Here is a 70,708-nt window from a genome sequence, read left to right as displayed (position 1 = left end):
TGTCGAAGCCAACACCATAATCTCTAAACAGATTGTTCAGATCGGATTACTATAGCATATAGCTCCTATACAAGCTGCCCAGTAAAAATCAAGCCAAAAATATTTTTTTTTTACTTTTATGCCATAAGAAATGCACCTGTGAAGGGTATTATTCACAATGCAATCGAATTTACGTTTCTTCTTGTCTTTTTTTATTTTAATTTTTCCGAATTCCTCAGTTGCTTAATTCTTCCCGTTTCGGCAAAAAACTCATGCATATTCACACTTACATACATATATGTAGATAAGTATATTTGCGAGCAATTCCACTTGGCAGCCGCCACGTAATAAATGCAATTTATGACGATCGCCTCAAGCTGCATGCCACGGCAAGTGGCAGGCTTACCCATACAAATTAAAAACAAAAAAAAAATTAAAAGCAAAAATAAAAGATGCGAAAAATGTGCAAAATTTGGGCAAACCAATGACGCGCCTGCGCGCCATTTAATATGCAATCGTGACCCGAGTCAAGCTCATTGACTCATTCACGCATCATTCATGCGCGGCGGCAACCGAATTTTCAGACAGCCCAGAAACGGCAAATCGGCCGGCCAGCCGGCTGTTGGCGCAAGCTGCGTGCGTCGCCACTCGGTCCGTATTAAAATTGTTTATGGTTTTAATTAAAAACCACTTCGGCAACTGCATCAATCTGCTATTGCAACATCCTTCGCGGACTCCTTTTCACAGACCTGGCGCATAAATGCTTGGGTTCACGCATATTTTTGTTTTTTTCGTTCTTTCGGGTGCCGGGTGCCGAGTGCCGGGTGTTTGGTTTTGTTTTATTTATTTGGGCTGCCTTTTTTGGTCAAATTATTGCTGTGATAAATTTTTATGCAAATTTCATGCAATGGAGCCACATTTCCTCATATACACACATACAAAGTAGTGGTGGTTGCAGCCACATTCCTGCAGCGAGGCGCATCTAAGTGACCGTTTAAATATTTTTAATGTATGCATTAATTTGTATTTTTTTATAAGTGCCATTTTCCGGTCACTCTTCTGCGCTTCGGCAGGTGCATTTTTTGGGCGAAACCTTAATCGGTTCATTGACGAACTCACATTTCAATTTATGCCATGAATAATTATAATTACTGCGCAGTAACTTTTTTGCTCCAATTTCTTAAGCGGAATTATTTATATATTTTACAGGCATACAACTATATTTACTTACATATATGTAGGTGTGTGATGGAAATTATGTAAAAATTAGCAAATTCGCAATTTATGGTCATTTACGTAAAAGCATGCGGAAGAGCATTTTTCAAAGTCAAAAAAAATTACAAAAATTTCAGATCGACAAATTCAAAATATATTCAAAAGAGAAGCATTTCAACTATGCACATATGTATGTATAATGGAAAATATAACATAGTATTCCAAAGATCAGTTGTTATCCTAGAAATATCAGCAACCCCAAATTGTCACTCTCTGAGGAACCGATGAGGCTTCACATTGAACAAAAGTTGTTTTGTTGTTGTTGTTGTTGTTGTAACGGATTCCTAATCCCCGTTAAGATGGTTATGATGGATTAGCTAAATTTTCGTCGACGTTATCCAACTGAAGGCCCAAGAAACGTGCTATTTCCACGGGGTCGAACCAAGGGGAGAGGGGTGTCAAATGAGTGAGGTTGGTGGGTCATGCAAAGAGCAATTCCAGGCAAGAGCAGGACACATATTTGATATGTCGGGGTCTATTCTGGATAAGTAGAAGTTTAACCTGCTACAGCATCCAGAACGAATCTGTGCTTTTTGTTTTACAGCTGTAATAAATTTTATTTTAAAAAGAAGTTTACATTATTTCTGAAACTTTCTTTATCTTAAAATGATAAATTTCTTTCCGAGGAAATATGAAAACAGGCAGGCTGAAAAGTTGGTAAAAAGAATAATTTTTAATTAATTAATTAATTTTTAAAATACGCCGCAATCTCCTCGAATACCTTCATTGGTACAGTTGCCTGTGGCGCCTTGACAAGCTTTGAAGCTATTAATCGCATCCACTCTGATGTCTCCTGAATTTTCTACAAAGAGACGCGATGGCTCCACTTTTCGGCCATATTTCCTTACCAAGTTAAAAGTTTGGATTCTTATGTTTGGATAGCTCAACACGTTCATTTTCAGTTCCTTTTCCTGTCGTTTGTATGCTCAATCGCAACTTTTTACAGAGCTTTCGGTCTCGTACTCAAAGTTTTGAATATCGTGAACGATATATTCTACATATTTCTTAAATATTTTTATATTGCCATGCTGGAATTTAGCAAACCGCTTCAAGTGATTGCTTCGTCTGGTTCTGAGAACGGATAATACTCTTCAAACCACTTCTTGACATCAGCAGCATTTTCTTCATAATTTTTAAATATGTATGTGCATATTTTTTTTTAAATTTATTTAGTTTTTAAAATTTTTTTAAATTAGTTTTTATAATTTTTTTTCATCAATATTTTGATTTTTCATCAACCTTTCCCATCAATTTATTTTTAGTAACTTTTTATATAATATTTTTATTCATTAACATTTTGATTTTTCGTCAACCTTTTTTCTTGAATTTATTTTTTTCATATTTTTTAATTAGTTTTTATAATTTTTTTCATCAACGTTTTGATTTTTAATCAACTATTCTCATGAATTCCATTTTTTTTTTAATTTTTTAATATATTTTTAAATAATTTTTTTTCATCAACATTTTGATTTTTCAACAATCATTTTCATAAATTACATCTTTTTCATATTTTTTTAATTAGTTTTTATAATTTTTTCATCAATATTTTTATTTTTCATCAACCTTTTTAATGAATTTCATATTTTTCAAAATTATTTTTAAAAACTTTTTCATAAAAATTTTGGTTTTTCATCAACCTTTTTCGTGAGTTTAATTTTTTTAATTTTTTTTATCAAGGTTTTGGTTCTTAGTCAACTATTCTAATGAACTTCATTTTTTAATATTTTTTTAAATAATTTTTTTCATCAATACATATTTTGTTTTCCCCATCAACCTTTCTCATGATTTTTTTTTTCAATGCATTTTTCATGAAATTTTTTCTTATCAAAATCTTTAACACCTGAATATCGTTTTTTTAGTTTTTTTTCTAAATCTACTTTTTCAAATCTAAATGGGCTATCTCTTTTTAATAATAATGGCAAACTCGAATGACGAAATTTATAAAAAAAAAGATATATAAACCCTTAATAAAAAATCTAATTTCCGACAAATTTCAATTTTATAAAAAAATTTCAAATCATTTCTAAATTAAATCTATAAATAACTACCATAACCTAATACAATTTAAAAATATTTCGGAATAAACAATTTAAAATTCTTTTATTAAATTTCAGCCATTAAAAATTTTAAATTTGAAATGGATAATTCACAAATTAATTGTTTTTGTTGTAATTGTGACATTTTCATTTGTTGAAATTAACACGCCCAATTCATTGTCAGGTGACAAGCGAACACTAACACCGACACACAGAGTCGCTCATGCAAAGATATGCACAATTAATTCGGTAACATCCCCTAGTTTTAGATTGCTCCCACCCACTACTGTTCCTACCACTGCTCGTATATGCATATACTTATGTGTGTGTGTATGTTTTTATGAATATGTTAAATAGTCACACGTTCGGCGACAAGTCTGTGGCGGGCATAAATTTTCCGCTATCTGACCTCAAAGCAACACATCACACGGCAATCACACGCCGCGGCAAGCGCAACACAACCATTGAGCGCAGCCAATATTAACGTTTGTGAGTGTGTGTGTATGTATGTATGTATGTATGTGTGCAGTCTAAGAATTATATCGGCAATAAAAAATCTACAAGTGTATATATGTATGTATGCATGAATCTAGTGTGTATGTGTGTATAAAACGAACATCCGTTCTCAGCGGCAAGTGTGACGGCGGCCGCCCATATGCCTGCAGTCGCACATGTGAGCCACCCTCACAAATTTATGTCGAACAAATGGCCCATTATCACACGTAGCCATTTCTCTTACAATTTAATTTGCTCATCAAAACGCGCATAAAAATCTAAACATTCAACATAAAATTCCAAAATAAAAAAAAAATTTTAAAAAATCATATCAAAAATGTGCCAAGTTATAAATTAAGTTGGGAATTTCAATTTTTGAAATTTTAAAAAAAATTTCCCATAATACGCACAATCAATGGAAAATCTTAATAAGACGGAGGCAGGGAATGGCTATTGAAAAATTCCGGCGAGGATTAATATTTGCATAAGTATGTGTGAATATATGTAAGAATTAGAGCAGTACTACATATGCCTTCTATGTATGTATATATAAATATACATATATATATTTTTTTTTACCCTGTTGGTCTCTCACATTCTCTTTTTTCTAATTTGCGCAACCAAGCGCAGACTTCACTCTGGGCGTTGAAGTGTCCCATTTTTTCCCCGAAACTGTTGACTTTGGACGTTTTTCTTCTGGTTTCCCCTTTGGGCTCATTCCATTACTTTGCTAGAGTTCTTTAAAATTCGTCTTCTTAAATAAGCTAATTCCCATTAAAGCCCTATCGATAAGAATATTTGGCTCCAATCTCCTCCAGTAGTATTTTTAATCCTTTTAACTTCATATCTGGGTTTTGGTATCAGAGTGAATGAGCTCACAGAGGAATCAGCAAGTGCTGGCGTTTTCCAATTTTCTTTATGAGATGAGATGTTGAATGCATAAAAATTGTAGTAGCTACAAAATGAGAGGGTTAAAAATCCGTGTCCGTTCTTGTTACGAGAGCTCAACTATCGCGGGAACAAAAGAACACTAGTTCAAATTAGTAAAAAAAATGGAAGTTGTAGAAAGCTTAAGTTCTTGAGGATTCTGTTATTCATAGTTTGGAAGTTATATCGGGTGATTTTTTAAGAGCTTGATAACTTTTTTAAAAAAAAAAACGCATAAAATTTGCAAAATCTCATCGGTTCTTTATTTGAAACGTTAGATTGGTTCATGACATTTACTTTTTGAAGATAATTTCATTTAAATGTTGACCGCGGCTGCGTCTTAGGTGGTCCATTCGGAAAGTCCAATTTTTGGGCAACTTTTTCGAGCATTTTGCCGGAATAGCCCGAATTTCTTCGGAAATGTTGTCTTCCAAAGCTGGAATAGTTGCTGGCTTATTTCTGTAGACTTTAGACTTGACGTAGCCCCACAAAAAAATAGTCTAGCAAGTGCTAAATCGCATGATTCGTGGTTGCCAACTTACGGATTCATTTCTTGAGATGAATTGTTCTCTGAAGTTTTCCCTCAAAATGGCCATAGAATCGCGAGCTGTGTGGCATGTGGCGTCATCTTGTTGAAACCACATGTCAACCAAGTTTCAGTTCTTCCATTTTTGGCAACAAAAAGTTTGTTAGCATCGAACGATAGCGATCGCCATTCACCGTAACGTTGCGTCCAACAGCATCTTTGAAAAAATACGGTCCAATGATTCCACCAGCGTACAAACCACACCAAACAGTGCATTTTTCGGGATGCATGGGCAGTATGATAAAAAGTTATCAAGCTCTTAAAAAATCACCCGATATAATTTTAAAAGCATTATTAATTTTTATATCTTTGGGGTTGCAAAGAGCAAGTTTACATCGCTGTCAAGGCCCATGTTTGACTAGTTAACTACTGTATGATTTTGGGCCAGAACAGTGGTATAACATGTCTTATTACTAGTAATGGGCTCTCAAGTGCGCAGTTTTTTATAAGGTTACAAAATCCTCACCGATCCATTTAGATCTTAAATCTACAAGGTACTAGAAAGAGAAAAATTTGGAGCTCTCTGTGTACCGGACTTTGGAAGCTTCCAAATATATAAGTCGTTAAACTCGCAATTGATACAATTTGCCTCTTTTGAATCTAGTACTTTTCATCTATTCAAGGGAAATCTATGTTTGTAGTTCTCTACTCCGCCAAAGGCAAAAACTTTAGGGGTTACATGGGTTTCCTCGTATAAAAAACAGTCATTTTTTCGAACATTTTTTCTCAAAAAAAATTAAATATTTTATTAGAATCTTTCATTGTATGCACTATTAATAAAAAAATTCTGAAATTTTTGGAAAAAATATTTTAAACTCGGCCAAGTCGATGCCATTCCTCGGAAAAAGGTGTGCCTGCATTGGCAGGATAACTCCTTACAGGATCATCCAAAGTGAAAAAGTACGTGTTTTAGTTAAAACCTTAACTTAGAACTTGGACGAAGTAAAAAAACCGAAAATTGAATTTTTAGTAAACCTTTTTACAAAAAAAAAAAATGAAAACTTCAGCTAAAATTACGCGACATTTTTTTTCAAATAGTTTTTATCGAAAAAAATGTTTCATCCATGTTTTTAAGCATAGAATCTCAAAGATCTGTGTAATGTTTCAGAAAGATCGGTTGAATAGTTCTCGATAAATCTTGCCAACCGACTTCAAAACACAGTTTCGAGAAAAACACGTTTAAAGGTTTGATACTTAGCCTAGTTAACCTCGAGCGCATAAGTTCTCAAGGCTGTATCTTCGAAACTATATCTCGGATCAACTTGAAAATTTAGGGCAATATTCTGTAGGTTGTAGAATTTCGATTTTTTGAAACCCGTAAACCTACATATGTACATATGTAACCCCTTAAACGAGCGAAGGTTGGTCGGGTCTCAGGCGGCAATATCAAACCATCCTGTGTACGAAAAATCACTTTTAAGGTAATTTGACAAAATTTGACAGAGGAAGTAAGAAAAGATACTGAGTACAGACGAGTCTAAATAACGAGTCGCGTTTGGGGCCTCAAGATGATGCTAAAAAAACCAAAGTATTGAAGAGGGTTCCTACTTGTCTCAAGTTTTCACACAAAGAACGGTTTCGCATATCCGAGAAATCGGTATTCCAATGCGATCGACTAACTATTTGTGGAACTATGGAGACTGTAAAAAAGTTTAGAGCATGCCTACGGCAGATGCAAGTAATTATTTTACACTATATACATATCTATATTTAATAACTCGTTAGTAGTCACAACTAAACCACCACACTAAAATAAATGTCTTCTGAATACCATGGGGTGCCTTTCAAAGAGACTCGCCTTATCAACTGTCAATGTTTGTATGTCTATCTTTCACAATAAACAAATATGTATGTTTTCGCAGTAAAGCAAAATTTTAAAATTGCGCTTGCGAGCAGAGAAAAATTTTTAAATGAAAACTTTTCTGCGAAAGCGACATCTGCTGAAGAAAGCTTAATTTGTGAAACAGTTGTACGAGAGCCTTTTAGCCGGTGACGAAATAATTTCGAACATGTGTTTTATTATACAAACGTACACACACATATATCTGTCTGCATCTAGCATAGCTACATGTCTGCTAATTTCTTTCTTCATTCTACAAAAGCGAAAAAATCAAAAAAGCCAGAAAGAATTGCCATGAATTTCTCGACTAATTCAAGCGCTTCCCCACGTCAACGCTAAATGTTAAGCCCAAACTATTAAGCGAACGCACATAAATTAAAAATGCCGCGCATACCGCTACTAATTTTCAAAAACATAAAACATTCTCAAAAATTCAAATATTTCTACAACAAAAAAAGCAAATGCTAAAAATAAAAAAATACGAAAATAAAAACCACGAAGAGACGAAATAAAATGTCGCTGAAGTGGCTGTGACAGTTGTGCAACAACAACTAAAACATTAGATACAACAAAAAATGCTGAAAATATTAAAAACTTTAAACACTTTTTTAAGTTAAAAAATTGCGCTTTCAACAAACTGAGTTCTAAAGAATAAGGAATAGGGAAGGCATATTTTTTCCACGCCCAAATCGCCGGTCGAAAATTGCTTGAGTAAGAAAAATGATGTTATTAACACTGAACTGCGTAAACTGTCACTATTATGTCGCCAAAACAGATTTTCCACATTGAAAGGCTACATTTTTATAAATTTTCTGATGTTATACACAATTTAGGGTGAGCCCAAAACTAAAACTGTTGACGAATTTTTTGTTTTGAATAAAACTATATGCGGAGAAGAAAATATCCCTTCCAGGCAATATCCAGTATTAGGACCCCGTCAAAACAAATTTTTAATATTATCATTTTATTATATATTTCATTGCATATACATACTTACATTAGAGCGGGTCGATTTACTGGAAGCCAATAAAACGTAGCCCGTTGCATGTTAAGGGGTTATGTGGGTTTACGGGTTTCAAAAATCGATTTTTTACAACTTTTTTTTGATCCGAGCAATAGTTTCGGAGATACAGACTTGAGAACTAGTACGCCCGAGGCTAGTTAGACTAAGTGCGCCGTCTTTAAACGCGTTTTTCTCGAAGCTGTGTTTTTGAAGTCGTTTGGAGAGATTTCTCGAGAACTACTCAACCGATCTTAATGAAATTTTACATAGGTTTTTGAGATACAATTCTTAAAGATTTCATTGAAGGATTTTTTTTCGATTACAACTATTTGAAAAAAAAATTTTGCAACATTTTCACTGAAAATTTCATCTTTTTGTCTGCCAAAACTCCAATATTTATTTTTTTTTCCTTTGTCCAAGTTCTAAGTTAAGGCTTTAACTAAAACAAGTATTTTTTCACTTTAGATGATCTTGGAAGGAGTTATCCTGCCAACGCGGGCGTATCTTTAAAATACTTTTTTCAAAAATTTAAGAATTTTTTTGTTAATAGTGTATGTTTAGAACAATAAAAAATTCTAACAAAATATTTCATTTTTTATATGAGAAAAAAATTGTTGAAAAAGGCTGTTCTTTACCCGAGAAATCCCGTGTAACCTTTTAATTTTAATAGAAGTTTTTTAATATTATGATTTTATTATACATATATTCTGGTATATACTGGTATATATATTAGGGCGGTTCGTTTTACAGGGATCCAACAAAACGGAAAATACGCGGGAAATGTTCCACGGCTCTTTCCGAACAACTTTGCCTAAGAGACTATTGGCCTAAACCCTGTTTCGAGCCAGTGATTTTTAATCGCCCAGTCAAATGGCTGCCAAGATCAAGCGATTTAATGCCTCGGGTTTTTTTTCTCTGGGCGTATGTTAAATCAAAGGTGTGCGACAATCAACCAGCGACGATCAAGAAGCTCGAGAACAACATTCCGCGTACTATAGCCGAAAATCCAGACAAAATGCTGCACTGGGTCATCGAAAATTGGCGTAAACGGGTGGAGATGAGCAAACGGAGCCGTGGTGGCCATTCCAGCGGCAATTTATTCAAATCATAAATGGCATAAAATTTTATCTGCATAATAAAATAAAAACAGAACTCATTTTGAGCAAATTTGTGTGTTTTCATTTCATTTCATGTTGGTACACCCTTTAAAAGGTCATGGATTTTTGTTGGAGAAACGTAGGTATTGTGGCCAAATGAAAACGTGCAAGTATGACAGAGGACTGCTGATTATATATCAACATATTCATTTCCTTCAAATATTATTATTTAATACAGAGAACGTTTAATATATTATATATATTATATTTTAATATTTAATATTTACTAACACTTCATACATATTTATCTTCACACAAAACCAAAACGTAAATTAAACCGCGTTAAATAGTCCCCATATAATTTGTAACTCATTCACAATTGCCTGCTTGCATACTTTCAGGCGCAAATAAATTTCCCTGCACACGCAATCACTATTGTGCTCGCTCACACCAATGTCATGCGGCACACCCTGAGCAGCCATTGTATACACACTGCCGCACCGTTTTAACTCACGGCCTTTCAAGCGTGCAATTGACAGCACCACCACTATTTGGCACACTTCAACCAACGCGCATTGTTGTTGCACGCCGCTTTGTTTACATCAGCATGTGACCGGCCAGCACGTTGCCCTACCAACAATTTGTCGAGTCGGCAGACACCATCTAGCGATTCTGGGTACCTGGTAAATGACGCGCGCCGAGATACAACACCTCAAATGTTTGCGGCCACGCGACGGCACAGGGTGACCAATGTGCTTCAAAATTAAAAATTAATAAAAAATAGCCTCTCTATGAAGAGTATCATTAAATAGCAAAATTTTATAGTAAAAAACAAATATTAAGCAATTTTATTTGAAATAATTTTACAAATATTTTCTTTTTTACAAATTTAAGTATTGAAATTATTATGTTAAATAGTTTTAAATATTAAAGTAATTTAGGAGTAAATTTATAATTGTAATTTTTTAATGGTTGGAATTAATTTTGTTAATTAAATAAATTATTGTTGATTAAATAAATTATTGTTAAATAATGGTTAATTAAATAAATTGTTCCTTAAATAAATCATGATTAATTAAATAAACCATTGTTAATTAATTAAATTATTGTTAGCTAATTTTTTGTTAATTAAAACATTGTTAATTAAATAAGTTATTGTTAATTAAAAAAAATTATAGTTAATTAAGTTAATTAAATAAATTATTGTCGTCTAGCATTATAAAACTTCCTCTGCACACAGGCAAGTATTTCACGAGACCATTTAGATATGAATGTTCCGCTAATGGCAACTCTGCGCCAACCTGGATATGGAGCGTGTTGTGTGGCGTTGCTTGCGACTGCTGCTTTGCTTGCTGATGTTTATTCTCTTTAATTTTTGTTGTTATTGTCGCTATGTTGCGCTGTCGCGATGCAGCAATTTCGATTTGTGTATGGAAAAGCGGGCGACCAGGAAATCGTGTAGCTGAAATGGGATACAGAAGGCATGTTTAGGCGTTGTAGATACTTTTTGTATGTTTATATGACAACTTACAAACATGAATCTATAATGACATTACATCGTACCTGCTTTGTTTTGTGTGTGTGTGTATTTGTGGCGTAATGAGTATCTCATGGATTTGTAGAATGGCCGCTTGGAAACAGCTGATGGCTGTTGACTGCTGGAGGGTGGAAGCTAAAGCCTGTAAAGATATAAGAGAGGCCAGATTAAAGTGGTTGCAAGCATTATACATTCTTACATAGAAACGTAAATTCAGAAATGTAGATTCAGTTGTGTATATGTAAGCACATGTTTAATCCAGCAGATATTTAAAATGGAATATGATGTGTATAATTTAATGTTTGGAGCAACTTTTGGGTATAATTTTAAATGGAAAATTTTTATAAATTATTTTAAATACTTTTTGAGTAACTCTTTATGGCTTTAGGGAAATAATTATGAGGTTATAGTTCTAGCCTGACGAGCTGATTTTATATATGTATGTATATTATATATAATATTTATTATTTATTTTTATTTTATTTTAAAATGAAATAAAGAGTAAAGTGTATTAGATGAAACACTACCTAGAAGTAAGTACTGAGTACTTAAAGACATTGATTACGCCGTCTTTATGTCTTTTTATGCTGCTTTCTCTAATCTACACTATAGTTATAAAACACGTTCCAATCGATTTATAGGTTTATTATTCATAGTTTCCGGACAGACAAAGGATTCCTCACAAGTTGATTTTTTCTGCGAGTTCTATGCTAAATTTGATAAACATGCCTACCTCGTCAAATGAAAAAGTTTTCCATACGATTTGATTTCGATCGTTCAGTTTGTATGACAACTATATGCTGTACTGATTCAATCTGAACCATTTCTCCGGAGATTGCGACGTTGTCTCAGAAAATAATTCGTGTCAAATCTGATATATAATGTCAAATTAAAAAGCTTTCCATACAAATACCTGATTCCGATCGCTTAGATTTTATGACTGCTGCATGGTATAGTGGTCCGATACCGGTGATTCCGACAAGTGAACAGTTTCTTGAGGAGAAAAGGACGTGAGCAAAATTTCAGGTCGAGATCTCAAAAGCTGGGAGCCTAGCTCGCGTATATACAGACGGATAGACTGACGAATATTGCTAAACCGACTCAGCTCGTCGTGCTGGTAATTTATATACATATACATATGTATATGTATATGTATATACATATGTATATGTACATACTATATATCTATTTTATAGGATCTACGAAGTTTCCTTTTGGGTGTTACACAATTCGTGGAAAACTTTGTATAAATATTGAAAACAATGTCTTTTCTCACTCCTTAATGAACACAACTACATACATATAAATATGCAAGTATGGTTTGCAAGTATACGAGTATACATATGTATATAAATAATATAAATATCTACATATCTATGTAGGTACATGCTAAATACTTTCTACTATAATGCACCCACCTTAAAAATGTTCAATCGTTATCCAGGCTATTCACAGCTTTTCTCCAGGTCGATGAGATATATTCGATTCAATTGCCTCCTTTGTAGTTGTAAGCGCGCCAACAACATTCGTACTTGAGAACGAATATTAATTCATTTGTTCGCTCGTTTATTTCCGGTTTTCGTTTATAGGCTCAAAATGCCTATAAAATTATCTACCAATGGCACAACATTGCAACAGAGTTGGCAGGCCAATCAACGGTGCTTGGACTCCACCCTCGATAAACGGGCTTGCATGAAGGTAAGTACTGGTAGTTGTAGTAGGTACTCACTCGTTACATACACATTGGCTTTAATGTTGCTGCAAAAAAAAGCACATCGCAATCACGACGACCGAATCGAATCCACCGCCCGTGCCACAGCAACGCACAGCCATGCTGCCAAGTGGACGCTCGCTCGGTCAAATACTTTATGGAATGCCGTAGCTACCTACAGCGGCTGGAGTTGGTTCGAGTGCTGTGGAGGCAATATCAAGTGGCATGACCTATTGCAAAAGTACGATTAAATCTCCAATCAAAACGTTGCAATTTTCATTACTTTCAGATGCGGCCATTGGATTCATTGTTGTATTAATGCGCTCATTTGAATTGAAAGCTGAAAGAAAATGAATTTATTTAGTTGTTATAATTTTGAGCATAATTTTTATGAGGACTAGCTGGAGGAAAACTTATAATAAAATTTATATTTAGCGGTTGTTGATATACATAAGTAAGTATATAAAAATATACATTTGTATGTATACACATATTTGGACCTAAAACAATCTTTATCAATATTATGCATTATTATTGTAATTTCCTTTAGACAACTTTTAGTTTCAATACAACTTACCACTGCAACTGATTAGCTTCGCATACATATGTATATTAGTATGTACATACGTCTGTAAATAGAACTGATGTGTTGCAGTCTTGTCCCTTACATATTTATGAGGAGAAAAAACTATAAGGTATTTAAAAAAATCCTATTTAAGAGAAATAATATAGAAAATATATGTAAAGGCGGAAAACTGATGTGTACTGATCCTTAAAAATATATATCGCATAAGAGAATGTACAAAAACAAGCCAAAACGCTAATTTCTGCTCCATCGAAGCTATGATACCCCTCACTACTGCATTTCACAAAGCCTTAATAGCTATAAAAAGAATATATATGTACATATGTACATATGTATATGCTAAAACTATGAGCTTTATTGGTCCGCTCTGAACCATTTGTTCGAAGATTGTAGCGCTGCCTTGAATAATAACACAGCTCTGCATAAATATATTTTATTTGATGCGCTGGCGATCTTAGCAAATTGTTATGGTTTCAAGTGTCCAGATTACGAATTCTTCTTTATTGGCGCAGTCACCGCCCACGCGGTTATAGTCGAAATTATGAATTAGTTCATGAAAATTTTTAAAGCGTCTGGTTTTTATGATAGTTTGATTAATTATTATTCAGAAAAAAATTAACTTGTTTTGATTAGCGTTCTGCGCCCCCTTTTTCGCTCATCACGTGATCCACACCCTCAAGCTCTTTACCGAACATAAACGAAAATAGACTATATACGGAATTAACTGTATAATTTTTCGGATAATTTAAGAAATTATGGAGAAAGCGGTTCCATCAGAACAGGCGCGGATCCACGGGGAGGGGAGAACTACGTAGAGTTCCTCCCCCAAAAATAAAAGTTATACATTATTTCCATCATAAGTTACACTCCGCGAAGAAAAAGATATTGAGTTGCAAATACAAAATTATATAGTTCCCCCCCAAAATTCTACTCTGAATCCGCCACTGAACCAGAATCCAAAAGTGATGGAAGATATACATATGTATGTATATCAAGATTGATGGGACCGTCCCATTATACCAGATCAGTACTGGTTCTTTAAAAGAGATTGTTAACTAAGGAATTGTAAAGAAAAAGCTCATAAAAGGCGTGTTTGGAGATATAACACATATTATCGACATTTGTATCTTTGTTTACTTCAATGTGTCCTCATGTTTCAAAACAAATGTGACATTACAAATATACTTATGTATGTATGTATTATTTATTTCATGTTTTTGATTTTTGTAATTTAAAATGAAATTAAAGATTAAAAAAACGAGAGTAAATCTTGCAAGATCATCGATACTTTCATGAATTGTGAGCATAAATAGATCCCAAATCGATCTTATATCCAGGGCAACAAAACCAAATTGTGCAGAATTCTGTCAAATAAAAAAGTATTCCATAGAGGGGCCCGATTTTCATATATCAGTTCGTGTGGGCGGCTCCAGCAAATGAACAACTTCTTAGGGGGAAATAGGAGCACTGCAAAATACGCGATATCTAAAAAGCTGAAGGACTACTACACGTATAAACATTACAGACAGACATAAGCACGTAGGGCCTGCGACGTTTCCCACTGAGTGTAACATACTTTTGGCAAACTTAAGGTTACATGGATTTACGGATTTTAAAAAATCGATTTTTTCTATTGTTTTATTAAATTCTACAACATCTCTAGAATATTGTCTTAAATTTTCAATTTGATCCGAGTAATAGTAGTTTCGGAGATACTGACTTGAGAACATGTGCGCTCGAGTCTAGCTAGTCTAAGAGCGCCGTCTTTAGTCGCGTTTTTCTCGAAGCTGTGTTTTTGAAGTAGGTTGGTAAGATTTCTCGAGAAATACTCAACCAATTTTCGTGAAATTTTACACAGGTTTTTGAGATACAATTCTTAAAGACGTGGACGAAGAATTTTTAATTTCAGAAATCCAATTTTCAGTTTTTTTCCTTCGTCCAAGTTCTAAGTTAAGGTTTTAACTAAAACATGTATTTTTTCTTTTCAGTTTGGAAACGCGGGCGCATCTTTTATCCGAGGGGTCACCGGAAATGGCGTCGCAGTGGCCGAGTATGAAATCTTTTTCCAAAAATTTCAGAATTTCTTTGTTAATAGTGTATGTTTGTAACAATAAAAAATTTTAATAAAATATTTAATTTTTATATGAGAAAAAAATTGTTTAAAAAATGTTTTTTACCCGAGCAAATTCATGTAACCTCTTAAAGCTTAGTTCTTAATTATAAATAGCATAAAATGCCTATTTACTTACTATAAGCACATTAAAAGATAAATAAATATACATACATACCTATGTACACACATTCATTTGATACAAATTTCGAAGTGGCCACTTATGTCTCCTATCGAACAATTTTGGTTGGTCAATGAATGATATTCCCTCAGCTGATAGCCAACCGCGTCAGCAGCCAACCAACAAAATACTAAGGCACAAAAGCACACAAACACTCTGCAAATACATGCATACAAACATACATACATATGTACATGCAAACATAATTCCCTCAGCGCTGCATAAAAGTACGGTGTAATCGATAGTTGATTGTTGACTGTTACCGGCAATCAAAACGGGCGCAGACGCTGCCGAAGGCAAAAATCATAATCCCCGCGACGTTGGTGTGAGGACGGTGTCAAGTGAGCTGCCATTGTCGTTTTCATTTTAAAGAGGGAAAACAACAATAGCAGAAAAACGCAAGAACAGCCAACCAAACGCACAGCAGCTGGCACCGCATGTATATGTGCATGTGTGCGAAAACAATTGTATTCGATATGAACTGTAGTACCGCAGCAGCAAAAGGCAAAACAATAATAAAGTAAAGAATGGCTGCGAAACAGCAGGCGCTGGGCGATAGCAGCCGCACACACACAGCTACGCCGGCGATGACACAACAATACACCAACAGAGCGGCAAAAGCAAAAGCAGCAACAGAAAATAGGAACACCGAAACCAAAGCCAGAGCTCTACAGCAGCAGCAGCGGTAAGCAGCCAGCCAGCTAGCCAGGCAGCCACCAGCGAACTGCAACACTGGCGCTGACAGCCAATAAGAACATTCATCCAACTGTAACAATGCAAACACTTTCGCAGCGTGCTGTGCGCCTATTATTCGGGATGTAGGATTCGACCAACACAAAATTTTCGAAATTCATTTCTGCTATGCTCGCACGGCAACGACCAATAAAGTGCTGCGACTGCTATTTGAGCAACAGCACCAACCAGCAACCGGGCCACACAACAACAGCACGCCGCTGCCATTTGAAGGCGAATGCAGTAAGCGACGTCGAGCAACAGCCAACCACGGTAACACGGTCACACAGCCACTGCCAGTTAATATGGGCGCGCACGTATACAGCTCGTCTCGTACTCGTCGACACTATCGACCCAGTCAGCAGACCAGCCAGCGCCGCTAGCACCCCTCCGTTCGTTCGCTGGCACATTAACTGCTCTTCGAAACAATATAAAGCAAATAACGACCATGCCCCCCATTCCAATTGCTGACGCGACGCATCGATTTTTTACTTGCTTAACCCCTTTTGATACACTTTCGCTTAACAGACAGTCAAACAGCCAACCAACCAACCAACCACCCAAACACTCGTCAGTCGTAGTAAGTGTAGTCAGTCAGCTGTTTGTAGTTATTTGACTTACATGAAAATCGATCGAGCGAGCGAGCACGTTGCTCGCGTTAACTGCGCGTCGAGTAGGAAATGTGCTGTTAGGCAAGGTTAGGCGTGCAGCCGCATAAGAGGTCGCTCGCTTAGCTTCGCTCCGCCAAAAAGGTTCATTTACGTACGTCATGTACACAAGAATATAATAAAAGTGAATTTGTGTACACAGCCAAACAAACATTGAATATTCATATTCATATGTACGTAAACAGATATACGGATTGTGCGCGAGAATGTACACCAGACCACAGTGTTCAATAACAGTGAAAATGTTGCTTTGCAAATATTAAATATTGTTACACAAGTTAGTTAAGAAAAAATTTAACAAATATAAAAAAAATTAAAAAAAATAAAAAAAAAAAAAAAAAAAAAAAAAAAAAAAAAAAAAAAAAAAAAAAAAAAAAAATAAAAAAAAAAAAAAAAATATAAAAAAAATAAAAAAAAATAAAAAAAAAAAAATTATTTAAAAAACAATAGAAAAATAAAAAAAATAAAAAAATATAAAAAATAATAAAAAAAAGAAAAAAACAAAAAAAATAAAAAAAAAAAAATAAAAAATTAAAAATATAAAAAAAAAAAAAATAAAAGTAAAATAAAAAAAAGAAAATAAAAAATAATAAAAATTTAAAAAAAAAAAACAAAATACAAAAAGAAATTTAAAAAAATATAAAAATAAAAATAAAAGAAATATAAAAATGTAAAAAAAAAATAAAAAGTTTAAAAGTAATATGTAAAAAGAAAATTTAAAAGAAATATATAAAATAAATATATAAAAAAATATTTAAAAAAAAATTTAAAAAAATTATTTAAAAAAATATTTAAAATTATTAAAAAAAAAAATTATTAAAAAAAATTTAAAAAAATAAAAAAGAAAATTTAAAAAAAAAAAAAAATATAAAAAAATTATAAAAAAAAAAAAATATTTAAAAAATATTTAAAAAAAAAATTATTAAAAAAAATATTTAAAATGTCATAAAAGCTAATTAAAAATACATTTATACAAAATAAACAATAAAATGTATAATAAAATATAAAAATATAGATAAATTCATTTGAAAATATAAAAATATTATAAAATTAACACGTTATACAAAATTACATATAAATAAATTATAAAAGAAAAATAGAAAAAATAAAGGCAAACATTTCTAAAACTAAAATCAAATCACAACATAAATGCATATTTCAAAAAAACATATGAAACATATCCGAAATAACTTTAACTTTAAAGTTATTTTCCTAGAACAATAAGGTAATTATTAAAATCCCGACATCCGAAATGTTGTGGAAAAAGTAAGCGTCCTCCACTTATATAATAAATATCGGCTCATTCGCTACAACTTTATTATACCGCAGTCGAATTAAAACAAAACGCAGTAACAATGTTTTCGCAATGTTTACTTTTTTTACTTTTATGCGGATTCAAGGTGCTTAGACCTTCACTTTCATAAGAGTTCATAGAAATTAAACAATTTCAGAGGTTATTATATTCAGTTCTTGTCTAAATTTACCTCAATCAATTAGACATACAGACATGGGGATTTTTTTCAACTCGCAGAGCTTCAGAAAAGCCTTTAGACATTTTTTCTTAAATTTCAGATTTAGTTTTGTAAAAGAATTAAGATATATCATATTTATTATGAGATCTAATCTAATATAATTAATCTAGAGTAAACTTAAACAAGTCGATTTTCTTCATCATTGAATTAATCTTCTTAAAAAGTAATATTTTTTATCATATATAGGTGTTTTTATATGCAGAATATTTTTATGATATTTATAATCGAAGTTTTCAGCACTAAACCACAGTGGCATATTATCGAAAAAGTATGGTGAGCGCGCACAAAATGTGCCGTAACAAATGTCTGAGCAGCGACTAGGCCCATTCTGTGCGCCTAGTGAAAATATCGGTAACGCTGTGCAGCTGCCGACATGTGCGCACGACACGGCAAACGTCAGCGACAACCATAGCGACATTACGTCGTTTGACGTTTGCTGTGAAAACGGAAAGTAGCACGCAAAACGCAGGCACGCTTTGTGGATCCAGCGAGTGCACGCTAACACTGCTGCACTGCGCGTATCAAATGACAGGGAAGGGCGCAGCTAGCGGCTTACGCGTTTTGTATACAACGTGAACAACATGGCGAGAACTGCGGACGTAAGCGATAATCCAGCGCGCGCTTTACAAAGCGAAAGCCACACAACGCTTTTGTCGACGCAAGCGGTGCAAGTACTCCCGACTACTGGAAGGGACGACACGCCGCCACATTTTCTGCGCAGTATTTTCGCCCAACGACGAAAGCGCGCGCTGAAGGTCAGCCTTGATACACTTACTGCTTACTGTACGTGTGTGCTCCAGAGTATCCTTAGAAACTAGGACATAACCTTGGCGCTTCAAGGTTTTCACCTTGTGCTCAATGCCGCACGCGGTTAGGTCAATGGCATGACCTTGTTCTTTGGCGGTCGCATGGATGGCATTGAGCGACAAACAAGAACAAGTACAAACTCTTAATCTTAGCAGCTAAGCGGAAAACCGATAAGCTGTACACAAAGCAGTATGAAATGTGTGTATAACAAACAACAAAGATATTTTGACTGGCAGCGCGCGAACAAAGCGCGAGTGCACAAAAGAACTTATTATCGGCACAATCGTTAGAACTGTATACTTTTACATACATACATGTACACATATGTACATAAGTAACAACACCTTTTCAAAATCTAGTTGGCTTCGCATGTGCGATACTCGAAGCTTATTCGAGTTTCGTTAGCGTCGCTCATTACTCACCGCCGTACCGCGTTCATTTCAATTCAAATTGAGCGATGGCGGCGCGGCGAACGCGCTTTTTGTTGGCGCTGGCGCGTTCAGCGCGAGCTCAACATCAGCTAACAGCGCCTCACGAATGCCCAGAAAGCAAACGACCACAACTCTCGAAACCTGTTTACCGCCAAAAAGTTGAGCGCTTGGGCACAAACAAAAACTGCCTTTATAAAAATACCCAAAGGCAGTAGTAGAACCATCTCACTCACACGCCTTGCCTGTGAAACACACGTCGAATGGTAGCGCTTGCCTGCCGCGTTCGCTCACACCCATCGTCAGGTTAAATACACGCGCCACCTAGCGAACGCAATCAACTACGTGTATTGGCGCGCTGTGTTTGGCCATATGTGGAGCACACATTTAGCGGGTAAACGCTGTCGCTTCGTTTCTTTTCGCCTAGTAAGACGGTCAGAAATTTGTTTCACTTTTGTTTTGCGCGCTGCGCGTGTGTACGCCGCGCGCCGTTGAATACGCTATGCGTGTGAGCGTCGGCATTGTGGTGGTGCGGAGTTCAATGTACGCCAGTGATTTTTGGTAGTTTCGTCGGTTGTTGAACTCTCGAAATTTGTAAAAGTAGGTAGAAAGGTAAGTGACCCCCCGAGCGACTAAAGACGCGTACTCATTACGTTGTCGCACTGATGGGTGGATATTGTTTGTAGCGAGCGCACCTTAAGCCGCTGAAGGTTTTCACTTTTGCCAAGTCGAGACGCACTCGGCGCGTAGGTACACATACTTTGTCTGTATGTGTGTATTTGAAGATGACATGAATACGAAACTAGATTGTATTCTGGGTGGATTAGCTTAATTATTTATTTACAGGTTGTTTATAGGTATGTGTAGAAAGGTGGTTTTAATGTTTCTATGAACCGACGGACAAAAATTTTTAGTTTTTTTGTACGTGGTCCGAACTTTAAATTTGGAACATACTCGTAAGAACCTTGTAAGGAAAAACTATTTGTCTTTGATCACAAAAATGTTGATAAGAAAGACACAATGTTGATAAGAAAACTTTTTTTCAGAAGACACGACCTAGATAAAAGCATATGGCGTCGTCTAATGCCTTTAGTTCTTAAAGGAAACAATAGGAAAGCGCTCTAATTTTGAGAAAAGTGTCAAAGCTCTGAATAAATTTTAAGTTAATCAAAGAAATATAATCGAAAAACTAAATTTATGAGTGAAGAAATTGGCAAATGACAGAGGAGGTTTTCTGCTCAACACATATAAATATTATTTATCAATGAACTTTTTCTACCACACCACATTCAACACTGGTATAAAATTTCTCCAGCGACACAAAACATTCCCGTCTCATCACATTTTCAAGTCAAGCGGCAACACTTATTTCTGCGCACAATCACACAACGCAACCACCTCACACACTCGTTCGAATTTCGTTTTGTACGCCGGCTGTTCGTCGAGTATATTTTAACAGCTGCAACGGAAAGTTGCCAATTTTCTCGCAACAATCACCAGCGGTTTTTGTTGAGCGCCTAGTACGTATAAACTCGGCAACATTGCAAGTGCTGCAAACGCGTTCGAGTTGGCATCGAGCGAGCGAGCGACGAATATCGTCAACGCGTTTGGTGGTTGGTTGGTTGATCCGCCGATTGTGTCGACTCCGTCCTGGTGGCCGTTTACTGGGTCGCTTGGTTGGTTGGTATCTGCTATAAATAAGTAGGTGACTTGAGTGGCTTGTCGGCGGCGAAACGAGAGTCACTCCATTTAAGCTGTTTGTCGTCAGCAGTGTTTCTTGTATCTTCAAAATGCTCAGCGTACCACCAAGTGTGAAAACGATATACCTGTGTGGATGTGTATGACGCTCGTGTATTTCCACCAATTGCTCTGTCTGGCTGTGTTGTCTCAGTAAACAGCCAACTTTGGTATTATACTACGACAGCTAGCTGCTGCTGTTCTTGAGTTGCTGTGTACCTGTTATGGATGAAGTAGATTCTGTAAAAAGTGTCGGGAATTTATAATGAAAATTTTTTCCCGATAGTTGGTAGCACTGGCGAGTGTTGCGAATGTATTGCGCTGTCCGCTGGGTCAGTCTGTTAATTTTTTGAAGGATTTCAAATAATGTGAGTGTTTGGGTTGCTGGTCAATTCGAAGATGATATCGAAGAAGAAGCACACCATTTAATTTGTGCAATAATGTATACAACTCTAGTACTTCTTCTTAGCATTCTGTCCGCTGAGTCAATTTGTTCATTTTTTGAAGGATTTGAAATAATGCGAGATTTGGGTTTCTGGGCTCAAAGCTACAAAGTCTACAAAATTAAATAGTTGCAACTACTCCAATGCTTTCTTCTTACTTTAAAATATGATTTCTTTAGCTTAAACAAAACAATCTTAGATATGAAGAAAAATTAACTAAAATGAAGCCTGAAGCTTCCGGTATTATAAATCATATTCATTATTAATAGTTTGTTTTTGAAATTCAAAGAGTTTGAATTTATATAATAAATTTCTGAATTTAGAAAAAATATAATGAAAAAGTGCGAAAAGTGTGGAATTCGAATATTTTTAAAATTGAATTAGAAAATAAGTAACGACATAAAATTGTCTACCAGCAGTGCAGTCAGTGCTGACCTTCAAAAACAGGTGTCTGAATTTTATAATTTTATAAGGGGTTTTTCGCTGCGTCTGGCGAAGCAATCATTCCAAGTAGTTTGCTAAACCGTGATTGTAGCGGACTACAAAAAGAAGTTGTCTGAGATGAAACAATAAACTATGGCGAAATTGCATTAATCGATCTTCGAAGTACTACTGTATCAGTGCCCAGTTCCCGATATGTGGCCCATTGCAACTTTTAACCGCTGAGAAGAAGGTGACTTCATGAGAAGCTGGCTGCCAGCTTGCTCTATATATGTATGTCAGTAAAGAAGACACTGTGCCTGGCCAGTGCTAAGGTGACTCTCACGCCGCGATGTGATGTGATTTGGGAGTGACAAGCAGACTTCGCGGGAAATTGGCTGCCAACTGGCTCTATATAAGTGAGGCAGTCACCGTACCTGTTCAGTGCTTAGGCGTAAGTCGCGCCGCGATGCGATGCGATGTGATTCGGATGAGAATTTTGTAAAATACAGTAGTATGGCCAGATTTTTTGAAGACTGCGTGAGATCTACGTTGCGGAGGGTGAAGGAAACCAGAATATTACGTCGTTCATAGGGTTGGTTGTACTTCTTATAATTCTCCACAGGCTTTTGACGATATTTTGGCCTACCGATCGACCTTTGTTTTGCATGGATACACATATATCGAAAGTTCATATACATATGTATTTCAAAATATTCTGCGATTTTTTAATTTGATTCGACAAGTAGCTTCAGAGATGTAAGCGCAGTTTTAAGCTAGAAATTTAACTCTTTTTTAAAGCTTGTGAGGGCAATTTACCACTGTAGGCAAATGCCAACTTTTCCACCTCTTCTAAGCGTATTTTGCCTTAACAACTCCTTCAACGTATAAATTCATTCTTGCGCCTTAACCAATTACCTAACTTGCCTCTATGGGCGGACCAGCCCTACTTGTGAGCAAATGTAAATCATCATCAATGATAACGTCAAATCACGAGAGACTCACAATAAACGCAATGAGAGAAAATAGAGAAAAAGGAGCAGAGTTGCTCCTATTTGATATGTTACACAGCATAGAAACCAAAGTTCAACCGACTTCTATGTCCTTTTCTGCGTCCGATAATCGAATACAAAAATCAAAACCTAGCCCTTAATCGGTGCTTAAAACTTTGAACGCGCTTTTTTCGAAACGCAGAGCCGATGAGAAAAAGTTCCTCAAAACTGCTAGACCGATCGACTTAAAATTTTTACATAATTATATATTTTCAGGTAATGGTCGAAGGAGTAACATTCTTGATAATAACTTTTTTTGTGAGTCACTCTTTAGTGTAAATTTTTGCATCGAACGAAAACCGACTTTTTTTGGGAAAACGCCATTTTGTCAAAAATAAAAACTTTGACATGTTCATCAATGTTTTTTTTTGTTGAGACATAGAGTTTTAGATAATTTAAGCAGAAAATCTTGCTCGTTCCAGGCACATTCGAAGATTCTCCTGGAGATCGGCTACTGGATCAAGGGAGTCAAAAATTTTTCAAAATGAATCGCCGACTCTTAACACCCTTTATTTAGTTCATGCAAATTAATTAATTTTGTTTACTAAACTGCCATTTGATTTACGAACGAAACATTTCTCACGACTATCAATAATGTTTGCTTGAAAAAGAAAATACATGAAAAACAACAAATAAAATTGCTGAGAGAAAACATGACTTTTCCACGCTACTGCGCAGAATCCATTGCGTTTACATTTTTGATAGAAAAAACAAAAAAAAACTTTATATACCTAGAAAACATGTAAATGATATTCTATATGTGAACAAAATCATGTTTTTTTTAATGTAAAATACTCGTGCACTTAAATAACAATTAATTGTTTCAGAAATCAAATTAATGGGCACCGAAAAACTAAATAAATTTAATGAATGAAAATTGGAGAGACTAAATAGTATCTTAAGCAAATTAAGCAAATTAAGTGTGAATTTGTGTACGCGATGTGCACATTGTTAAAAATAAATTATATAGAATACAGTGGGAGGCAAAAGTAGGCTGACTGTTGCACATACACTCAGCTTCGCTTTGGTGGAATGGTTAGGTTATGGTGAGGCAAGAGCTTTAGAACGTATGACAATTAGACAATTCAGTTTTTGTGATGCTAGTAGGTGTAGAACTAAGTTTTCACTATTTTTTCTTTTATAAAAATGCAATTTTATTGTGAGAAAATGGTTACAAATGAATTATTTCAAGTATTGCCCATCACAAGTCACAATTTTTTCCTACCCTTCTGGCAAAGCTCGAATACCATTACGGTAAAACTTTGCATCTCGTGGTACTAACCAAGAATCAAGCCATTTTCGATGTTGTCTTGGGAGTGGAACTGCTTCTGAGCCCGACCATCTGCCATCAAACAGAAAAAATAATAATAATCGGAAGGTTTAATATCTAGGAAATTTGGCAGGACTTCCCATTTAAGCTAGTTTTAACGAGTTTGGTAACGTGAGATCGGTTAACATGCAGCAGAATCATCTTCGTGCCCCTCTTGCTATTAAGCAACCTCTTCTTGCTTTTGATATGGATCCTCATCAAACAACGTTCCAATTCACCACCTTCGTGGGTTTTTGGCTTTCATTGACTGGGACAGTGGTTAATATAGAACTCGCCATCTTTGAAGCGACGGAACCAATCACGGCACGTTATTTCACTTGCGGAGATGGGACTAAATTGTAGACTTAAGTTCGATTAGCAATAAGACAACGCGAACTACGGGGACAGTGGTTCTTCTCAAGCACAACAAGCTCTCTCGTCTTACTACGTATCAGCATGGGCCAGAAAGATCCAGATCCATCAGCGAAAATCTATTTTTTAGCTAATCACTTCAGAAAAAATATATAAATACATACATACACATAGTTATGTTAACCACTGTAGTATACACATACATTTATACTGCATGTTACGTTCGACAACGTAAGTACAGCGAAAAAAAAAAACATTCGAATGAGATGCCGCTCTATTTTTAATCAGTGCTAAGGTTATTTTTATTGCTCAGTCAGAATAAATGCCTTCAATATCTATTTAATTATAGTGTAAATAAATACAGTAAATGTCACAACAAAACAGCGCGAGAGAGAGTGAGAAAGTGCTTAACCAATTAGTTGGGAGGCATGCTACGACAAGCATCGGTTAACATACAAATTGAGGATAATATCCAGAAATATTTAAGAAGTAAATTCTAGGCAAGATCCTGTATTCATATACTGCTAGTATGAAACTGTTTATGATGGAAGAGCAAAATTTTAAGTTTTTAAAAACTGAGAAAGCCAAAAATGTTAATTAAATGAATTCTCTATTCGTCTCGATAAAGCTGAATTTTTTCAAAAAGAGTACTTCAAACAGGTCTCTCTGGACATGCTTGATGGTGCGAATTCCGATCCCACATTCATAGAGAGCATTATAACTGCTGATGAGAGATGGGTTTATGAGTTTGACATGCTAACAAGTCAACAATCTTAAGAATGGAGGGGAAAAAAAGGCGAAACCCAAAAGAAAACACACAAAAACCGCTCAAAAATCAAGGGGATGCTCATTGTTTTTTTCGATAGTCGTGATTTAGTGCCATATGAATTTGGTGTTGTATTTGGGCGTATTAAGGAGTTGGCGTGAGAACATCCATCGAAAACGGTCGGAATTGTGGAAGATTATGCCGCCTGTAGGGTGCATAAGTAAAAATAAATTTGCGGCGCCTAAAGATCTACGCTCGCAGCGTCCAAAGCACAACTGAAAAAATATCTAATGCTCATTTCAAAAATCTATTAATTGTACTAATGAAATGTCTCTCCCAACAAAAGGCACGAAAATCCAAATCAAAATCAGGAAAATAAGATGAAGACAAAAAACAACTTTTCCCCAATGGTCAGTGAGTGTCGAGGCAAATCAATAGCGAACAGTCTGCGCCTGTTGTTCAAGCGAAACGCTGGTAAAAATTAAAAAATAAATACCGTAAAAACTTTCTTAAAATAAGGTGGGTGTTTTTTAATTTAGAAAATTGTCAATAAAAAATGGAATAGAATTTGATTTCAAGCTAAATATTTGAATACAAATGCTCATGTGAAATTAATAAAAAATAAGAGCATAAGAAAATGGTACATTGCAATGTCAATGAATTATGTTTTTAAACAAATCAAATTAAATTTTTGGAAATTATGTAATGTTTTTGAAGTTACAAGTTGTGAATGAGGCCGCGGACTCTTTTGTATGGAATATTTATGTATGCAAATATGTATAAATATATATTAAATAATTGAGAGCGCTGCTGTCAACAAAAATATATTATATAATTTACACAATTTGTATGAATACGTATGTACATATATATGGAGTAAAAAACATGAAAACATGAAGGCTGTTTCCTACACCTCACTACCTGAAGTCAACAGTTTTATTTAATTTTTGGTGCCAATGAGGAAGTTAATCATCGGAAATATTTTTGTTATATACTCGTCAGTGCTTGCGCTATTATTTATATTTATACAATGTACTTTGCACAACAAAAGGTGGTAAAATAGCTACTGAAGACAATAAACTGTCACTTAAGTGCGTGAAATTTATTAAAAGAGACAACCTACAGTAAGATATGAATAAATATGTATATATGTATGCATGTACATAGCTTCAAGTAAAAGAAAAATGTTTGAAGATTATTAGAAAATTAAAAAAACAAAAATTAACAAAAAAAAAATTACATAAAAATTTAAAAAAAGTTTAAATTAAATTAAAAAAATTAAAAAAAAATATAAAAAAAAAATTTAAAATTAAGAAAAATAAAATTTAAAAAAGTAAAATATATAAAATTAAATTTTTTGATTAAATAATGTCAAAAGCACTTTTAATATTTTAAAACACATGTTTGAAACAAAAATGAATTTAAAGTAAATAAATAAATTAAAAAATTAAATTTAGTAAAAACAAAAATATATTAATTAAAAAAATTTAATTTAATTAAAAAAAATAAACAAATAAAAATTTAAAAACAAATTTGAGTTTTAAAAAATTAAGAATAAAAAAAATGTAATTTAAAAAGGAAGAAATATAAAATGTTTTTGGTTTAAAAATGGTAAAAGAACTTAAAGAATAAAAAAAATATGTTTCAATAAATATTATTCAATTAAAAATATCTAATCTTTTTTCAACTTAAGCATGCTTAACGACAAATACGTGCATTTAATATGTATACATATATTATGTGTATGTACATACATACATACATACATACGTATCTTATATACACATGAACCTAATATCCAAGGTCTGAGAAGATGTACACACATACACGCATACATATTTACATATAAAAGTAAATAGAGCTGTACAATTCTACGATTTTTCTCCGCGAGCAGATTTACTAACTGTGAGATACTTTGAAAATCAAAAGGTGGTTTTTAGCGTTTCAAAAAACACAAAATACTGCAAGCAACCGCGCAGAGAGTAAAAGTTTAGCGCTTAGTATTAATTTTTTGAGAATTTTTCTATCTTCCTTGCGATATTTGCTTGGCACATTCGTCATTGTGTGAAAAACATGAAAACTCAGTTTGTGTGTGACAACAAGAAGCTTAAATATAAGAGCTGTGTGAATGCCTAAGCACCCACGCAATATTTTGAAAGTGAATATTTTCAATATAAATAACTAGATACACATGTACGAACTATATATAAAGGGGTATTAGTGCACTTATTCACATATTTTATGATTAATAAAATAGCAGAACCCGAAAAGAGTGAATAAAAAAGGTATTTGCAAAGCGAGAAAAAACTTTTAAATTGGCAAAAATGTTAAAAAATATTTAAATTGCAAATATAAAAATGTTGTAAAATTTGCTTTAATATTTTTTAATAAAAATTTAATTTTTTTCTAAAAATCTAAACAAACAGGGTTCAAAACCTCTAGCAATAGCAACGACAAATCATACGTTAAGAATTTTTTAGTCATTTTACCTAAATTGAACACAGATACACCAAATACAGCAAATATATGTATGTATATACTACACATACATATACATACATATGAACACATATGTGCGTAAAATGTGTTTTATTAATACTGTATATGAAAAATCTTGAAAATATTTGTGACATTTCAAGATTTTATTGTACAACTCTGCACGAAAGATGGCAAAAACACTGCAAATACGAGCAACAAAAAAATAAATATTGAACAACATGGAGATTTATTTACATATATACCAGTATATATAAAACTATACTATATACAAATAAAAGCTTTTATTCTCTTTCTATGCTCTAAAAATAGTAAATTGTCAGTTGCATTCATTTTCGAAATGGAGAAATTTATGACGGGCCGTCCGCAACGTAATCGACGACATAGCAGGTGCGTCTGTGCGTGAGTGCGCAAAACAGGGCTGCTAGCTAATTTGTTTGGACGCTTACTAAATGAGCTGAACTTTCGGCCAATTGCTAACATATGTTTTTGTTTTTATAGTTGTACCCTTAACTAACAAAAAAAAAGAGAGTTATGGCATTTTTTGTACTTTTCATTGCATACCTAAAGGCGTTTAAGCTCGTGTGTTGTTTTTAAGCGTGCATAACCGTTATCTTTTTTGGCTGCAAGCTAACAAGTGCATTAAAACCGTAAGTTTTCAAGCATGCGTTGCATACTTTAAGGCGTTTAGAGGTTTTGCTTACAATACTTACATTTATTAAATTTTTATATGAAATTTTAGAAAACTATAAGAATTCCTTATACTTTTTAGACGCGCCTGGCCGCCAGAAGATGATCTACATCAACCGCGTCTTGTTAAGCGACTTTTCACGCCCGAGATTAAGCGCATGCTTAAAGATTGGCTTGTGCGCCGGCGCGAAAACCCTTATCCCAGTCGTGATGAAAAGAAGCGCTTAGCTGTTGAGACCGGTCTTACATACACACAAATCTGCAATTGGTTTGCCAACTGGCGACGAAAATTAAAAAACTCAGAGCTGGAGCGCGATAAAAGATCTTGGGGTCATCTTATTAAGCATTATAATACAAACGCACGTGGGAATGTGGAGCAATTTAGTATATCTTCGGAAGATAGCATTTGGGAAGAAGATGAACTGGAGCGCGACGAAGACATGGGTAAGCACAGTGATGACGACGAATATGAATCACGTGAAGGTGGCATTTCTAGCGGCACCGAAGGTGCAACCAGCTCAACAGGCGGTTGTAGCTATGATAGTTTTGTCCAGAGAAACGCCAAAATGAGCTGTTTTATGAAAAATCAAACATGCGATAAACGCAATGTAAGAACAGCGGTTATTGAGAGCGCAAATAAATCGCCAGGCAACTCTGTATTTTATGGTGGCTCAATAACAACACAAGAACAACAGCCACAAATTATTGAAAAGCCAAACCCAACCACTCACACAGCAAAGTACAAACAGAAAATGATGGAAAAGTATCTGCGCGATACGCATGGCACACATTCAAATTCAATGGCACCACAATGCGATGCACACACTGTCAATGATGGATTTAACAACAAGCAGTTTGATGTCGAAGCAGCTATTCATAGTGGCGATGAAGGAGATGGTGTTCGTAATGGCGATAATGCAGCGCTGTCCAAATGGTTGCAGAGTGCTGCACGCTTTACGCCTGATAAAAACAACTACTTTATCGAGTGGAATGGCAAAACGTGAGTTATACGAAATTTTAGCAAATAAAGTTGGATTCAATTCATATAGTTCCTATTATTTTTATATTTACAGCGGCAAAATGGAACAGAAACAACGCATAAAACAATTACGGCGCATCACCATTGTACCAGCCAACTCCGGTGGCGTCACGCGACGTCAATCCATAAATACCTGCCCTACACAACTAGAATTAGACGCCGCAGAAGCATTGGCAAATATGGCATTTAATTGCCGACAACGGAGAAGGGATGGCAATCATAACGGTGTGCGTCTACAGACTGTCAATGCAATTAGTTCCTAGCAATTGTTGCATATAAATTAATAAACATGAACATTCACAGCATTCCAGTGTAAATTATGGGTGCAAAAGACTAAGCGAATATTCCTGACATCAACAATAATGAGTTAAAAAGACAAAAAAATGAGTGAAATGAGCGAATGAATAAATAAAAAATTTGAATAAATAATATTTTTTAGTAGAATTAAATTAATAGTGATAAAGTAATGGTAGGTATGTTGCATTTAAAAAAAAAAAGTGGTTATTAGTAAGAATAATGGTCAATTATAAAATAAACTAAAAATAGTAAAATTAATCAAATATTATAAAATGACGGTGAAATAAATTAAACTAAAAGATATGTAAAACAATAAATTTTAATGATATAAAATGAAATGAAAATCCTACCTAATAATATTGATAATCGCCAGGGCAGCAAAGTAGATATTCTTAGTTGCTCCATTCAAATATATCTAGTTTTCCTTTTTCTCGTATTTAAAGCACTCATACAAACACTTTCACACATAAACACTTTGTTAATAATTTCTTTTTTGAAAGTACAAGTTTGGGTTTTAATTATTTTAAAATTGTTTTTATTAAATATTTAGGCACTAGTGTATTCATTCACTTCACGCCTTCTCCTCTTCGTTTGCCTCTTTGGCAGGCGCATTTTCATTCGCCTCACCCTTTGCGTATACATCGAGCACATTAACAAAATTCTTTTGATGAGTTTCCAATTGCTGAACAACATTGCCCGCTGCCATATTTAGTGTTTGTACTAATTCTCCTTGCACTGCCTGCAGGCCCGGTAATTGTGCGTATGCCGTAAACTCATTACGATTTAGTAAACGCTCGTCAACAATACCAGCCATCAATAACATTTGTGGCACACGTCGTGTGATACGCAAAAGTTGCGACACCTGCTGCTGTGTTGAGAAAACCACACAATTATTGCTTTCGAATAATGGTAGAATTGCTTCAAAACGTGTGCCTTCAACAGCTTTTTGTACAATTTTTTTACCATAAGCTTTTAAATGCATATTTTGTTTGTGTAGTTGTACGCGTAGGGCGAATATATCGTCAGCTTTGATGGAACTCAAATGATAGAACCCAACCATACGTGAATGTTCAAACCAATTACGTACTTCGCGTGCAATTACCGCAATATAAGGATTCTCTATATCTGCCTCACGTTGCCTACGTTCAAAACATGTTGTTCTCTTTTTGGGCTCTTCAACTTCAGCCGGCAAATATTGGGCGGCAGCTAGCACTTTGGCACGTTCATAGTGGGGCGCCTTTGGGCGTTGTATATTTATTTTACCACGGAAACGTTGCGTTTGTGTGATAGGTGTACGACAGGATAGCAGCGTTACTGTTAAATGTAATGTAATTAGCAATCGGCAATCTTGTTGTATAACCACAAGTCACTTACCTTGTCGGATTAGCTGTGACATAGTTACTTTGTATTTATACTTAAACTTTTATTTTACGAAAGTTGTCACACGACACAAATTGCAAGCGCACTTTTTTTTGTGAAAACTAGAAAATATTTCACTTTAATAACAGAAAATCAGAAAATATTTTCACACGAGCAACGCGCCGCTAATAAATAGAAACAGCTGTTCACATTTTGTGATCATTCACGATGGCACACTCAATGATTCTTTGTGAATAGGCAACGTAAATTGACGGAAAAAATATTTCGAATTTGTGTATTCAAAAAGACGTTATTTTATTTGAAAAAAGAAGAAATAAAAATACGCAAAGATGGCGAAACAGAATTATTGCTGTTCCGCTAAACAATGTAAGTAATTATTATATTTTAACTGTAATATATATGTACATTTTAGTATATTTTAATGCAGACTTTTCGTATATGCGGAATTTGGTGGATACGTTGATTATAGTTCCCCGCATAATAATTTGCAAGAAATTGAAGAAAAATGAGCTATTTACACAGACTATTACCATAAAGAATAAGGGATTGGTGAGAATTTTTGTAAATAATAACAATATAATTCCTTTTTTACTGCTTATCATATTATCTTATCAGTATCCACGCAATTTAACATATTATACGGACAGCCTACAGGACACAAATATCAATTTTCCTCGCTTTTGGGAACATACCTACTTGCAACCGGACGAAATTTTTGAAATAAAAGTCTTAATTAAACCGAATGCACATAGTGCGCTCACCAAATGCAGACATATTTATATTGAATCGGCACATCCAAATATAACTTTTGAAATTCCCATTGGTGAGTTTTCAATATTTTTGAATGTTACCTTTTTAATCATTCCACCAAACTTATTTGTTATTGAATTTTATTTTTAAAGTATGTGGTTGTAAACTAAAACATTTTTTAAAAAAATATTATTATTAGTATCAAAATCAATGAATGAATGCTACCTACCAAAATCAATTGACTTCCCCTCCACGACGCTAGATGATTCTACTTACTACGAATTTGTTGCCTACAATCCAACCAAGGATGCCCAAACACTTCTTTTTAGAACGTAAAAATTACACAAAAATATTTCAAAAATAATTATTGATTTTGTTATAAACTTATCTAATTAGCTATCCGAAGAATATTAAGGTCACCCAAAGCAAAAATCGCATTCCACCTCACGACAGCATTAAGGTGCTGTTAGTTCTCAAAGTGAATAATCTTAATATAATGCAAGATATAATCAAAACTAAAATCGAAATCCGTAAGTTCATACATATAAATTTTTTTATATTATAATTTATTTATTTTCTAAAAAATATATATGTATATGTATGATACATTTTTTTTACAGTTAGCTCTGAGATTCAAATTGTGCATACTCCATTAATAAACTCATTTTACATAAATACAAATCTCCTAACCTTCGAATCGTTGAAATATGAACGCGAAACAACACGGAGTTTTACCGTTTGTAATGAATCGAATGAGGATAAAACTTTTACAACCACATTCTTTACCGATACCGAACAAATGGAAGAAAATTTTGACTATAAAGTGGATGCAAGACAATCACAATCGTACTCCATACGTAGTTCCAGTTCCTTCAATTTGATTCATACGCCCTTAACCCACCAATGCGATTTGGTGGCTTACAAACACTTTCGTATCGACAATGAGGTATGTACCCTCAATATACATTCATATACTTATGTATTATAAGTATACATATATGTAAGTCATCAGCATGACGAGCTGAGTCGACTTACCCAAGTCCGTTTCTTTGTTTGTATATACGAAAACTAGTTCCACAGTTTTGAGAACTAGATCGATATTTTCATACGTCCACATCTCACCAGAAAATTCATTAGTTGGAGCCGTTGATATCGGATTTATATAGATATGGCTGCTATACAAGCTTAAGCCATCGATTAAATTCAAGGCTTGTATGTACAATTTTTTAAGATAACGAATTATTTTCACGAAATTTGGTACAGATTATTGCCCAAGGTAATGTTAAAATCTTCCAACAAAATGTTTAGATCGAACAACTATAGCTTATAGCTGCCAGAAAAAACTGATCGATCAAATTTAATATACTGATCTTCATAGAAGTTATTTGTTTCTTATTAAATAACGTTGGTTCGACTTGAAGATAGTTTATATGTTTATAAGAAATGAACTTCTGAAAAGTATTATTTCTTCGGTGCAGCCGAAGATCAGAGATTGCACTCAATATCCTACGATATCCTCGAAATTTCAACTAAATCACTTAAATCGTTAAATAAACCAATTTGTCTAATTCAATAATCTTTGTTGACAGAACTTTACGATTGAAGGTAAAAGTTCTATGGAGATCCCTGTAATATTTCATCCGGTTACGCTTAAGGAGTGTGATTTTAGGGAAGAAGAACCATCACCGCACAAAGTGAGGACGATATTATTTTTAACCATAGGCGAGGAAATGTCAATGGTGCGCCAATTAATAAATTTTCAAGGTTCTATTATTGGACCAGAAGTCGAAATCACACCTAAAGATATATATTTGCGAACTGTTTACATGGGCGAGGAACACTGCACGGTTATTAAGGTTTTAAATATAGATGGTAAGTATGTTTCGATTTGTTTTTTGAGTGATTTTTCCACAACATGGTTTTTGTAATACTGTTATGTGCAGATGTATAAATAGTTTAGTTGGGAACTCAAAATAAAATAGAGTTTCCTTTCACAATTATTATCTTTATACTTTCCAATAGGTAAAGTAAATGCGCTTGTAAGATTCAAAGACGTTTATAATTGTGAAACAGCCGGTGCTGTTGTGCAACCGGAAGAAGGTTTCGATTTGGAACCTTGTAAAAGCGGAATTTTTCGTATCTCATTTTTCTCAAAGGTGGTTGGAGCTTTTGTGGCGAAACTACGTTTTAAGGTCAGAAATGGCGACATGGAAGAAGTGAACATAAGGTATGAGTACAAGTGTTGTGGCTTTCTTGTCAAACATTTGTGTGAAAATAATATATTATAAATAATATATGATTAGTCTTGAGTTCTGAGAACTGTGAAGTCTAAATGTATGTACTTTAGAATCACTATAGCACTTTTCATAATTTTGAACTTGAAAATTAACACGAAAATGTACACTCTCGCGCCTCCAAAACAGAGGTCACTCGCAACATGCACGCGTTAAAATGTTTCCGGATGAATTAGATATTGGTTGCGTGCCATTCGGTATACCTTGTAAGCGTTTCATACTGTTGGTCAATCCTTTTATGATACCGGTTGCGTTGCAATTTACCGTTGGCGAAGATGGTGACGAGATACCTTTGGTACTTAATGTCAACGATGCTGATGGTTTGCCAGTGATAACGGTTAAGGATTATATATCCGCAATGATTGCGATGGCGGAAGAAGAATTCGAGCCGGATGCAGTTGAAGAACCAACAGTGCAGTTGGTAAGTAGATCGGACTCATTACTTTCGTATCGCTCGGTAAGCACGGAGGAGTCCACATGCAGCACATATTTTGAGGAGGAGATCTTAGGTGAGGAAAACAACGCAATTACATTTTCTAAACAAAGTTTTATATTATTTCCTCTTATCCTCAAGAGAAAATACCGGATTTCGCATTTACCATTATAAGGAAATTAAGAGAAGCGCGCCATTTAGAGCAGAAAGAGGTTGAAGAGTGTGTTATCAGCGCGACTTTAGATGTGCTACTAAAGACCAATTACTTCAATTCGCTCAAACAATTCGCAAATTATGCACAAATGGATTGGAATATTATACCATTCAATCCAAAGGAAATTTACTGTGACAAGGAAATTATATATCTGCAACCGAATACGGGTAAAACGGTAACCGTACTGCTCATACCGAACAGAGTCGGCTTATTCAATCGTGCGCTCAACGTACGCATTTGTCCAATAACCGAAGAGGAACTAAATAAGCAAAAAACAGATTTCTCTTGGGACTTGCGCGACAGATTTTTTGTATCTTCCAAAATGTTTACAACTAAAATTTGGATGGAATATGCCTGCCATTTGCCCATTATTAATTTTACACAAGAGATTAACTACGAGTCCGAAGAGACGTACATTGATGATGAGGTGCAATGTGCCATGCTCTTTAAGAATTCATTCAACGTGCCCGGGTTTTTTTACTACGATGTTATAGTAATTACATTTACATACATATAGTATATGTATAAATTTCGCAGTTTTGCATTTCTTTGTTGCTTTCAGCCTTCGGATGAAAATGGCGAAATGATATTTCCCGAAAATATTTTGAAATTCTTCATACCCGCCTTCGGAAAAGTTGTTGTACACTGTACTGTAATATTTCGTCGTTTAGGCAAGGTCAAGCTCTCTGGACTGTAAGCCACAACAACAAAGTTGTCGTTTAAATATCATATAAAATTTACGATTTTTTCAGCATTAAAATCGTAGGAAATTTAAATGGTTCACCATTCCATATAGTCGCAGATGTCAAACCTGTGAAAATCAAAGTTTCAACGACGCGAGTTTACAGGCGACAAAAAGTGCTCGAAACAACGGCAGAACATATTTATATAACAAATGACACGCCAACAGTGACTAGATTCACGGTGAAATTGGTAAGCAAAAAGCTTAGAGCTGTTCTTTCTTGAGAGATTTTAGTCTTTGATCACAATAGTTGGGTGAGATAAGTTTGAGATCACGCTTGAAAAACACAGAACAACAGAAATCAGTGAGACTTTCAATATTTCCAATCAACCAACTTAACTCAGTACGCACAAAATCGAGTGCTTTTTCATTACACAGTCCACATTAAACTAATTTCTTGTTTTTACTGCATATTATAGGGAAGGGTTTGTTCGGAAAGTAATAGGACTGATTTTCTGCCACCGCGACTGTACTTCGGAGTGTGCGCGCACCGACTGGATTCAGTAGAAGGCGTTCCTAGCTAACGAACGAGCGGCTGGTCAGTTGTCCCCGAGCACCTGGAGAGTCAGAACTTACATTTTCGCGCGTCATGTTTCTGTGAGTGGCACAAGCCGAAAATGCAGCGTTCGTTAGATCAGAGATACACGATTAAATTCTGTGTGAAACTCGGTAAATTTGGGGCAGAGTTCAAGCTGGCTTACCCAGATATTGCTTTAGCAAGAAGTGGTGTGTTTCGGTGGCATCAGCCGAAAAGAGGTCGCTGATGATCCATCGGCATCATCCACTATGAATTTGTTCCTCCTGGATAAACCATCAACGCCAACGCGTTTCTTGTGAACAGCTATCTAACCAAGGCCGGCATCCTAACGCTTCCGCACCCGCCCTACACGCCAGATGTGCCCCCCCGGGATTTTTTTTGTTTCCTTGCCTAAAAAGGCAGATGAAAGGCAAGCATTTTGAGACGACAGAGGGGATCCAAGCAGCATGCACCTCGGCTCTAAAGAGTATTCCGGAGAATACCTTCCGTGACGCCTTCAATGATTGGAAATTGCGATGGCAGCGCTGCATCGAAGCAGAAGGAGCTTACATATAATAACTTTTTTTAAATCGACTCAGTCCTATTACTTTTCGGACAAACACTGTATATGCATATGTGTATATTTTTTTGTGATCTATCTTCATAGAAAAATTCGAAATACCAATATATTGAACCCAGGGGCGCCATACTCTCGCCTGAAGGACAGGGTACTTATATATCAATTTTTTCCAAATTCTACGATGCCGAAACCTATTACAATACCTTGGTCATAAGTGTTGCCAACAGTAATAATATAGTAAGTGACGTAGCATATACTTTGTATAATTTTACAGCCCCTCCTAAATTTGTCGCACTTTTGCAGGAAATACCACTTATCTACGTTGTAGAAGGCTCACCCGTTGGCGTGGAACCGGACATATTCAAAGGTCACGACTGTGGTACACTTATGATTAATTGTCTGGATAGGTACGAATCAGATGTGCCGAAGTACACACAGGAGGTGAAATTGACGAATAAAGGCAAACATAGGTACTGCATGTATATTGATAAGCTGCGTAATAATGTTACAAAATGCGCTATTGAACTTGGTCATGGTCATCTAACGGTATCACCGAAGATGCTCTGCCTTGAGCCCCAATCGCAGGGTACACTATATATAACGGCAGATTCGTGTGAAGCGGGTGTAATTTTTAATGAATTTCGTGTGAGAACTATTGACCAAGAGCACAAATTAAAGGTGCACACCACACGATTTACAGCAACGGCCACATTCGTGGAACCGGAAATCCATTGGTGCCAGAAACTAATAAACATGGAGTACAATAGAACGCATTTTTATAAAGAACATCCGGTGTTGGGTAAGCATACAACTAAGATATAATTTTTTAAATGTACAGATCTCAAATCTAAGCTAGAATTCTATTAACAATTTCTGCTTTAATCTTTGAAAAGTCTAAGACCCCTTAATTTGTTATAATAATATTTCTATCTTTTGTGTTAAAAGCCATAGCTTGTTTGAAAAACATGGTGGACGTGAAGTGCAAAGTTTGGCTCAAAATTGTGGGACCCTTCAAAATAAAACACTTATTCGAGCATAATTTTGCCAAGATCATACATTTTCCCATGACTGGTTTGGAACAAAAAGAAATTATTATTTCGCTGAATAAATCAGCAATACGCGACGAATTTTGTTCCACCGTCGATGGGCGTATTCTCTGCGAAGCAAATAATAAATATCAGGTGATACCAAAAATCTAAGAGATTTGCTTGAATTTAAACTAAACGCGAAACGTTGCTCCCTCTAGAGATCACTGCAATTGAAGTTGAAAATCCGCAGTCCAGAGTTGAGAATCATGCAACCGGATATGATACTATTTACACGTGAAAACGCCAGTCTAACCTATGTGGAGCTGCGCAATATTTCATGCTTGAATGCACAGTACAAGTGGAAGAAAGTCGAAGAGAAAACCGAGTATGTTTCGGATGTAAGTTAGAAAAACATATACAGAATTCTATAACTACTTCTTGAAGAATAGCAAATATATCTATCATATCATACCTTACAGTATGATGATACTTATAAATTCTCATTGGACATACTCTCCGAAATTCTACGCACATTGGATATTGATGGCAGCGATTCAGATGAAGATTCACTTTACCAACGAAATTTGACATTGCGTTACCAGAAATATCGTTGTAGAATGCATAAACTTCAAGATCCGATCGGAGTTGACGAAATCATCAACGAAATCATAAACAACTTGGACTTGGAACATAAACGTTATATGTTAAAAGTCGATGATCCATATGACCCTTGTTTGAGTGCGAGACGTTGCTCTTCCGGTGAATTTGTACGCAAAACTTTGGATGCAGTTTTGCATGGTCTGAAGTTAGAAGATTCCTACGATATATCACAAGAGAGTATAGAAGAGTGTGATAGTGAACGCACCATACATTTCATTGAGAAGACCGGCCACATATCGAAATTTGATACAGTGCAGTCTGCACTCTTTTTGCCGCCAGTAAAACCGGGTAAACTTTGTTCATATCTAGAATCAGATACTTGTTGGCTTTTTAACGTTGTATATTTTTGTATAATTTTTAGGTTATGCTAAGACGGCAATTTTTGTATTAGACACAGTTGGTAGTTGTCCTCAACAATTTGATATAACACTAATTAATTTGGAAAAAGTTATGGAATTTTCTTCGGAAAATGTATATCTTGGTATTCAGGTAATAACTCTTTCTCGAGTAACAATGAAAAATACTTTAGTGTTTTAGACACGGTTTTTAGACTCTCTAAAAAAAATAAATACTATCGACTAATAGCAGATTATCTCTTTGTATAACTTTATACAACTTTTCAGCCATGGTACGAGCTCTTCAAAACATCAGTAAGAATAATAAACGTCACACAATATCCCATCACACTGAGCATAAGTCACAAAACTGTGGTGGACAAAAGTCAACGCCTCAGTCAAGGCTATGCAAAAATCCTCGGAGAGAAGTCTTTCGACATTTGCAAGTTCAAGTCAAAACTTTTGACAGTCGAGGGTTTAATGGGCTTCTCCGAGCAATTCACGCACGACATACTAGTGAACGCTAATAAGAGTGAAGAACAGACTATACACTTTCGTGGACAAGGTATTATGCCCATAATTGAAGTTGTAACGAAATTAGCACGACCCGAGCAGGAGATTGAAGATATATTGGAAGAATATGAACTATTGCAAATAATTTATCATTTCGATGTGTTCAAATCTATCACCGAATACGATGAGGATATGCCAGCGCCAAGAGAAGAGGACAATGTCAGTATGATAACAACCAAATACTCGCTCAGTAGCTATCACACAGGCAGCTCCAAGAGTACTTCGAGTAGTCGGGAGGCACGTTTCTATCGCATGATGAAAACCTATGTAATTATTAATAATAATGCGGAACTACCACATGCTAGCGTGCTGGAACAGCTAATTGAGACACAAAAATTCATCAGACAATTGCGTGAAAATCCCAAATCTGTTGCACTGTTGCGTAAGGTGCATCAGGATTATTTGAAATTGATCAGCAACTATGGTGAATCAATGCCGATTAATTTGAAGCATTTCACCTCACAACCCTTGCCCTTCCATCAGCAGGGTTTTGTATTAAATATGAACGTATTGGTTTTGGAACAGCTGCGGAAGTTCACGATCGATCTGCATTTCCATGGACCAGGCAAATTGATTGCATCTGTGCGTACCGAAGTGAAAATACCGGGATTATATGTGGATTTCGAAGTGAAAAAGAGGTATACACGATTTAGTAGTTGTTAAATTTTTTAACAAATTCTTTGTGGTATTATTTTTGAAGTGAGGATCATGATTATTTATTTTATGCGGCTGAAAAGAAATCGCCCAGCTTGTTTGGCAAACGCTATCGCAATATGTACGAACGCGTCATTGATTTGGAAACAGATCCGAAGGTGAAGCATGCGCATTCCTTCGATTTAGATAAGACAGAGCATCATACACGCTTGGAAGTGGGCGCTAAGCAGCGCAAAGAACTGCAAAACTATTATAATAGTCTAAATAAATCTGTGTATGAAGATCACAGGCATCACTTCACTTTATGTAAAATATTTAGCAACAGCAAAACGAACTATTACAGTGGCGAAGCGCGCATTGTGGTGCTGCTCAAGCCGGAAGCAAAGTTCTTTGAAGAGGGACAAGTGCTTGAGGATTATCTTTATATAGATGTGAGCGGAAATTGGACGAAAATATATTACCACCATTTAATCTAATGCAATTTTCGACTTTTTTAGCTGCACTTGGGACCGACTTTACCCATCTTATTACGTGGTATTATCTCGAAACACTACCGAAAACAAAGCGATTCGAAATAACGAATAAAACGAATTTGCGTTTTTTTAAATATTTTTATTTTTATATTTTTGTCACATGTAAAATTTTATTATTGCTATAAATATATATTTTTATATTTCACTATTAGTGTTTAAAACGCACATATAGATTATTTTTTAGTCAGAAAAGTCAACAGTACATATTTAATTGACGGAAAAAGTAATGGAAGATGAGCAACACAATAAAACTACTCATTACGGGCAGTCCAGCAGCCTTGACCCAACTCATTATGCTGTGGAAGATAAAGAAAACGAAATGTGTACAAAAAAATTAAAAAAGGGTATAATAATTAAAATAAATATTTTATCATTTCAATAATTTTTTTTCGTTAAATTGATTATTTAATATTTTTAATAATATAAGTTGTATCAAAAGTTTTTCATATCTTTCATAATTTGAAGGAATTTTATATAGATTTGTCATATTTTAATGAAATATTATTTTTGCTAAATATTTTTATCACTAATTTATTACTAATTTCTTTTTTTAGTTTTTTTTTCAGTTTTATTAAAATTTTTTTTAATGTTAATTTTTAATATTTTTTTTTTATGTTTAAATTCTTTTCAATATTTATTTATATTTTCTCATAAATCTGTAATCTTACTCACTTAAAATCATCAGGATAAAACTCAAATGGTTGCGTGGGAATTTCGCCACAGTTCGTAATAATAACTGGATCCATTGGAAAATCATCAGTATCTGTTTTAACCTAAAAAATTTGCATTTTACAAATTTAGAATTATCTTTTTACTTAAATTAAACTCACATCTTCAATTGCATGCACCGTATCCATACCATCGAGCACTTTACCAAACACTGTATGCTTGCCATCAAGCCACGAAGCCGATATAGTAGTTATATAGAATTGGCAACCATTTGTGTCGGGTCCACGATTTGCCATGCCTAAATATCCCGGACGATTGTGTTCAACGGTCAATGCCTCATCTTCAAAATAATCACCATAAATGCTGGTAGAACCTGTGCCATCGCCTGTAATTACCATAAGTGGGTGTGGTATACAAAAATACCGCATTACCCAATGACATCACAAATGTGCAACAATTTGATAAATAGAAAACCACCACAAATACACACATTATTTGGCACTAGGAATCTTCCTCGAAGACAAAAATAAAATAATCTCTTCATACACAGCTAAAAAATGATAATGATGTGGTGGTGGACTTTCTGCTGAGGTGTCAAATATGGTGGTAAAAAATCGATGAACTATATACAAGTATATAATAATAATACTAGTAGCCTGACACCTGGAAAGTAAGATGACATGCTTTTTGAGGAAAATATGAAATATCTTTTGTTCGAAAATCTAAAAAAAACTGATGTAAGCTACACGATTTGGAATTAGACTTGAGTCGACTTGAGGAAATTTGATATATGTATAGCCGCAAGTTTGAATAAGGAAGTTATATTAATGCGCTATATGATATAACCTCTAATTTTTTCACTAACTAGACACAACCACTCATCCAGTAGTAATTATTTTCCGAACTACCCAACACTCACCATTTAAAATATCGCCACCTTGTATGAGAAAACGATTAATTACGCGATGAAATCTAGAACCCGCATATGTAGTGCCATTGATGCCACGCAAGCATATGTGTCGAAAATTAGCGACTGCCTTAGGTGCGATTTTACCAAACAGTCCTAACTCTATGCGTCCCAGCGGTTTCTTTTGATGCTTGACATCTAAATAAACCTTAGAAGTCACTGTAAAGCTCAGACCCTCAGCAATGGCCAGTATAGAAGTAAGTCCGATTAAAAGTTTATAGAGTGACATAGCGGTATTCTATGTATATCTTAATTACTATAAAATGTTATACGCTTTCTATGAACACAATCGTCGAACTAACCGCGTTAAATGCGGATTGTCGATTGAGGACGCGCGAAAATAACTGAAAATTTTACAAGAAACCTTATAACTATTGAAAGTTAAGTTCAAAAGCATGCATTTTCACCACCCACATATGGATACGTGGTGCAATGGAAGGCACCTAAATATATGCACAGTCTTTTAGCGATTCTTACATATGTACATCGATTTACATATTTATTGAAAAGCATACCTATTTCTAAATATTTTGATTTTCCACCATTTCCTAATAGATGAAGAAATTGGTTTTCCATTCTTTCTGTTCTACATTTTCCATTTTCCTTTTTTTGTATTGCTATTTTCATATTTATTTAGAATAGAAATGTACTAGTTTGGGTTTTATGTATGCAAAATATATTTTTTTTTTTGTTTTTTGTTGTCTAAAACAGTTTTGGCTAGATTTAAACAGTTATAATGTTCATAAATTCGCGACTTTTCTGTGTATTAACTTTAATTTCCCAATGAGGAGGCACTGGATTTTTGTTAAAATCCTCAGTTTATAAGTTTATTACACTGATTTTTCGATATTAAGATAAACAACGAATTTTATTTTACTTATACACATGAATGTATGTATGTATGTATATCAAATGTATATGTACATATATGTACATATGTATGTATTTAGGTATATTTGAGAAAATTCTCCGAAATTTTAAAGTAGATGTAAATAGCTTCGAGGATATGAGAGTATGTTATTTATAAAAAAATTTAAAATAGTGTTCGGTTTCGAAACTTTATACGCTTTTTTTCAAAAATCTGTTTTGAGTCGTTAAGAAAATTTTCTCCAACACGGCTGAACCGAGGGACTTGAAATTTTGAAATAAAACATATTTGTCAGGTAATTATCGAACTTTTGTTAATAATTTCGATTTCAATTTTTTAAATTTTTTCACAAAGAATGACTTTTTTGCGAAGTCACCATTTTGTCAAAAATCAAAATTTTGATCAGTCCTTAGAACATTGCCTGTATTCATAAAGTATTATTATAATACACTTGTGTTTTGATTATGAAATAATTATAAGCAGAAAAATCATAACATGTACAAATTTAATTATACACATACATAAATAGTTAAACTAAAAAGAAGTTTTAAATGCATCTATATAAGTATATCAAAGCAATTTCCTGTATAACTTGTTACTACTCACATAATTTGCTCATACATACATATATGGTACTCATACCCATGTGTAAGTATAATTGTAAGCTTCCATCTTCACTAGTGCACATAACAGAAATTTCACACAATCAAAAGTCATGCTAGATTACATGTAAACACTTCTTTATCATTCGTTTACTTATTGGCTACATCGTTTAGATTTCTTACTCGTTACTTTACTTATTCGCTATTTCACTTTCGCAAAGCTATTATGCACACACATATTTACATGTAATGATTTTCAACTAATGCGCCTGTCGCTTGAGCTTGTTCGCTACCGGCACACACTATTTTCACTTGCAAATTAAAACAATAAAAACACTACTATGTCTAAAATTCTGGCACCAGGCGATAAACAAGAAGCACTAGTTTTAGTATTTACACAAATATTTAATTCATAGCAGAACTACACGCGAATTTAAATTTTTTTACAGACCGAACGCTTTTGGCCAACCTTTTCGCAACGAATTACGGAACGGGAACTGAAAAGAACTGTTAGAAAAGGAAGTAGCTTTGCATTCGTACAGAGTGAAAAGGGTTGCTGAGCGAAATTATTAATAGTACAATTAATACTAAATGGTAGTTATACAAATAAAATAATTATGTAAATTAGTTCAATATTATATAACTAGCCAATAAAATGAAAATAATGTTATTTTATAAATGTTGTCTTATGATGACGGATTTTTGCAGTATATTTCTGTGTCGAAATAGCACATTGAAGTTTGTCGTTGCCCAAAAATGTGCAAATTTATTTCATATCTTATCAACGAGATATTCTAATTTAATAACTTAAAACAAATCGATTTGTTTCAAGTTCTAATAAAACAATTAAAAAAAAAACTATAAAGAATTTTTGAACGCACCTTTTCATGAATGAAAAGCAATAAAAGAAAAAGCAAGTGACTATTTTTAAAATATATGGAAAACTAAAAACAAATATATACATACTCGTATATCGATATACTTGTGCAATTCCTATATTATTTGCAATTATGCTTGATATTTAGAAACTCTTCTCTCATTATTGACCAAAAATTAGATAATTTCAGGACTTCGATTGCTATCCAAATCTTTATATCTGCATTAATTATACATAATTAGATTATATTAAATAATTCTTTTATTTAATTTTTTATTGCATGTTTTACAAATGTTCTTATTTTATTCAAGTATTGAAATGCTTTTCATTTGAGTTTATATGTTACAGAGTTATAATGAATTTGTTGTATATATACACATGTACATATGTATGCGTGTCCTTAGATTAAATAAGCTACCTTTAGTTAGTTACCGTGATGCATGTGTAACTTATGTATCTTATTTGCTTCGCTAACATCAATAAATCCTACATTTGGTTATCTAATCTAATAATTCAATAATATTGTACATTTAAATGAATGAAATATAGATTATATGATATACATATATGTATATATAAACTTCGTTGAATACGTCCTTGACGCTCTGCGTAAGAAGCTGGATATTAATTACAAATTAATAAGTACAATGTTTAGATGTATTGCTCTCCGCAGATAAGTGTATAAATAATAATCTACATTATATATGTAATTAACGATTATGTTTAATGCAAATGCCGTTGTAACATCTTAATATTTTTATATTATACATTCATAAATGTATTCATAGACCCATTATAGGGTGCATAATTCTATAAAATGCTAGTAGAAAATCTACGACTATGTTTTTTTCACGATTTATCTTTCATTTGCTAACAACAAAATTTTTAGTGCAAAAATATAAACTAACGCTTTGTACAAAAAACTTAATTATTTCATAGAAATTAAATGTATGTTCTCTTTGTGGTTTACGACGGTTGCAGGCTGAATCGCCTGACATTGATTAAAGCAACGCAGTTTCAGGAGGTCATTTCGGATGGCCAACGACGTACGGTGGACACTTAAGAACTTTAGGTGTGGCTCCAGGCGCGCAGCAAATAGATCTTTTTATCGCTCAGACAGTTTTTTGTGCATCGTCTTGTCGCCACTATCACAGTTGTTTTTCGAGATCGTTGTTGAATCTTCGTCAGAAGATTCTGGCGAATCCTATATGCGTTTGCTTTTATTAGGGTGTATAAATTTGCACGATTTGCCTAAACGACAGTGACCACGCATGAAAGCCTTACAAACACCGTTGTTAGAATTGCCACCGCCGCCGCCACCACCGCGGTTCTGCCCACCGCCGCCACCACCTGAACGCCAATTGCCACCCCCATTGTTATCTTGGAAGTTTGAACCGGTCCGCCAATTGCCACCGTTGTTGCGATTTTGGTTGTTATTGTTGTGATGATTGTTATTCATGTTGTTCCGTTCAAATAGATTCGCTGGTGCCATATTTGGCATAACACGCGGCGGCATCAAACCCATTGGTCCGAAATTGGGTGCATTATTGAAGGGACCTTGTGCTGGGCCATACTGATTACCGCCATGCATTTGCCATTGCGGGTTGCCGGCTCCAGGACCGAATGGACCCATCATATTCTGTTGTTGTACTGGTGGTCCACCAGCCATGGGACCCAATGCCAAATTACCGTTGAAATTGCCTGTTTGCCAAGCTGGATGTGGTCCTGGGCCCGCCGCCGGTGTGGGAACTGGCCTTGGCATTTGCATTTGCGTTGCCAGCAGATTGTTTGCCGCCACACCAGCATATTGTGGCATAAAACCTGGATATGTATTCAGGTTATTTGGCGGTAATGTGTTTACCTGGGCGGTTGGTAAATTGCCTACATTAGGAAGGCTATTTTCTGTTGACTTAGGTGAAGTCTTTGGCTCAGGCCAAGGCATATTGGTGTAGTCGCTTACAGCATCTGGATTGCCGGTAATATCTTCTAACGGTATGACTGGTATGTCGACTGCGAAATGCGGTTCTAATTCTGCTTCTGCCGGTGAGTCGGGGATCATGCTGTGGGAGAAGTATAGTGCGCGCAGGGTAGTCATCTCGCGTTCAGCTTGCACCTTACGCTGTTTAGACTGATTACCATTCGGATGTGGTGGTACACCATCAACTTCGATCAGCGGCCGCCACTCGGTTAATGGTCGCATATTGTCCTCATGTGTGAAACCACGTCTAGCGATATTAATCGCATCGCGTTCACTAAAGCGTTCAAGATTTTTCATGTCCATAAAGGACTGTGCTTTTGTCACATTTACGCGCTCTGTTTCATCCAGTTCAAAGTAACGGATTTGCTCGAGTTGTTCTTGAGGTCGCCAAGTCAACTTCTTCTTTGGACCTTTGCGTCGGTGCAGCATGAGCACACCGGGTGGTCCATTCGGACCACAACCAGGACCAGGCGGTTTGGGCGCGTCTTCCTCTGAACTTTTTTTGGCGACATCTTCTTCCCCATCACTACCAGTGATATCGACCGAGCCGCCGATCTTAGTTACTGTGGCATCACTACCGTCATCACTAGTCTTTTGCTCTCGCAGTACCTTTTGTTCTATATCTTCCTTAACCTTCTTCAAGGGTATATCATCATCATCTTCTGTGCTATTGCCCTTATCGGCTGAATCCAAATCTTCCGATTTGTTGTTATTATCTTTGCTATCATTCTCCTTATCGGATTTGTCTTCGCTCTTAGTCTCGTCCAAGGTGTCCTGGTAGAATTTTAAAGGCGCCACCTTTGGTGCATCTGGGCTGGTAGGTGGTGAAGGACCTTCCTTATTTTGACCGGGACCAGGAGTAGTGGGCCGCTTACGTTTGGTAACTTTTTTGGGCCCCGTTGCTGCTGAGAGCGCGTCCGAGAAGAGATTTGTCTCGACAAGAGTTTGAACTGAAATTAAAGAAACCATTATTAATATGGTGTAAAATGCATTTAAGATCATTTCAACGGTAAGTTGTATGGAGGTAGGAGTTCAGATGCTAGTTTTTGCTTTCGGTCCATTGTATACAGCTGGGCTTTTTTTTCTCGCGCGTAAGGGGAGAAATGTTCAGTATTTTCAAATTATATAGATTATTTAAAGTACATAAACTTAATTAAAAAATAATTTTATAATTTAATACATAACTACATAAAATTTGGAACGCGGTGATCGTTAAGATCAACCTCTATTGTGATGCACGCAGATTGTGATCTCAGTACAGAGAGCTTGAAGGTTAGATATTGGGATAAGTTATTAAACACTTTTTTTTTGATAATTTCACTTTTGTCAGGGTTAGGTTTTTCGGAATTGCAATACTCTCGAGAGTCAGTATGAATTAATATAGGTTCGATTCAGATTTTATAAAACGGTATTGCCGGGAAGTTTTGAAGTAGAGCATAAGTTCAGACAGATTTCAGAACGTAAATTCAAAGACAGATTTCTAAAACCAGCAGCTAATCGAAAGGAGACTTAAAATTACTTCGAATAAAAAAACCTTGCAATTAACTAACAGAAATGATCAGTGGATTCATTACTAAGGCGACATCTTTTATCATTTGTAGCCTTTAAGGGAAATAATACTTAAAAACAACCATGCTCAAAGTTGTCACAAAGATTATTTTAAACTTGGAAGTTAGACTATTATCTGAAGTTTCAAATGTTTGTTTGCGATCATAGCTTTAAGGTGGTGAAAGATCAGAGCATTAAAGGGTTCAAGATCAAAAATTAATTTCAAAAATATCTCGAAATATAGTAACTGTAGGTGTTATTTTTTGTTTAAAAAGCGGTTCGTGATTTTTATACACCTAAAAACGGAAAGTTATCCATTATATCAAATAGATTACAAATGCGGATATAGAAAAGGGGTGGGGTGAATTTTGTTAGATCACTTTCAATAAGCCCCGGATGAAACCAGAGACATCTTCGTGGCGGAAGCGACACATATCCGACTGAGTTAAATAAGCTCAAAATTTATGTTGAAATACTTATATATATACAATAAATTAAAACACGCTCTGGGCAGTCGAAGCTTGGAGGCAGACAAGATATTAAATTGGTTTTCTTGAACAGAAAACATTCATCCATATTTAAAAACTGTTAAATGTTTTTTTTTTCAGCCGTATAGTTCTGGAAAAAACTAATAACTACTTCCATGATGCAATTCCCAGCTAATGTAGGTTTATGGCATATTGAGTGTGGTCTGTGATATAAACTTGAGTTTCCACCTTTACGCCGCCGAGCAAGACATCGATGTTTCTTTCTAAGACTAACTTTTTTGTGATAGCGTCAATATATTGCTGTCATTGGTCGCAAATAAATTACGAGAGGTTCTGGTTGCATATACCCAACTTTCATGGGAACCGGGTTATATTTGCTTAAAGAGGAAAGACTATTATTTCTTATTTGACATTAGCAGAATTTTTGAGACAATTTATAAATAAATATACATGAATCTGAAATCTTTGCTGGCAGATATTTTACGGGGGTAATGCCGGAAATGCTCTTGAACTCTTTTCGAAATTGTGTAATGCTCACTATGTTTTTGACATACATATTACTACAGTGCTGACCGATCGGAGTGAGGTGCTTAGTCATTGAAGAATACCAATTTTGTTGTATTTTGAGGTTATCTTATTTCATAAAGTAATTATTTCAAGTCATGTAAATGTGGTATGAGATTGGGTATTTTAAAAATTACTATCAAAAGCCTTGTAGATCTTATATGTGGTAATAATTTAAATAAGAATGCTGGTGATAGCTAAAATGGGTTTTGTGCAGCCAATAGAAACGCGACACTAACGGTATACATAAGTACTTTTCATGAATAAATTTATAATCTTGAGGATATATATGAAAACGGTGCCGATACACAATATGCGTTATATGTGTCATTGTATAGCTACAATGAGGGCTGGAAATCATAATTACATATCCCAGCTTGAGATATATTTGAAGAAAAAAAGCAAAAGTTTGCGAATTCTTTTTTAGAAATCGTGATTGAAATCGTGCATGAAAATGTCATATAGAGTGAGCATTTTCTAAACGAATTGGATCAAAATGTATGCCCTCATTGATCTTAAAAATGTTTGCAGAAATTTCGGTAACTTTGGCGTCATCTTGCCTTTAGTGAATCTCTTTCTAATGAAGTATATCGCACGCTACTTGGTTGTAAATAACTTCAATGCAAAAAAATGGCAGAAAAACCTAAGCCCATTTTTTCCATTTCTGTGTAAAATTTCTTTCCGTTTCAATTATTAAGACTGCTTCCAAACTTCGACGACCATTAGCTCAAATAATTTATTTTGTTGAGAAGAATTGTTTATTAATCACCAACTCTTTGTTGTCTTATGTTTTAATGTTTGTTTTCTTATCAACTAATAAATAATAAACATTTTCGTGGCATCACAACATTGCAATGTACACGAATAAACAGTTAATGTGAATATTAAAATTAGGATGTAAGATAAAATTCATACTTAACAGCCTGTTTCCACTTGTCTATGTGGGCGATACTACCGACAGTGATAGTCTCATTCCGGATGCGTCGCTTAATTTTGTTAGAAGAATCAACAAAACAAAAAACAAAAAAAAAAACAAAAAATAGCGCCTTTAAAAAATTGCGTTGTCGGCACGAAGTTTGATTGTTTATACCAATGAAGTCGCTGTACTATTTTTAAATTCGCTTGTGACGTATTGAATCTAAAATCTCGATGACGATTTTGATGCATTTACACTGTACTATCGACCAATTTCTCCGCAAATTATAGTTGCATTTATCTCGGAGTGCCTGTTTTACCAATTACAGCAACAATCAATGCAAAAAGCTCTGATAATATCAAAGATAATTTGTTACACAAATATTAATTAACGAACAAAATTTGATTTTAAAATTATAAATATCATCCATCTACTAGTGGGAAGTGAAGATCGATCTTATATCACGTATACGTATTGTTGATCCTCTCCCGTGACAAGAAATTAATTGTTATTTATCACTTCGAAACATCACATTAACATTAGATGATTTAAGCACCATCAGCATTTTTAGGTTATTAAGGAGCCAATCCAATTTTTTATAGTTAAATTTCGTATCGTTTTTTTAAGTACTTAACACATCAGGAGAAAAAAAATTATCCGCGTTAAAACACCTTAAAATTACTCCGCTCAACCATGGCGGGACCATCGCAAGTAGTGTTTGACAATACGCCAATGTTGCTTCTAGTCTATGTAGGAATTTTGGTAACAGAAAACAACGATTCAATAAATTCAGTTCCATCGTTCCACACAGTCCAATGAGGAAGCGTGGTGTTGCCAACACTAAAGAGACGACAGTCTAAATTTTTTATAAAACACAAAATACCACCTTAAAAAAGTATACAATATAAACCACAAGCAAAAACTAGTATCATCCAAACTCCTGCAAAGAAATAACGCAGAATGCTATTAGTAAATGTCGTAACACAAAATACTTACTTTTCTTTGGAGCAATAAGTTTGATAGCTCCAGGCTTCTCATTAGCTACTGTCAGATTGTTGATATCAATTTTAGATTTCTTTTGTGTTGGTGAATCACTGCTGCTTGGTGGCGGTGAAGGGCGTTTTAGTGAAGATGGCAAACTGGTTGGAATGACGGTACCGGGAGCAGAAACGCTTGAAACTGGTTTCTTCAGTCCTTTCCGCGATGGTGGCGGGGGAGCTTCCTCAGTAAGGCCATGGGAGCGAAATTGTGATTTGTATGTTTTCACAGTTTTAGCCTTTTCCGAGTCACGACGAATTTCTATTGACATTGAAGCCTTCTTTGAAGGAATGGTTATTGAAGTAGGCTTTGTCAAATCCGCTTCTGATTCATCTTTTTGTTTTTTAGGAATACGACTAAGTTTATCGGAAGTGGATAACTTGGAACTGGATTCTTTATCCTTTTCATTTGGTGTTTCTTTTTCGCGCTCTTTTTCCTTTTTATGCGACGAAGAAGAAGTATTAGCTGATTTTTCCTTATCTTTATCGCGATGTTTGTCTTTCGAACTTGTTGACGACGAAGATTTTGACGATGATGATGAGGATCTATGTTTACTTGAGCTGCTGCTACTGCTACTACCCTCTTTTCGATCTTTGTCTTTACTGGAACTTGAACGATCCTTATCGCTTCTATGTTTATCACTTGAACTGCGGTGTGAAGAGGACGATGAGGAAGATTTTGACTTGCTCGAAGACGAACTTTTGGATTTGTGACTAGATGATTTGTGGCTAGAAGATGAGGATGATTTCCTATCTTTATCACCCTTATTTTCTTTATCCCTACTTTTGCTGTCTCTGGAGTCTTTAGAGCTCCTATGTTCTCTACTTATAGATTTTTCACTTTCTGTATCTATAGACTTTTTTCTTTGTTCTATGGACATCATGTTACTATCAGGTGTTATTTGAGATTCTTCGTCAGCGCTACTTTCACTATCTTTGTCTTGTTTATCAGTTGATGTTCGTGTATCTTCTTCCTCTTCTATAATTGTAGAATCAACAGTTCTATCAGTCTCTTCTTCTTCTTCTTGAGCACCCATGCCACCATCAGCTTCTGAGTCGCCCTTCGTGTTGGCATCATTTTCACCATCATGGTCCATTTTCTCACATTCCTCCTCATTCTCATTTCTTTGAGCATTTTGCTCAACATCAACAACAGAAGCTAGTTGGTTGGTTTTTGGTACTTTTGTCAAAACTTGTTGACCATCTTTATAAACCAGTTTGAACACCAATCCTGCTTCACTAGCTTTCTTCTGTGCAGGTGTTGGTGCATAAGTAGAAGGCTCAGGCGGTACATCTGTGACATCTGCAAGTGGGTCTTGCTCAGCGGAATTTGAAAGCGGTCGCTGTACAACCGAGGGTCCTTTTACTTTTAATGGTATATTAGAAGTTTGTGGTACTTTGCTGTCTTGCCGTATAACAGGTGTCGTTTGAATGGCAGGTATTGTAGAAACATTAGGAGTTGCTCCTCCGACAACCGATTGCTGTGGAGAACTTTCTACTTGAGCACTTGTAGTATTTTCTGTCACTACTTTCAACCATTGCTCCACCAAACGTTTTGCAAGTATACGTACTCCTAAAATAAATAATAAAAATTTATAAAAATATAATCGTCATTTAGGCGATTGTTTCATAACTGCTTTTTTTAATGAATTTAGTTCTTTTAAAAGTTGGGAAAGTAAATTAAACCGATGACGTCATATGTAGACAACAAATATACGCTACTCGTATAAATAAATTTTGACAGCAAAAAAATATCAATAACAAAGAATAACCTTCTAAACTTTTTGGATGTCAACCAGAATTGGAAAACTGTATATAGACAGGTCTGTCACAAATGTATTTAAATGATGTGCCTTTCATTATACTCAATTGAAGATATATCTAATCCCTAATTTTTTTCAAGTTGTAAATTATAAAACCTAATTGTTGACTATATATAACTTTGTTTAAAAAAACTTACCTTCATTGCCGCCATCCCGGCAAAGTCCCTTCACCAATTTTGGTGCAGAATTTATTTTCAATCGATCCACATCAACTGGACAAAGTAAAAGTAGCTCTAGAATTTCTTGCACAAGCGGCCAATTCATTGCACGTATTGCATCATTTAACCAGTTATATACCAGTGACCAGCCACCAACACCCATAAATTCACCAAGCAGCTCTGTTTTAGTAACTTTTAATATTTGTACATAAATGCATTTTGAAACAAGTTTTTTTGAATATCTATTCATCAACCTGGAATAAAAAATACACACTATTAGTTTACTTTACATAAAACAAATTCGTACTAAATGCAACCCTAAAATTAAAATTACATTCTTCACGAACGCATTACGCACAGTTGTATGACAAGTAATGATTTGCACATTGCTATTAATATAATTAATTAAACTCACCCCGCGATCCGCTTGACTTCTCCAATGCTAAGGATACCTCCATTATCGTCCAAAAGCACCTTTAGGCACTTAAGAAGTTGTAAAGGTACTATGCGCGGCTGAAATTTTAATGAAAATCAAAATTAGTACATTGACAATTTAGGAAAACACGATATCTATTTGTTTAGGAATTCTTTATTTTCTAAATTTATTACATTGAAATTAATCAACCAACTCACCATATTTGTTTCAAGATTACTTCAAAATAATCTTAACGATAGCCAATAATTAGACGATTGACGTCACACTAGTTCTCTTGTTTCCACTCTTGATACTTTTCGTATTATTTGACTCTAATTACATAACTTTAGTATGCATTCATTACTTTCCATGTGTTTTAAACTACAAAACAAAATGAATCAAACTTTAATAAAAATGTACAATAAAGTACGTGCGTGCTTTACGACAATGTATGACGGAAGAAAGTACAAAGAAAACCTGACCCCTTAGTAAGTTTCTTTATTTCATCATAACCTACTTAAAAATTTATGGAAAAGTTACCTAAACGCTTTTATTTGCAATAATAAACAAACATAACTATTATTGTTATGAAAGACAATATTTTTAATGAATAATTTTAATAATTCAATCCCTCGTTGACGATCTTGTTAAACGTAATGTTAATTCCAAAGTATTTTGTAAGACTACTGCGAAAATAGTATAGAGAAATTTTCCAACATGGCGACGGGTGGTTGTAATAGATTGCTTTATTTTAAATCGCAGCCAATTTTAAGAACATTTTTCGGCGTTGCCAGGTAGAAAACAACCAAAAATGGTTCTAAACTCATTTACTGTCACAGTTCGTTATATTTCCAAGCGTACGAGTTCGCATCTTCAGCAAAATCGTGAAAATAGTTCGTTTTTATTAGAATACTTGCCGAATACAATCCATCAAGTGGCAACTCGCAAATGTGTTGAATGGTTCATGTCCGGAATACAATCTATTACAAGGGATTTAGCCACGTTTCCAGCATATTCTATGCGCATGGAAAACACATTTCCTTCTATAGCAAACTATTTAATCACTAATTTAACTTATGCATAAATGCCACTATTTTCTTTAATATATGCTTTCAAGTTTTAACATCGTCAACGACAGTATTAACCGAAATTACGAATTTTCTTTGTACTCGGCACTAATATGCCTCTTGAACCAACACTCGATATTTAACAAATTTGTAGCGTGGATTCACATCCATATAGATACCTCCTTATAAAAAGTACAAAGAAATAAACACGATTCTTCTTTGCATAAAATAGCTACTTATAACCTAACAATAAAAGATTTGCTTTTGTTTACTTTGTTTTCCTTTTTTCTTTACAAAAGTACAGTCTGTTCAAATGCAAGTAGGTATAATGCAGCAGAGATAAAACAAAGAAAATTATCAAATAAACGCCCAGCGCTGCAAATTTTCACGTCCAACTCACCCGCAAACACGATTTTATCTGAACAAATGTCTTTCTTTTTCAACGAATCGTTGAATCGAGCACAGAGTCGCAATCACCGAGTGTGTTCAACAAAATTGCTATACTCTGAAGAGCGCTAATATCCAGAGTAATTTAAGAAACACAAATGAGAGACAACGTCACAATTTTCGATATCAGACTAAAATAATTGTTTATTTTGTACTCAATTGTTTTTTTTAGAAATTTTTTAAGGACTTTGTGAAAAAAGTATTATCTGTGATAACTCACACACAAAACTACATATTAAACAGGTAGAGGAATGTCAGGAGAGCGCAACTGAATGCCTACATGACACACGTATCGTAATTACCCGACACACATACACATCTTGTTTTAGGTAGACTTTATAACGAACGAAATACTTACTTTGTCACTGAGCTGTGAACTAATGAATACAAATAAAAAAGGTAAACTACTTAATAGTTTCTTCGTCGCAAGTCATACATGAAGTTGGTTGTATTTGCTCACTCCAGTGCAAGAAAGTTTTCGAATTTGTGAGTTCGAACTTTAATTTTATACCTTGTATTTTGACGATCCCATATAAAACTTTATAAAATTGATAGTGCAGACACGTTATTACGGACCTGTATACAGTCGTGGCAGTTATTGTGTGCCTGTAACTTTACAGGTAAAATGAAAAAAAATTGCTATTAAATATGTAGGTATTTTTACATGTATTGTCTTTATCAAATAAATTAGTACATACTATGTATATATATAATAAACAACAGAGCAATGAGTATGTTCTAAAACTCATGCAATGAATAATGCAATAATGAGTAAGTAGAAAAAAAACTTATACATATGTTTTACTTATACATAATTAAAAGTTAACATGAGTATAAACATGTAACTGAAAATACGTGTCGAAAATACAAAGAAATAAATCCTGTTTAGTTCGTATCATTTGTATACTATGGTATAATGCAAAATTGTGTATTTTGCCTAAGGAAACTGCAAATTGCCGGTTCTACGTGTGCGTATATATGTAGTTAGTACATTATTTTACTGTTTGCTAATTTCATACACATGGCTACTGTTCACTACGAAATTGAATATTTAGTATATAATCGTGATAAATATGTATATAACTTCTTTTGCTCAACTGAAAACTTAATATTCAAAACTACTGAGTTTCTTATTATTTCTATCATTTTTCCAGCAGCTAAATTCTTCGTTATCTCTTTATGTATCAGATAACATATAATTTGTTCATTTTAGCATATCTTGTTGTTGCTTGCAATCGTCGTTTTGTTCCTTGTTAGTAGATTTTACATTAATATTGTTGCTGTCGTTAGTGGCTTTTGTCTTTGTTGCATCAGTCTCGTTGTCATTTATGAATACATTTTCTCTTCCAGTAACATTTGCTACTCGATTTGAACTCGTGGGCTTTTCGCCTTCATTATCACCTATATTTGCATTGGCACTGCAAGCCGCTGTTTCATTGTTAATATTGGCGACGGCCTCTTCCATTTCAGCTTCGAGCTCGGCAACAGGTGGTGGAGTTTCATTTTCGTCAAGACTATCTGGTAACGGATTTATTATTACTTCAGCGGCGCCACTTACATTTCCACTTCCACTCGCCGCACAATTTAAAACGTCGCCATTCTCAGATTTCACTAGCTTCGGTTTGAACGTGTTGTTTTCCGCATTGAGCACATAACTCTTGAATGTGTCTACGTATTTTGTTGTACTATAGCCAGCGGCGGGCGCAACGTTATTGCCACTTTGTGTTGCATTGGAATTTTGGCGCATGCGTCGTTGTTGTGTGTTAAAATTTGGACTTTCGGAGCGCGCACGTTGTAGTTGTGGGCGAGTTGTGCCTGTTGCATTTTGATGATTATGATCATAATCACGCGAACGTCCAAATTCAAAACCATTTTGCCAATGCACATGCACATTTTCATACGAGGGATCCTCATAGCGATGTGTGGCCGTATCACGTCGATTTTGCTCGTATTCACGCAAACGGTTCAAGGCGCGCGGTCGCATATTGAGATCGCGCCTCAAGGCCGTCGAAGCGGCTGCACATGGTGCGTGCATCTCGGCATTAGCTGCACTAAAACGCATTAAGTCATGTGGCATCATGCCACCCAAACGTGGCGTATAATAAGGATTGGACATATGAGTGGCGGCGGAAGCGGCATCACAACCACTACAATCACGCGAAAACATGAAATTGAAGTCGATCACCTGTAAGAGTTGAGAAAAAATATTTTTTAATTTGGATTTTAGTTTTTCATTTATACTCTGATCCACCTTGCACTCTGGCCCCTGTCCAATCCATAATGGCAACCATTTGTTTACCAGCAACCATTGTAAACTGGACTTGGAAATGCGATTCAAGGTGCTCGAATTCGATGTGTGCTCGGGGCTGTTTGTGCTTGTTTTAGCTGTTGACGCAGGCGCTGCGCTGTTCGTATTATTTGTTGCCTTCTTGGTGATTGCATTTTTAATGGAGACAGTCTTCTCTATTGCAATGTTGTTGGCATTATTTGAAGAGGTGCTGGGCTTATTTGTGTTTAAAGCGAGTGCTTTAATTTTTGGTATAGCGCCCGTTTGGCGTGTGCCTGAGGAAGTGGGTCCATCATTGGCATTGCCATTATTAGTACTTATTGATATCGGGCCAGCGGAGGCAGAACGTGGTTCTCGCTCTTTGGTATTATTCGGAACCACTGAAATAATAATAAATACACTATTTAACAAATTAAACATGTATTGGTTTTGGAGACTTACCACAATTGAATTGCGTAGGTATTTGTTGTCCACCAGCGGTAGCATATGTGGTCGCCATGCCGCTACCTATACCGACCGAGGCGCGATATATATTGCTCATACTCTGTGCATTTTCGCCCTGCAAACAGCTGAAGAAAGATGAAGCGCTGTTTTTAACATTATTGGCATCTCTTTGACTGCCCGTTGTGGTCACATTGGTTGCTATGGACGCAGTGGTATTTGTTACTGCCGAATTAATGCTACAACCACTATTAATGATTGGTGCATTGGTAACGCTAGCACTGGTATTTAAACGTATGTGGCCGACAGTGCCGAAATGTGAGTGGCCGAGTACTGCATAATGGCCACCCAGGTTGTAGTGATCAATATTGCCACATGATGAGCTCAAATGACGCTCAATACGACCGATACCATGACCAATGACATCTAAACGTCCATAAACTCTAGCGCCGCTGCCGGTATTTCGGTATATGGGTTCATCACGAATTTGTTCGTAAATATTTTCGTAACGCAAACTAGGCTGGTAATTGAAATTGTAATAATTCTGAGATTCGGTGTCATCGAAACTGCGCTGGCGTTGACAGTTGTTGTTACTGCCATAAACCGAAGTAGGTGCTGTATTGGATGCACCGGTGCGTGAAGCGTTGAAGCGATTGGCTTTTGAGAGAAGTGAACACATTTTATTATTTATGAAAAAATGCTAGTGGGAAACACCCATTTACCTCCTTGTAGATCAATGTGAAAATTGCGTCGAAATCCCAAACCGGAGCGCACGGCACGTGGCACGTCATAAGCTGGTGATGTAGTATTTGTGCGATCGTAGAGATCATTCCTATAGCTTATATTGGGTAGAATGCGTGATTGATTGTTGCTGTTAGCGTTGTTGTTGGTATTGTTGAGATTATTAATGTTAGGTGGATTTACATTGGCGTCGGCTTGAGGTTGGGGCAATGCATCAGCAGGGGCAACAGCGTTGACGCCAGCACCAGCAGCAGCAGCAGCAGCAACAGCTGCAGTATTATATTGCTCAAGGGATTCATAGATGTTTTCGTAGTGTGGATGATTTTGCTGTTGTTGTTGCTGTTGGGAAGCATTGCTATTGCCATTGTTGTTTAAGTTGATGTGCGCGTCACTGCGTGAGTAACCGACTGCACCCTCGACATTGCTGCCCTCAGCTTGACTATTTTCATCATCTATGATACCACCGGCTGCTGCATTAGCTTGGCTAAAAATAGAAAATTGTTTATTAAATTTAAGCAACATTTGTAGTTTTTATTAAATGTAAGCATACCGTGCCATTGCACCCTGCTCTTCCATTCACATGGGCTTATCTATCATACAGACACCGGCGTAACTGCGTCCGATAGTCATAGAAGCAGGCAATATGCGCCACGTGTCAGTTTCTGGACAGTAGACCTAAAAAATCGCCAATTAGTTCAATAAATTCATTGAAAATGTTGGCACAAAAGTGTCGTACCTCAACTGAACCTAAATTCGAGGTGCCATCATCCCCGCCCACAACAAACAGTACACCATCGTGGGCCACAACTCCTGCATTGCGCCGACAATAGGCCATATCAGCTACAACATGCCATGAATTGGAATCGGGATCATATGCTTCTACAGATTTGCGCACCATGGGACCATCATGACCGCCAACGGCGTAGAGTATATTATTCAACACACCCACACCAGCACCCGAACGGCGTGCCGACATATCAGCTACGGGTGTCCACATATCAGTCTCTGGATTATAGCGTTCCACTGACGATAAGCATTGACGCGAGAAACCATCATAACCGCCAACGGCGTAGAGTAAACCATTAACAACACCAACACCAACAGAACTGCGTCGTGTGGACATCGACGCTATAAGACGCCACAATTCGGTCTTAGGATCGAATACCTCTGCGCTGCTGAGACCCGTTGTACCATCGAAACCACCCACAGCATAAATGCAACCATGCAATACGGCAACACCGAGAGTGGAGCGACGCGCCTCCATGCTATTACATGTGAGCCACTGATCTGTGGCCGGATCGTACACATCCACGGTACGCACACGTAAAGAGCCGTTGAAGCCACCAACAGCAAACACCTTATCGCCAAGCACCGCCAATCCAGCGCTGTAAATGCATATGAATTATTAAAAACTTAAACAAATACATTTACTTTTGTGTGAAGGGCTACTAACCGACAACGCCTATTCGGCATTTCAGCCGCCTGATACCACTTTTCCTCACGCAGATCGTAACACTCTACCGAACGTATTGCCTTGGGCGCTTGGCCACCAATGACTAAGAGTATCTTCGGCAGGCCAACTGGTTTGCGTGGTATGGTACGTGCAGATTTGGTGTCATTTGGCAACAGATGATATGTTAATGCTTCAATTATTAAATTCTTGCATATTATATTCCCTTCCAATAATGGCTCCTTGTCGACGCGTTGAGTTATGTATTCTTTGGAGAGAAAGGGCAGGCGTACATGTTCCATGAGGATAGCAGTGAACTGCTCGCGCATAGTCGGATCATAGCGTATCCATGATATTACACACTCATAAACTTTCTCCTCACTTGGCACACAAATGCGATCGTTGCATATTAAAGTTATCACTTGTTCGTGATTCAAATTGAGAAATTCATCGAATTGAATTACTTCACTAAAAAAATAAACAAATTATAATGATTAGCGTCTATAGCTAAAATTTTAAGGTTATCACTTACTTGAAATGTTGTTCTATGTAGGTGTCAGCATAGTTCAGCAAATCCACGCAACCGTGTATGTCTGCAAATTCACGTATTCCCAAACAGTTGCTGGCATCCAGTTGTGTCTGCAAGTAATCGCAGCAGGCTTCACGCACGTCTGTTAGCTGCAGTAAGTTTGCAGCGGTTAATAACACTTGTACATTGTCTTCGTTCACTTCTACAGTCGATGTGTACACATATTCGATGAGCAGTTCTAGCGCACGATGATCAACACCTTGTAGTGTTATACGGCCCTGTCGTGATTCCTCAAACCCGGTGAACATGGCGTAGAAGTATGGACTACAGGAGGCAAGTACCATTTTATGTGCCGGTATCTCTATATCATCGGCAACTAACGTTACATCACAGAGTAAATTTTGCCTAAACGGTAAATTTTTTATTTATTAGAAATTATGACAATTGCATTCGTTTCGTTACTGTCGCACTCTAAAGTTGAGAGAACAGTGTTTTCGGGAAGACTTAAAATTTCTGGTAGCCTCAAATAAGATTTTAAACCGTATATCTTTCTACCAAAGGGATTGGTGAAAAACATTATGGAAAATGCATTATGTGGCTAGAAAATATTTTTTTTGTCATTTCGCGTAACAGCATGAAGTAAAGTTTACAAAACAACGCTAAGTAAATTAATACTGTTATGTTTTTCCGTGCATTATCCACACTGCATTTTTACATATATACATATGTACGTACATTTTTGCGTGTGCATTGTCTGAAGGTATTGTCGAACGGCAAATCATTTTATAAAAAATAAAAAAAACGGTGTCAAAACAAAACCTACTCATTAAGGGCAATTCAAGTTCAAGGCAAATACTTATAAATATCAATATTTATTTTGTATTAAGTCAAATGTTTTATGTGTAGCCTTGATGAAGTTCAAATACGCTACCTATTGCGCACACCGACTGTCCACAAAACAAGTAATCTCGGTGTGAATACATTTATTATGGAAAATACTATTTCCTATACAAAGATGTGTTTAGTTTATTAATTACTTCTAGCATTTCAAAAGGCGCATAGTATCGTTACGTGCCAAACAAGTTATCGCTTTGTTTGTAGCGTACACATAACACACATATGTACATATATACGTCGATCCAAACAAGTTAAGAGTGAAAAGAAAAGCTCGACGTAATTAAACAAAGCTGATGTGTAATCGTGCGCACAATTAATTATTTGTTCTTCGTAAGTATGTAAGAGTACTACACTACAGCTGTTATTTATTTTCAGTATTGACAATGCAAGGCGGCGTTATGTTATGCCCATGCCAGCCGGCGCTCGAAATTTGTCATTTTTTTTTTTAATTCTAATTAACAACATAAATATTTATACTTAGGTATATGCTAATAATTTGGCAAGTTTGCTTGCCTTGAATAGGAAAAATATGCATGATGTGCAAATTAAAAATTTTTTTTTCTACACTTACTTGCGCATTTCGTTCATGGCCTCGAATGAGCGGGTTGTGTGTTGCTCATTATGATACTGTCCAACGGTGCGATCTTTGCCATTTGGGCGTTGAATATGTTTCTGTGAGCTTTCATCCAAAGAATTTTGACTTGCATAGCGTAGCAAACAACTGTTTAAAATTTCAATTAAAATATGCATATTAGACAGCATTGTAAAGAGTTCAAAACAATTATCAATATGCATCCAATTATATGTAAATACGAAAAAATAAATGCAATTGGTCAATAATTGAAAGTTGATAAACAAGCTCCTACCTGCCGCGCTCCATGCTACCTTCTGCTGCTGGATTTTGTATAACATTGCCATTGTTGTTGCCAATACCGCCGCCGCCGCCACCGACTCCCCCAGCGCCACCTGCACCAGAACCTGCTCCACCCGTTGGCTGATTGTGTCCTAAGTTGTTCATGATGCCCAGCGTGTATTTGGTCAGCAGTGCACTCAACGATATCATGCACCAAACACTCGTACCTAATTCCACAGATTGTGGGCCGCAAAGCGGTAGCTTTTTTCACACAACTATTTGAACTTAGAAAAGTTGAATATTTTCTTCATTAAATAAATATAAACAGACAAACAATTCAACAAATCAACTTGTTTCTTCGATATTTTTCTTTTGACTACTTTTCTTTTCTATGCTCTTCTCTTTCTCTACACAAAATTTACAAGCTGTGCTGCCGCTTATTTCCGATTAACCGGTTACAGCTGATCGAACAGGGTGTGCCAGGTGATGGAGAATGTTGGTAATTGGCGACAATAAGACGTTAAAATAAATATATTCAAAAGTTTAATTTGATGATAAAGAAAAATAATAATAACAAAAAAAAATAAAAATAAAAATAATAGTAATAATAATATAAAATTATGCATACATTAAAAAAAATAAAACAGCATTTACATATATGTATAATGTAAGTTATGAATATGTAATTTTTATAATTCTATATAATATATACATATATACACACATATGCATAGTATATTACTTTTAAGATTTTTATATATTATTTTTAATATTTTTGTGTGACAATATTTCAGTTATAAATTACCGCTAACTTAAAATATCTCTCTTTTATTCTGCCGTTGTGCGCCCAAATGTATGCATCGAAAATTTTTAAACACTCGGTGCTTGCTGAGCGATGTAAAGAAAGCTCAGCGGAATGCCGGCCCTCAGCATGCAGTTGCTTGAGCTTTTCTTTTTAAGCTTTTTTTTATCATTTTGGAGTTGATAGCCGTAGACGACAGGATAATAAAAATTTAGTTCCATTTGAGACTTGTTGGCGTAAGGTCGACAAATTGCTGATAAAAATTTACCGTTAAAATAATCATAAAAAGTGCTTATCTATGATTTCTGAATAAAATCGTTATTAATTTGCGAGAGTGATAATTAATGTCAGCAAGATGGAGTTATAGGAAATAGATGAATTAAAAAATTCAACTTACATAAATTATTAAAACTATTTGAACAGAGAAAAACGTATAAAAAGTGTAGCAATAGTATGAATTTTTGAAATAAATGTGAAAAAGAAGTTGATTGAAGAGTTTCTGCAATTTTGAAAAGAAAACTTTAATTTTATTTAAATAATTTTTTTTTTAATATTTTAATTTTTTTATATTGAGTATGTTAAAAAGTATTATTTCCCTATTGTCATTATTTACTTTCCGCCCTCAGTAATCCACCGCTTTTTCCTTCACAATCTTTATCTTCGACCAAGCTCTCTGTTGTAGCAATTATGACTTCGTTCCGGATGCGCTAATGGCATAATTTCATCGTTTGAATTACCGAGCATCAACTGCAGCTTCAGTCATAGACTCTGTAGCTTCTGCCTCGCCGGCATATAGCGTTCAACAGCATGTGCTGCTCTTTGAGTGAAATTCAATAATAACGCTGTGACAAAAGCAATGAAAGCCAAATCTTCAGCGCCTGTTCTCCATTCCACTTTTGTATCTGTTTGTGTGAGTGCAAAGTGTGCGCTGAAGAAATTTGTTTTGGCGGCGCCTTTTTTCGTGCTGCTGTGAAAGTAACGGCTTTTATGCTCGCCGACAGCTTAGTTTTAATGGCACTTTGACTTTGTGTCTATGAAATGTAATGGAATCTGCATTGGCTCTTAACTCAATTGGAAAGTAGTGCAGTCATTAAAGAGTGGAGTGGTAACGAGAGAATCCAGTTTTGGAGGATTACAATTTTCAACTTTCTTCTTTCTTTCTGTGTGTATAGCCTTCCGTTAATCCTAATTGAATGTGACTGGTTTGAATAGATATTTGTGATCACGGGAAAATTGATAATAATCAGGGTCAAATTAAAGTTGTTTGAAGAGAGTGGCTTAGTTGTCATATGTTCTTGCAGATTTTTGAGTGTAGACTATTGCATTTTTTATTAAATTGTTGTTGTTGTAACGACCTGTTTCGAAGCTTTATATTTTTATGTTGTGCCTGAGGTCACCTAACGGTAAAAAATAATGAAGAGTGAGGTTTTTTCGTGTTAAAACCTTACCTCATAGTCGGATCAGACAAATATCTATCGAAATTATCTGGTAGTTAACCCTTTTCAGCTCAGCTAAGTACCTCAAAGCATTTCCAATAGAATACTGACAGCTTGGATTTAGACTGCTTGCTGAGGTCGACTGTAGTCTACTAATGATAAAGATGAAGAGGATTATTTAAAGTAGCTTTTAGCCTATTTTAGATAACATTAATGGGATTTTTTGGTTATGTTTAGAGTTTTTAATGCCTTTTTGAGTTTTTGCTTTAGTTGGCTCTGGATCCTGGCTCTGTATGCTATGAAGGTTTGTTTTTGGTCTTTAAGATATTTATATTCGTGATTTTGTTCACTTTTTAAACATCTATTTATATATCTAATATTTTTTTATATCACGTGATAGTTATTACAAGAACAAAGAACAAAGCAGAAAGTAAAAAAGATGATATGATAAACTAAGTAGAACGTGCACTAAAAAATCTTAAAAACTACTACCAATAAAGTAAAATAAAAACAATAATAAAAAGCATCATAAACAGCGCGTTATTAGCCAGCGTCTGTGGAGGTGTGTGTGTTGCTTCAGCTGTAACTCCGTAAGTATCTAAATGCTTTTAAATTTGCCACTGATAAACACACTACACTTTTTACGCTCCCCCTTTTAATTCTCTTCCCTTTCATTCCCTTCCCTTTTACTATTCTGTTGTTGTTTTCTTTAATGGCTTTGTTTGTTGCTCGTAATTTAATTGTGGTCCAGCTTCAATTTATAGCATTTCCTTTACGTACAAGACATATGTATGTATGTGTATGTATATGAGTACAGTTAGCTAGCTACGCGTCTACTAATGAAAGTTGTTATTTAAATGTCAGCCACAAGAGCTTGCATGGCTGGCGTTTAATGTCTTTTCCTCAGACAATTGTAAAATATGTGTCCCTTTCGTGCGCTAATGACAAGGAAGAAGAGAAAGAGAAAAACAAAAACTAAAATAAAAACCAAAACAAAATAATAAAAGCCCAAACGCAGTCAGATAAGATTAGTGTCACTATGCTTAATAACATAGATTATTGCCGTTATTTTTATGTGCATTGTTTTGTAATTAAAGCCTGTCTGCATTTACGACAGGGCGTATGAGTAACATGACACCTGTTGGCAGCCGATTGTACTAGAGCGAATGATTAAAATAGAATATCGCTGGCTATTTATATATACATTTGTTGTGTTAGGGATTATATTTCAAGCACTTTCAGTTAGGTAAATAAATAAAATTTATGCAGCAAAGCTTAGTTTGGGCTCTCAGGCGCTAGATTTAATTCGTTGATTTATTCACAAGGGAAAGTAAATAAATTTTTTTTTCACTTATTTGTTTTCCATTTATTGATAAATTTTATTTCTTGGTATTCTCAGACAGAATGTTATTTCATAAATATTTTTTATATTAAGGACCTCAATATCCATTTTGAGAGTTACGAATTTCTAAAATAGCCACAATAATGAGTAAGCCCTTGGCACTTAGTTGGACTACTGCAGAAAGTTGGATAATTTAATGGAAAAAAAGTCCAAATATATTTCAAAAATTCCTCTAATCATATTCTCTTGAGCAAAATTATTTCCTTCACAGCTTTGTGCTCCTTCAGTGCTTTGTAGAAAGGTTTTCTATTGGGAAGGCCGCTAGATTGAAAGATTTTGGGTGTAACTTTTGATAGTCTAGGCTCCTTCACTCCTCATACGACCGCGATTATCGTCAAGGTACAGACCAGCAACAAAATCCTGAAGTCGCTAGCCGGCAGAACATGGGGAAACGACAAAGAAACGATGTTGGCAACTTACAATATAATCGGCCGGCCGGTCCTCAACTACGCCGCACCAATATGGTCGCCTGGATACAATGGAACTCAAATGAGAAGTTTCAGACTCGTCAGAACACTGCACTCCAGACTACGACAGGATTTATCCTGATGTCTCCTATTGAACACCTACATATGTAGTGAGGCCCTTATGCTGCTAGTTAAGGAACATATTGAACTACTCTCCAGGCAGTTCCTGCTGGGATGTTTTCGCAGGAATTACCCCTGCAGTCACCTGCTTGGAGCGGAACCGCCTCCTAGGAGCAACAACTGGACATTCCTCAATTACGTCGATGACATTAGACAGTAAGCCGACCAGACTTCGGACGCAACAAATTTCCGACAAGCATAGTGGAGCCATCAGCACCTTCATCGCCTCCCTCTCAATAAACCACCACCCATCGCCAACGAAAAGCTCGAGTTGCCGTTAGAAACAAGAGTGACCCTTGCGCAGCTTGGTTCTGGATACTGTAGTAGTTTAAATTCCTACTTCTCCAAAATGGACCCCGACATATCCAATATATGTCCTGCATGCAATGCATGACACTGGCCACCTTTTTGCATGCTCTACCAACCCCATTATCTAACACCCCTCTCCCTTTGGTCTGACCCCGTCGAAACAGTACGTTTCTTGGACGTCGACGACAACTTACACGTTAGAAAAACAACAACAACATTGATTGAAAAAATTATAAAATTTATATTTTTCCAGAAATACAAAGAGAGGTCCAAACAAATATCCAGAAAAAGTTTAAATCCTGGAACTTTAAACGGAATCTGCGTTCTGGGTTCTTGCTTCCACTAAGACTCTGATTCCCTCACCAATCCTCTCTATTATATAATACCATAATCATTGGCTATTGAAAACTAATTAAAGAGTTCGTTGAAGTTAGCTGATCTCTAGACCAGCGGACTTCAATATAGTGTCTAAAAAATTGTTTAAGTCTAATAAAAGTTGATTAAATGTGTTGAATACTCATCTGCTAATACGTATAAAAATGTATATAAGTATCAACGCAAAGACATTTGTAGTAATCTTAGCCAATACTCGGTTCAATGTCAAAAATGCGTGGGCTCGATTGAGCGGCCAAGCATAAGGCCACCCACACACAAGCACTATTTGTACAGTTAGATTTGTGAATCGAAGTAAGCCTACCGCCTACTTATCATTGCACGTATTTGTTGTGTTTGTTGTGATTTACACAATTCTTTGACAGTCGTAGTCTTGCGGATTGCTGCTTGAATTATTCATGAGTTTTATGTATGTGATTTGCTCTTGAATTTCATTGAAAGTTTCGAACTTTCCGCTCAACAACTTGCGAAACAAGAAAACAACGTTCATAAAACGACAGTTGGTTTTTGTTTTCCCAAAGCAGAAATGGCAGGAATTTCTTTAGAAAATCGATACACCGCTTTGAATAGTTTAAGCAGAAGGAGCTTCTATGACTGAAGTTAAGGTTAAAGAGGCCATAAGAGTGTAGTTGAGGTTAGGTTAGGGAAATAAAGTGTACTGAAACTGTGTGTAGGAAAATGTTGTTGTTGTTCTTAGGTGAACTTTAAGGATTAAATTTTATTACGTTGAAAGTGAAGCCAGATCGTCCAGGCATTCCGAGTGCTTTTATGGCGAAATCTGATGTTAATGTTGTTGTTGTTGTGATTGTTGTTTTGAAGTAGAGGAAAAAATAAATTGTTATGGGAAGGTATTGTAATTCCTGTTAAGACCAATATTAGTGGCCGCATAAGTATTTATGAAGGACAATTTTGGAAAAATGGCAATTTATTGGTGCTTCTAGATCAATACATTTGATCCTGCGGTGCTCCGACTTATTTAACCGTCTGTTGTTTTCTCGGGCAACAATTCGTAACCTTGTCCGACCAATTTTCCGGTGGCATCGGCGGATCCAGTATTTCGTCATACTAGAAGCCTTCTTCATATAGTCGATGTATGCCTTAAGAAATCCCCAATACGTGAGGAAAAGCCTTTGCGGTCGACCGTCTTCGCCTTCTTCGGAGGAAGTGCGCGCTGAAGTCAAATAGATTGACTGTCGCTTCTCTTTACATTTATATGGAAACACATATTGACAACAGTCTCAGACTGAAATATAATAGTCCTGAGGTGACGTGATTTATGTAGTAATTTCTGTGGCGATAGTGACGCTATCGGGCGATGAGTCTAAGAATTAACGAACCACCTTCATAGTCTATTGAATCGAAAGTATTTAACAGCTTACCTGCTAATGTTAGTTGATGAAAATTGCAATTGAACCAAGAAGAAGAAAGTTTTCCATCGATACAAATGCGATTCTCAAAGGGATTCTCAAACTTTTTTACAAAAACCGTTTTCAGCACTAAGCAAGCACCTATCAGTTATTTCTCTCACCCTGTACAACCACTGCATGATTCAAACATAACAATTTAACCGGTCACATGCAGTCCTTCCATCATTCAACCATTTGTCCACACTTGCAAAACAAATTGAAATATTCATTTATTCCAAGCAGCTTCAATAGAAAGTAAAATCGTTCGCCTTCAGATTGAGATTGCATGTTGTGGCAGACCGCAATCATAGCGCCACATACATTCACACCCACAAAAGTCATAAATGCTTTGTGTTAAGCAAATCACTTTGTGCGCTATTATATATACACTTGTATATACTTATATAAACGTGTATGAATTTACTTAAATGTATGCGCACCCTTTGCCAAGCTCACATTTGATCGCCAGCGGAGGCTGTTAAAATGGAAAGCCAAGCAAAAACAATAAAAAAGCAAATCGCTACAGAAATGTTTAGCACGTGTGAAGAAGTGAAGTTGTTTCAGCATTTTTCGCTGATGGCTGGAAAATTACTTTTGCCTGTTGGCTGGCAGAAAATGTTTACGTTTTGCAATAAATGTCGAGCAAGCAAAAATCTACACACACACACGCGAGGCTTTGGGAAATTATTAGCACACACTTATATACATACATTTGCGCTTAGCAAACAGCAAAAATGTGGGAAAATATTCATTTACTTTCATAATATAATATTTGCCCATCTATGTAGATGAAGCATTTACATATATAGTAGGTATATAGGCATGATGTTGGGAAAATGAGTGCGTGGTAACAGCAATGACCTTGAACTTTTCTCCTGAGGCTATCACGTGAATTATGTGGTATTTATAACAGCTTAGTTGCGTAAATTGTGGTTTTAGCGTTTTGATTTTTTGGGTATTTTGAAACATAAATAATATTTCCGCTTATTGACTACCAATTCATCTTCTGTTGAAGCATTGATTCAACTTCTATCTGAATAAATATTTTTCTCATTATAAGTTTGGGCAAGTTTGGCATCGTTTCGTAACCGCAAATGAAATATTGGTTACCATAACACATTAGAGATCAAAGAACAGGCACATCGTTATGCTATTATTACCTTCCAAACGTTTATAAAATCGGTTTTTATCTTCATTATCCTAATTAAAATGGATTAACTTTATAAGACATTGGGAGACAATTTTATAGGGTCGTAAAAGTCGTAAAAAGTGTTTTCGTATTTCTAATCAAACTTCAACTTATTTTTGTTAATTTATCATGAACTTTTATGAACCAAATATGTACCGTTTTGCCGACCACTTTCTGCCATTTTTTCGCTAGAGACATTATTTCATCAGTGTAAAACTTTTCTGGTTTCTCGGCAAAAAACTGCTACAAGTAATTTTCACAGGCTTTTCTTGAAGCCAACTTTACTCCATTAAGGGAGTTCTGCATTGACCAATACAAATGGTAGTCCGATGGTGCAAAATCAGGGCTATATGGTGGATGCGTCGAAACTTCCCAGCCAAGCTCTCCCAGTTTTTATTGAGTCATCAAAGAAGTGTGTGGCCTAGCGTTGTACTGATGGAAGACGAAGCCCTTTCTGCTGATCAGTTTTGTCCGTTTTTTTCGATTGCTTGCTTCCATCTCATTAGTTGTTGACAGTAAAATGTAGAATCAATCGTTCGACCAGGCTGGAGCAACTCAGCTTAACCTTTGGAGGCGTCAATCCTGCCTTGAGACCATTTGTTGAGCTTCACCACGATTGCACCATGATCTTTTTCGCACATTGTTGTGGTATAAGATCCATTTTTCGTCTCCTGTTACCATTCGCTTCAGAAATGGTTCGATTTCATTTCGTTTCAAC

At 35.5% G+C, this 70,708-nt stretch overlaps 6 protein-coding genes and 1 long non-coding RNA gene across 16 annotated transcripts; 2 read left to right on the top strand and 5 right to left on the bottom strand.

Annotated features, from left to right (window-relative positions):
* Nucleotides 1–10,429: 10,429 nt before the first annotated feature.
* On the bottom strand, nt 10,430–19,374 carry LOC120767917. 4 transcript variants are annotated; one of them, XR_005704725.1, is made up of 4 exons: nt 19,071–19,374; nt 12,194–12,826; nt 10,770–10,917; nt 10,430–10,700 (listed from the first exon to the last, which is right to left on the bottom strand). It is a non-coding gene; the product is annotated as an uncharacterized LOC120767917 (long non-coding RNA). The 4 variants fall into 4 exon arrangements; XR_005704723.1 differs by having other exon boundaries at nt 19,078–19,374; XR_005704722.1 differs by lacking the exon at nt 19,071–19,374 and adding an exon at nt 15,361–16,004.
* A 659-nt stretch (nt 19,375–20,033) lies between these two features.
* Nucleotides 20,034–30,251, top strand: LOC120767914 (iroquois-class homeodomain protein irx-5). Of its 3 annotated transcripts, none has more exons than XM_040094273.1 (3): nt 20,034–20,142; nt 28,898–29,815; nt 29,889–30,251. In XM_040094273.1, exons 2-3 carry the CDS (start codon nt 28,974–28,976, stop codon nt 30,115–30,117), a joined length of 1,071 nt encoding a protein of 356 aa, XP_039950207.1. In that variant the 5' UTR covers nt 20,034–20,142; nt 28,898–28,973; the 3' UTR covers nt 30,118–30,251. The 3 variants fall into 3 exon arrangements, with proteins under 3 accessions (XP_039950207.1, XP_039950205.1, XP_039950206.1); XM_040094271.1 differs by lacking the exon at nt 20,034–20,142 and adding an exon at nt 28,423–28,515; XM_040094272.1 differs by lacking the exon at nt 20,034–20,142 and adding an exon at nt 28,687–28,775.
* Nucleotides 30,252–30,663: 412 nt separating this feature from the next.
* On the bottom strand, nt 30,664–31,716 carry LOC120767915 (39S ribosomal protein L10, mitochondrial). The gene is made up of 2 exons (XM_040094274.1): nt 31,526–31,716; nt 30,664–31,465 (listed from the first exon to the last, which is right to left on the bottom strand). The coding sequence occupies exons 1-2, from the start codon at nt 31,545–31,547 to the stop codon at nt 30,723–30,725; spliced, it is 765 nt and encodes a 254-aa protein (XP_039950208.1). The 5' UTR covers nt 31,548–31,716; the 3' UTR covers nt 30,664–30,722.
* A 132-nt stretch (nt 31,717–31,848) lies between these two features.
* On the top strand, nt 31,849–40,889 carry LOC120767615. The gene is made up of 21 exons (XM_040093770.1): nt 31,849–31,897; nt 31,959–32,080; nt 32,147–32,354; nt 32,481–32,613; nt 32,678–32,811; nt 32,902–33,227; nt 33,871–34,153; nt 34,304–34,508; nt 34,705–35,084; nt 35,150–35,715; nt 35,785–35,915; nt 35,975–36,155; nt 37,149–37,298; nt 37,365–37,860; nt 38,007–38,242; nt 38,308–38,487; nt 38,569–39,037; nt 39,111–39,238; nt 39,373–40,295; nt 40,358–40,742; nt 40,809–40,889. Exons 1-21 carry the CDS (start codon nt 31,861–31,863, stop codon nt 40,887–40,889), a joined length of 5,754 nt encoding a protein of 1,917 aa, XP_039949704.1. The 5' UTR covers nt 31,849–31,860.
* Nucleotides 40,890–40,958: 69 nt separating this feature from the next.
* LOC120767916 (peptidyl-prolyl cis-trans isomerase, rhodopsin-specific isozyme) lies at nt 40,959–42,791 on the bottom strand. Its single transcript, XM_040094276.1, has 4 exons — nt 42,433–42,791; nt 41,675–41,898; nt 41,517–41,617; nt 40,959–41,140 (listed from the first exon to the last, which is right to left on the bottom strand). The coding sequence occupies exons 1-4, from the start codon at nt 42,707–42,709 to the stop codon at nt 41,038–41,040; spliced, it is 705 nt and encodes a 234-aa protein (XP_039950210.1). The 5' UTR covers nt 42,710–42,791; the 3' UTR covers nt 40,959–41,037.
* A 2,492-nt stretch (nt 42,792–45,283) lies between these two features.
* Nucleotides 45,284–55,235, bottom strand: LOC120767242 (serine/threonine-protein phosphatase 1 regulatory subunit 10). 2 transcript variants are annotated; one of them, XM_040093082.1, is made up of 6 exons: nt 54,295–55,235; nt 53,973–54,135; nt 53,755–53,852; nt 53,319–53,593; nt 51,318–52,931; nt 45,284–47,755 (listed from the first exon to the last, which is right to left on the bottom strand). In XM_040093082.1, the coding sequence occupies exons 2-6, from the start codon at nt 53,973–53,975 to the stop codon at nt 46,032–46,034; spliced, it is 3,714 nt and encodes a 1,237-aa protein (XP_039949016.1). In that variant the 5' UTR covers nt 53,976–54,135; nt 54,295–55,235; the 3' UTR covers nt 45,284–46,031. The 2 variants fall into 2 exon arrangements, with proteins under 2 accessions (XP_039949016.1, XP_039949017.1); XM_040093083.1 differs by having other exon boundaries at nt 55,094–55,235.
* Nucleotides 55,236–55,910: 675 nt separating this feature from the next.
* Nucleotides 55,911–62,830, bottom strand: LOC120767679 (ring canal kelch protein). Of its 4 annotated transcripts, none has more exons than XM_040093854.1 (10): nt 62,480–62,830; nt 62,185–62,334; nt 60,720–61,121; nt 60,191–60,655; nt 59,474–60,122; nt 59,288–59,412; nt 58,719–59,221; nt 57,997–58,653; nt 57,520–57,935; nt 55,911–57,453 (listed from the first exon to the last, which is right to left on the bottom strand). In XM_040093854.1, the coding sequence occupies exons 1-10, from the start codon at nt 62,674–62,676 to the stop codon at nt 56,473–56,475; spliced, it is 4,545 nt and encodes a 1,514-aa protein (XP_039949788.1). In that variant the 5' UTR covers nt 62,677–62,830; the 3' UTR covers nt 55,911–56,472. The 4 variants fall into 4 exon arrangements, with proteins under 4 accessions (XP_039949788.1, XP_039949789.1, XP_039949790.1 ...); XM_040093855.1 differs by having other exon boundaries at nt 57,520–57,914; nt 62,480–62,676; XM_040093856.1 differs by lacking the exons at nt 62,185–62,334; nt 62,480–62,830 and adding an exon at nt 61,187–61,317.
* Nucleotides 62,831–70,708: the final 7,878 nt, after the last annotated feature.

Source organism: Bactrocera tryoni, chromosome 2 (assembly GCF_016617805.1).
Source record: "Bactrocera tryoni isolate S06 chromosome 2, CSIRO_BtryS06_freeze2, whole genome shotgun sequence".
NCBI classification, from domain to species: domain Eukaryota; kingdom Metazoa; phylum Arthropoda; class Insecta; order Diptera; family Tephritidae; genus Bactrocera; species Bactrocera tryoni.
Note: the sequence above shows the minus strand (reverse complement) of the source record. Positions and strands in the feature narration are given on the sequence as shown.

What these genes read in the sequence shown, in the direction of transcription:
- LOC120767914 (XM_040094271.1), top strand. Translation starts at nt 28,466, where the DNA reads ATGGAGAAATTTATGACGGGCCGTCCGCAACGTAATCGACGACATAGC. An exon ending in CGTAATCGACGACATAGCAG is followed by an intron (nt 28,516 to 28,897) that starts GTGCGTCTGTGC and finishes TATACTTTTTAG; the next exon opens with ACGCGCCTGGCCGCCAGAAG. An exon ending in ATCGAGTGGAATGGCAAAAC is followed by an intron (nt 29,816 to 29,888) that starts GTGAGTTATACG and finishes TTATATTTACAG; the next exon opens with CGGCAAAATGGAACAGAAAC.
- LOC120767915 (XM_040094274.1), bottom strand. Translation starts at nt 31,547, where the DNA reads ATGTCACAGCTAATCCGACAAG. An exon ending in GTCACAGCTAATCCGACAAG is followed by an intron (nt 31,466 to 31,525) that starts GTAAGTGACTTG and finishes TACATTTAACAG; the next exon opens with TAACGCTGCTATCCTGTCGT.
- LOC120767615 (XM_040093770.1), top strand. Translation starts at nt 31,861, where the DNA reads ATGGCGAAACAGAATTATTGCTGTTCCGCTAAACAAT. An exon ending in ATGTATATCTTGGTATTCAG is followed by an intron (nt 39,239 to 39,372) that starts GTAATAACTCTT and finishes ACAACTTTTCAG; the next exon opens with CCATGGTACGAGCTCTTCAA. An exon ending in GATTTCGAAGTGAAAAAGAG is followed by an intron (nt 40,296 to 40,357) that starts GTATACACGATT and finishes TTATTTTTGAAG; the next exon opens with TGAGGATCATGATTATTTAT.
- LOC120767916 (XM_040094276.1), bottom strand. Translation starts at nt 42,709, where the DNA reads ATGTCACTCTATAAACTTTTAATCGGACTTACTTCTATACTGGCCATT. An exon ending in AGGTGGCGATATTTTAAATG is followed by an intron (nt 41,899 to 42,432) that starts GTGAGTGTTGGG and finishes TGGTAATTACAG; the next exon opens with GCGATGGCACAGGTTCTACC. An exon ending in CGGTGCATGCAATTGAAGAT is followed by an intron (nt 41,618 to 41,674) that starts GTGAGTTTAATT and finishes CAAATTTTTTAG; the next exon opens with GTTAAAACAGATACTGATGA.
- LOC120767242 (XM_040093082.1), bottom strand. An exon ending in GAAGTCAAGCGGATCGCGGG is followed by an intron (nt 53,594 to 53,754) that starts GTGAGTTTAATT and finishes TTTTTATTCCAG; the next exon opens with GTTGATGAATAGATATTCAA. An exon ending in ACTTATTGCTCCAAAGAAAA is followed by an intron (nt 47,756 to 51,317) that starts GTAAGTATTTTG and finishes CTTTAATTTCAG; the next exon opens with TTCAAACTCTTGTCGAGACA.
- LOC120767679 (XM_040093857.1), bottom strand. Translation starts at nt 62,676, where the DNA reads ATGATATCGTTGAGTGCACTGCTGACCAAATACACGCTGGGCATCATG. An exon ending in GCCATGAACGAAATGCGCAA is followed by an intron (nt 61,122 to 62,184) that starts GTAAGTGTAGAA and finishes TTTACCGTTTAG; the next exon opens with GCAAAATTTACTCTGTGATG. An exon ending in ATGCCGAATAGGCGTTGTCG is followed by an intron (nt 60,123 to 60,190) that starts GTTAGTAGCCCT and finishes ATGCATTTACAG; the next exon opens with CGCTGGATTGGCGGTGCTTG.